Raw genomic sequence first — 72,089 nt, 5'->3', positions numbered from 1 at the left:
CCACAAGGGAAGTGCAAGAATAGTGGAGTGGGTAGCCCATCCCTGGCCAGAGGATCTTCCCAACCGAGGAATCGAACCAGGGTCTCCTGCATTGCAGGCAGATTCTTTACCAATTGAGTTATCAGGGAAGCCCAATAATTATGTAAGTTAGGTTATTTTTCTAAAGATAAGTGAAATCTATTCAGAAATGGTGGGGGTGTAGATCTGCTTCATCCTCAAATCTCCATGCCCATAGATCCTTCTCTATAGATGCCCGCAAAACCCTGGATCTATTTCAAGAGGATAAACCATAAAGGAGACAACTTAAGCAGAACTCCTTTTCCTTTTCTAATAATTCAGCTCAGAAGTCCATAAGAACACTCCTCCCTTCTCTTCCACATTTCCAGATCATGAGACTCCACATCTTTCTGTGACTCCCTGCATTAAAGCACTTATCATGTGCTACAAATGTCTATTTATTTGCTTCCTCCTACCCAGCTTTTTGAAGTTAGGGACTAAGTCTCCTTTTTGTGCCCATACAGTATTTAGCAGAGTGCTTGAGACATCGTACATGGTTAATAAATATTTCAATAAGTGAATAATGAGCAAATATGCAGTTGTATATAGAAAATATTGGGCTGGTCAATAAGTCTGTTTGGCTATTTCCAGAAGATCTTATGGGAAAATCCAAATGAACTTTCTGGACAATCCAGTGTTATCCTGGGTCTTTTGAAAAGCAACTGTCAAGGCAGGATAAAGGGTGGAAATGCTTAATTATGGAAAACACTGGTGAGAGGGAAAAGAGAGGGAGCTGGGAAAAGTTGGAGGTGCATCAGACTGCTGGACATCTGATCTGGAGTGAAGGAGAAGAAAGAAATGGGGTGGGCTTGGTAGAAGCATCCTAGTGGAGGGAGCAGCCTAAGGAAAGTAGGGGGTAAGGACATGGGAGAGTCCTCAAGCCAATCCTAGCCATCCAAGGAGTACTAAGTCTCCTTGGGATAGGCCTGTCTTAGCTGTCTGCATAGCCTTGTGGGAAGTCAGGCAAAGACTTCAGAGCATAGCAGCTAGGGAACCTCAGCCATCTATAATCCCTTTAACTGGAGGTCTGTGAGGGACATCCTAATAGTTGAGGCACATATGGAGGATTTTTGCCTTGTTTCTGAGAGCTGCTTGGGAGACAGAGGTTTTACGGGTTGCTGGAGAGCTTGACAGAGGCAAAGAAATGACTGAGCTCCCTGGGCACTGATTCTGCTCACTTTTCACTAGCTGAGAATGCGGCCTTACTGGTGCTATTTGTGAATATAAACGTAAATATGAAAGAGCACTGAACACTGTTGTAAGCTGTTCAGGAACAGAGATGTTTGCTTGTGTGTAAAAGGGCAGGAAGTGGCCTGCTTGTCTTGTTCCTGATCTGAGAGGAAAGGCTTGCAGCTTTTATACCTCAACTTAATCAATAAATAAAATGAAAGGGCAAGGATGAAGCAAGACTTTGGCTTCTTTCTCAGTCCTGGGGCACCTCACCTGCCACTAGAGGCAGGAGATCTGTTGTAGACACCAGGTCAAGGAAAGTGGAAATGAAAGTCGCTCAGTCCTGTCTGACTCTTCGCGACCCCATGGACTATATATACAGTTCGTGGAATTCTCTAGGCCAGAATACTGGAGTGGGTAGCCTTTGCCTTCTCCAGGGAATCTTCCCAAGCCAGTGATCGAACCCAGGTCTCCCTCATTGCAGGTGGATTCTTTACCAGCTGAGCCACAAGGGAGGCCTAAGAATACTAGAGTGGGTAGCCTATTCCTTCTCCAGCGGATCTTCCTGATCCAGGAATCAAACCGGGGTCTCCTGCTTGCAAGCAGACTCTTTACCAACTGAGCTATCAGGGAAGCAGGTCAAAGAAAGGCTGCAGACAAGCAAACATCCGCTCTGTATAGTGCTATGGTGACCTTGGTTTGGTTAGTCCACACGGAGTTCCTGGCTAAGTAATGTGTGTGAGAGTGCTCAGTTGCTCAGTTGTGTCCCACTCTTTGTGACCCCATGGACTGTAGCCCACCAGGCTCCTCTGCCCATGGATAAGTAAACTGGGCAATAAAGCACACGTGTGTTAGGAGGGCTCTTCCGTCCACCCTTCCCACCTGAACGGTTGCCCTTCCTTTGGTGTAGTCTCTACTTTTTATGTTCATAGCATCCTGCTCAGTCTTTCTGGTCCTTGTTCTCTTATTTTGTCTGACTTCTGCACATTTGATATGCAGGTCTGATTTTATAGTTTAACCTCACGTGAGCTCAGTGCCTGGCACATAAAAGATACCCCTCAGTGATAAAAACCACTTGATCATTTGTGAACTCACTCTGTTTCCTTAACTTACATTTCTGCATTCTTTGTTTCACTCCAAATATTCATACATATAGGCACAGTTAATAGTGGTTCGGTCGCTAAGTCGTCTCTGACTCTGGTGACCCCATGGACTGTAGCCTGCCAGACTCCTCTGTCCATGATATTTCATGATAGGCATAACTGTAATGTTTCCCCTTCCCAGTAGTTCAGTGGATTCTGTGAGCTCTCTTCATCATTTCAGGCTTTAGTTTCAGTCAGGTGCATTGAGTGCTCTAGCCTCTGAGACACAGGGGAGGAGCAATCAGGACATGCTTGATTGAGAGGCAGCATTTGAACTGGTCTTGCAAGGGAAAGTATGACCTGGATGGGGCTTCCCAGGTGGTTCAGTGGTAAAGAATCTATGTGCCAATTCAGGAGACCCGGGTTTGATTCCTGGGTTGGGAAGATCCTCTGGAGAAGGAAATGGCAATCCACTCCAGCATTCTTGCCTGGAAAATCCCATGGACAGAGGAGCCTGGCGGGGCTACAGTCCACGGGGTCACAAAGCGTTGGACACGACTGAGCTCTCACTCATGCTCTGCATGCAAGATGTTTGTCACATGACTCAGAAGTGGTGGAGCTTGGATTTTAATGCAGGTCTCACTGATTGAATTCCATGGTCTTTCAAGTATTGAAGTTTCTTCTCTTCAACCCCTTCATAGATTTGCTCCTGAAGTTCAAGGCTGGCTTTTAACAGAAAATTTCCTTTCAGGGCCAGCTTCTTGGAACAAGCAATATTTAACTGGCTTGTTGCCTCAGTGTAGCATGTAGCAGTTCAGTTAAAGTATCTGAAAGCAAGTAATAATAACTAAAAGCAACTTCCTGTGAACATTCTTAATTTCTTTGGGATCTTGAATTCTGGATTTTCTTCTACTCAGCAAGGGAAATTTATTGCCCCTTTATATCTTGTCTTTCTGAGTGTTTGTGCTGAATCTCTGCAGACCAGGACACTTCTCTAGAATGATCTTGTTTTATTTAACCTAAAAATGTGGTGGTGGTGGTTTAGTCGCTAAGTCATATCCAACCCTTTGTGACCCCATGAACTTTAGCCCATCAGGCTCCTCTGTCCATGGGATTCCCCAGGCAAGAATACTAGAGTGGGTTGTCATTTCCTTCTTTCAGGGATCTTCCCGACCCAGGGATCAAACCTGCATCTCCTGGGTTGGCAGGTGGAGTCTTTACTATTTGAGTCACCAGGGATGCTCCTGAACCCAAAATGTATTATCTTGGGAATCCTAGGAGGTTCAGAATTACTTAAGTCATTTCCCTTTCCTCGAGGAGCCTGTTTAGTTACAGGAACCAGATGCATACATGTTATGCTCAACATGTTATGTGACAGGCGTTCTTCTAATCAGTGCAGGTAAGAGTGCCTCTAATTTCAGAAGGACCTACCAGCTGATATTCTTAGCATCTCAGTTTTACAGAGTAGGAATCTGAGGTACAGAGATATTAAGTAACTTATCCAAGATCACGTGGGTAGTAGAATAATAAAGCAGAATTTAAATCCGAGAAGATTGATCTCAGAGCCCACACTCTTAACCCTGTCCATGGCTCTGCTGCCTCTCTTTAAGCGAGGCCACCTTGCATTCCAAAGTGAGAGTATAATAATTAATGGTGTTGAAAATCTGATTTAGATGAGTTCAGAAGGTGGAGAGCTAAAAAAAATAATAATCCTTCTCACCTACAGAGGTTGACATGATATATAGGATTTCTACTTATTATCTCTTCATTAATCTATTCCCAGATGAGAGCTATTTGAGAATTCCACGAGTATACTTCAAACTTCCCACTTGGCTTTCTGAGAAAATATGTAGCGATTCAGTGGTCTGTCATAGGAAGAACCCGGAGTCCAGGCAACTTTAGTTGAGTTTGAAGCACATTCAGTTGCTTGAGTGTATGGCTTCACTGTGCCTTGAGTTCCTTCTTGGTAAAATAGACACAATACTGGGATACAGAGAAAGTAATTGGATCTGTACAGAAAGAAACATTAATATTCTCTAATAGAAAATCTTACTGATATATAAAATATGTTACCAATACCCACACTTTCAATAGTTTGCCCTCTTTGAATCTGGTGTATGAGTAGCTTTAAAAGCCTATTCAATTTCTGAGCTCAATTTGTGAATTTTAAAAATTCTACCTCCAAAATATATTTACTCTGCTGACCCATCCTTCCTTTCCTATTGATACATTATGTTAAAAAACTGAAGTACAGCTATGCTAGTTTCTCTTTATTCTTAACAGAAGTTTATTTCAAGCCAACCTAAATGTATAGATCAAAATTAATCTTCTCTGAGTCCCTGCGTATATCAAGTATGTCATTCTTCATATAAAACATTTCCAAGACTTTAGACCAAACTCTACGGCTCATAAGACCTTGTGTTTATGGTCTCCTACATAAGAAGTCTCCTTCAGCTCTGTTGAACTTTTTCCCCATTTGAAGATGGATCCCAGGTGTTTCATTCCATTTCCAGTCCATGAAATTATATTACTCCATCTAGGCCCATTTAAAACTGTAACTTTCTTCAGAAGATTTTTATCATCCCTCTAAATTAGCATGGTCTTTCCCTCCTTTAAGCATGCATGCCACCTTTCATGTTTCACTGTTTGCCACTTTTTAATTTCCCTTGTGTTAGAGTAATTTGTAATGATCTCATCGTCTGGATACTGCACTCCTGACCTCTTGTTCTTTTCTACTTTTTCCCACAGTACTTATCACAAAAGAGCTGTCACCAGATTTCTGATGAGATGCTCTCAATTTTCTTTTCTGAACTCTTTATGTTGACTTCTATTTGTGGGACAGTTTTAAGCATTAAGGTTGCCAGGATTTTTGCATCAAACAAGGGTTTAGATAAGAAACGTAAATTCCTCATTTACTGTCTATGAAACTAATAAGGTTCCATGGGATGTGAAAGACAAGAAAGACATTGCAAGAAGGCTTGGAGTAATTAAAAAAAAGCGAGAACTTTAAGCCTAGAACTTGAAGGGAAAAGTCCTAATATTAATGTTGGGTGACTATCGCCTCTGATGAAAAAATACCTGCTTTAGCTACAGATGCTGTGAATAGTACATAGCAAAATGTTTGTGGATGAGTAACAGTAGAAATGGACATTATTAATATAATAATACACCCCTAAAGACTATTAGGTAAACTCAGTGGTTTCTTTATGGAGCAAAATTCTGTCTTTATTTTTAAAAAATCAACCATTTGAAGCCTGTACTCTTTTACTGATTTTGCTCAAGGAGAGAACTTTAAAATAGCCTTCCTCTTAGACTCATTGCATGGCAGCTGTGCAGTTCCTTGGTCCATTTCTGGATTAAGCTGTAGAGCATGTGGAAGTATTTTCTGAAAACCAGCTTGGGGGCAGCAATAAACTACATCTCATCATGCAGGCTTATAACTGTGATTTTTTTTTTTTTTTTGGCCTATGCTGATCTGAATTGCTTTTGTCTTCCCAATTCTGTGGCAGTGTGAAGAACTGGAGCACAAAGGAATGCTTGAAATGCAGTTTGTTATTTGGGAAATAGAGTTGAACCTGACAAAAATTCTAGGAACAGGTAAACAAAACTATAATCAACATGTGATCTTGTAAAAAAGACTTGTTATCTTATGAAGTCTCAGTTTTCACCTTTTAAAAGTGGGGGTGTTAATAAAAATACCCACTCTATAGCACGGTTGTGAGGGCTAAATGAGATATGAAATAAAGGTTAGGTATGTTTTAACTGCAATATTATGCAAATTATGGTAAATTTAGGGCTTCCCTGATAGCTCAGTTGGTAAAGAATCTGCCTGCAACGTGGGAGACCTGAGTTTGATCCCTGGGTTGGGAAGATCCCCTGGAGAAGGGAAATGCTAACCACTCCAGTATTCTGACCGAGAGAATTCCATGAACTGTATAGTCCATGGGGTTGCAAAGAGTCAGACATGACTGAGCGACTTTCACTTTCATGGTAAATTTATATGGTTGTATGCCATGCAGCATTTAAATAATAATATAGAATAATGACATAAAAAGCTATCAGCGAAAAAAGAAGTGACGACATTAACCCCAAACTCATCATTTATGCTTGTGTGATTGTGTCTCTAGAAACCTTCATTTATTTTGATTTTTCAAGAAGCATCAACTCTCCACCCATAAACAAGAGATAGGGGAACTTGAAGACATAGTTTGAACTTCTATGACTCCAGATTCAGTGACAGGTTTTTACAGTCAGTACTGTTTCTTGTAAGGTACAGGACTGTGCTTAAGATGGAAAGTTGTCCACCAAATACTTATTCCCCTTCCTGAATGTTGTAGAACTAGGCGCCTATCAGTTTTACGGCTCTGCAAACCTGCTGCCACCTCCTTGTGCAGACAAGTAACTGGCAACTATGAGCAAAAATAATACGCAGTTTCCAGACTTGACCCCTAAATACTCATGCTCCTTCGTGGATTTTTCCCTCTTCTGGCTGTCAACAGTGGGTGAGGTGATCTTGAAAACCACATGTCCAAGATAATACGGTTCCTGACAGCCTGGGTCTTTGAAGGAGAGCCTGGAGAGGAGCCATTCCACCGACCTTTACACTAGTCTAAAACCGGAAAAGGGTCTATTGTGCTTGACATGGTATTTACTTTAGGGCTTAGCTGTTACAGCAGTCTGCCTACCATAACTAATACACTGGAATTTGATAGTTTACCTTTTTGATATTTTCCAAGCCCTGAGCACAATGTTATATTTTATTTCCTGCTATGAAAGAAAGAAAAAAAAACAATCCAATCTCATACTGAGTATTACTGAGACAATTTTCTAGCTATATTTGGTTATCTCTGACTCTTCCTGGCTACTCCCACAGAGGTTACTCAAGCAATTTTCTGGACTTGTTTTCCTTTTATAAGATCTTCTGATCAAAGTTCTTAAATATATATTTAAAGTGCTTTCATGATAGATACCAATATAAATCTTTTCTAAGTAATTTTCCATCTCTCTCATTAAAAATATTATATCAGGATGTGGGAAAGAGAGCACATAATCAAAAGGATAAAGTAAGAAGTGACCTTGAATACAAAGTTTATGTCTTTCATCAACCTTCTCTGTGAGCTTTAGTGAGATATTTAATTTTACAAGGAACTGTTCTGTGCACTAAAGTGAAATGCATAATTTAAGTTCCCTAAGAAATTCTTTCAGCATTTTTGTTTTGCTTTGTTTTAGTTCTTGGCAGACAGCCAAAACTTGAAATAGGAATTATAGATTCTGAACAGTATTAAGGGGGGAATTTAGGAATGTGCTATATTCTTACATTTTAGATTTCAATTTTTTAAAATAAAGTAAGGAAATGAGAATACCTCACCTTTTTCACTGAAAAGAAATGGGCATTGTGATCCTTTGAAGATGAGACATGAATCATTTATGGGGTCCTTGGAGTTACTGGGTTATTTGCCAAGCTATTTCCTGGGCTTAATACTCTATTCTAACTTTAACCATTATAACATTTCAGTTTTTTGACATCTTCCAAATGTATTTATCTTTCAAAAAATGTCTATTTCCCCCCTTTCCCTGCTGGAATAAAGTTGTCATGTTTGGTTGCTTTTGCCAAATGACCCCTCCTCATAAACCTGATGACTTTTTCTCAAGACTTTTTCTTTTTGGCCACTTAGAAGCATTCAACACTTTTTGTTTGTCTTTTTCTTTCCTTGAATTTTCTGACACTATTTAAATCTTGTTCTTTCATCTAGACCCCAGGTATCCTTTTATATTCTAGAGCTTAAAATAAGCCAAGAGCTGAGTGAGTGTGAGGTCTGGGGACAAATCAAGAAAGGAAATTTCCTCTAGTCCCTCCATTGCTGACTAAAAATCAGAAACTAAGCATTATTGAATGCTTAGTTTCTCATGAAAGAATCCATTTATATAGAGGCATCTTAGTATATTTTATTTATTTTTTTCATAGTACATTTTAATATTGGTTTTATTTACTTTGGAATTTGTATAAAATTCCATTTATACTGCATATGTCTGCTACAGGAGTGAAAAGACATCTCTCAGGCAAAAATTCCTTTCTTAAAGAGGTATTGTTTATGGAACCCCTCCTTTGTTGCAGGCCCTGGGATCAGTGTTGCAGTCAGCAATGGACAGATGAATGTGAGGAGACAGAGGTGGTAATGTTAATGACGTTTTCTGAGTTTTTAGAAAGCGTACTATCTGTTAAAGATAGAACGATAATTACAATTACCCAGACACAAAGCAGGATTTTGATAAGTGACATAACAGAGTACCTAAGCTGTTGTTTCTAAAGGGAGAAAAAGTTTGAACCCAATTGAGATGGAGGTTTTCAGAAAGTAGTAGCGTCTGAGAGTAGCCTTGTAGGATGCAGGCACTAAAAGCTAAGCAAGATGATTACATTTGATTCTGATTTGAAATTAGATGAGAAAAAACAACCCAGGGACATCTGTGCTTATTCTGACTGACCATAATTAAAGTTAAAGTGAGGGAGAGGGATCTAATTAATTAAAATAGGTCCCCGGGAGTTCCACTTTGCAAAGCTTTCAAAATCCAGTTTAGGCATTGCTACTTCTCAGTTGCCCTCCTTGTTATTCTTTTCCCACCTTCAGCATCACGTGTTACCCTGTATCACTTCTGTTGGTACATTTGCTATTCCATTTTTTTTTTTTTTTTGGTGTTTAAAAAGCATTTATTCTTGTTATATTCTTTTTTTAGCTTTATTTTTAATTGGAGAATAATTGCCTTACAATAGTGTGTTGGCTTCTGCCATATAACAACATGAATCAGCCATAAATATACATATGTCCCCTCCCTCTTAAACCTTCTCCCCACTTCTTACCCCATCCCACCCCTCTAGGCTGTCACAGAGTACTGTGTTGATCTTCCTGCGTTATATAGCAACTTCCTTTTAGCTGCTATCTATTTTACATATGGTAATGTGTATGTTTCAATGGTACTCTCTCAATTGGTCCCACCCTTTCCTTCCCACACTGTGTCCAAAGTCTGTTCTCTATGTCTGTGTCTCTATTCTTGCCCTGCAAATAGGTTTATCAGTACCATTTTCTAGATTCAACTACCTAGCAATCCCACTACTGGGCATACCCTGAGAAAACCATAACTGAAAAAGACACATGTACCCCAATGTTCACTGTAGCTCTATTTACAATAGCTAGGACATAGAAGCATCCTAAGATCTCCATTGACAGATGAACAGATAAAGAAGTTATGGTACATATATGCAATGGACTATTACTCAGCCATATAGAAGAACATATTTAAGTCAGTTCTAGTGAGGCGGATGAACCTAGAGTCTGTTATACAGAGTGAAGTAAGTCAGAAAGGGAAAAACAAATATTATATATTAATGCATTTGAGCATATATTTGTTGACATTTTCTCAAGAAGATAGAAAGTTCATTGAGACAGAAGCAGTATCTTATCTCTATGTTTCTGGAAACAGGGTGAGCGCCTACTCTATAGAAAGGCAGTAAATCTTTGTGGAAGTCAATTAAATTTAATCAAGAGATCTTTTGTCTAAATTTAGTCTTTTCCTAGGGTACTCTTGAGTTAAATGTGGTTAGATGCCTCATGGAGTTATTGAAAACCCCAATAAAACTTTAAAATACATCTTCAGTTTTGATGTGAACTTTAACTGTAAGCTTGATTCATAAATAAATCAACTGTATTTAATAAAAAAATGTTTAATAATAGGCTATGAGTTTACCAAGGACATAAGTGGGTAGCTGGAAGCCATTTCATAGCAGATTACCAGAAATATGGAATCATCCCAAAGTCTAAAAGTTGCAGAATGATTCACCTAGAAACTATATAATTATTTCAGCTATTAAAATTTTTATCTAAAGCAATTTATATTTACAGAGCAATGTATAGCAGAGACATTTGTGTTTCTGAGTGAAATGGACCCATAGTTCCTCTAATTTAAATCACTTTAGACCATATCATTTAAGTCTATTTAGCTCAGAACAGAAAGATTTGTATAATAAAAAAAAAATTGAAGGTTAAAAGAATTAATCACTTTTAAAACCTCAGTTTTGTATTTGATGACTCATAAAGCTTCTTAAAGTAAATTTAGGTTAAATTGTAAGAAACTGAACTTTGCAGTTAGACAGACCGTGGTTTTCCTCCCTGTCTTGTACCTTGCTAGCTGTTTGGCCCTATATGAATTACTGAACCACACTGAATGTCAATAACACATCTATGAAATAGCTGCAATATATATCCGGCAGGATTGTTTTTGGAATGAAATAAGATTATGACTTTCCCAGTGGCTAAGACAGTGAAAAGTCTGCCAGCAATGCTGGAGACTTGGGTTCAGTCCCTGGGTCAGGAAGATCCCCTGGGGAAGAAATGGCAACCCACTCCAGTCTTCTTGCCTGGAGAATTTCATCGACAGAGGAGTCTGGTGGGTTACAGTCCATAGGGGTCACAAAGAGTCAGACACAACTGAGCGACTAACACTTTCACTTTCTTTTATGGTTGTGAAATGCCTAGATCCCTGGTCATCTGTTACCTGTGCTCAGAAAATATTGCCATCATTACAAAGCATGCTTAGAAAGGGATGATCCTGGACAATTCTCAGGACAGATAACACTGTCAAGGAGTGGGGTGCATTTTTATCAAACCTTAAGGAAGAAAAACTGATGATGTGAGAGATATGTGGGATTACTCTAGTTACTGAGTGTTGACAATCTGATGTATGTCTCTGTACTGTTTTAGTTTGTTTCTTGGCATCTCAATTCTTCTCCATGACACGTGAAGGGGTTATTCTAACTTTAGATACAAAATCCAGAGGCAGATGCTGTTACCTATAAGCTCAGCCTTTCAAGGCAACAGTTTCATTGGAGACAGCTCTGTAAATTGACAGAAGAGTGAGCAAATGATTTTAAGTTGCAGGATGACAAACTGTTCTGGCTTGGCCAATACCGAGGGATTTCTGGGGAACAGGATTTTCAGATGTTACAACCAGAAAAATCCCTGTGCAGGGCAAGGCACAGGGACAAACCTAGTCATCCACTGGGGATTTATAAAGCCCCCAAACTTGGAGGCAGTGGAGGTATGCGGTGGACTATGTGGAGGGGAATTCTGGCCCTTTGAACAGTATTCTGTGGGTTGCCAGGGCTGTTTACCTAGTTTCTCACCCTTTGGTAATCAGCATCTCTAAATGTGTGTGAATTTCTCTTTATTTAAATCTGCAATTACGTGTTAAGTTCCAAGATTATTTTCCTTCTGTTTGAACATTTCTCTTTAGAAGATTTATTTTAGTTCAGGTTTGTTGGTGGAAGACTCTCTCTTTTTCTATAAGTGTGATTACTTCATCTTCATTTTTTAATGGCATTTTCACTGAGTATAGAATTTCATTTGGCATTTCTTTCTCTTTCATAATTTTAAATATGTCTTTTCATTTTTGTTTCCATTATTTCTATCAAGAAGTCAGCAGTTTCATATCCTCCTTTGTAGGTAATCTGTATTTCTCCAGCTAGTTTTAAATATTTCTCTTTTCCTGTGTTTCCCACCAGTGTGTCTATCATGTACTCTGCTTCTGTTTTCTTTGCATATATTTTTTCTAAAATCTTCAGCGATACTTGAATCTGTGAGATAGTATCTTTCATCAATGTGGAAAAAAATTTTTCAGTCACTCTGTCTTCTCCATCCTTTTATCCTCTGAATAATAATTCTTCTGGGACTCTGAATGAATGAATGAATGTGTTAGTCACTCAGTCGTGTCTGACTCTTTGCGATCCCATGGACTGTAGCCCACCAGGCTCCTCTGTCCACAGAATTCTCCAGGCAAACATACTGGAGTGGGTTGTCATTTCCTATTCCCAAGGGATGGATCTTCCTGACCCAGGGACTGAACCTGGGTCTCCCGCATAGCGGGCAGATTCTTTACCATCTAAGCCTGTCCTTCTGAGTCTCTAGTTTACAACATTCATCTAACCTAATTTCAGATTTGGAAGTTGTTAGTGCAAGACTTCCATTTTTCCCTATATATTATAATACTCTAGTAAATTCTCAACAATCATATCTATTTTCTCCTATTTTGAAATAGCTATAATATCTTTATCAACCATGTACTTATTTCTAATGATTTTTTCCCTCATGGATTCCAGTCATATAATTTTTCCTCTTTTCATATCTATTAATTCTTGATTAAATGACAAAGGCTGTATAAGGAAACTATTTAGAGGTTATTTTTCCTCTAAATGAGCTCATTCTTTTTTTAGTTAGTGATAGATTATTATGTTCATTCAATCAGAGACTGTCCCAGTGTGAGTCCTAGAAAGGTTGGGCATACCATTAAACCACTCCTGACCTTTCAGAGTTTTTAACTGAAAGCATAGAAAAATCTATGTAGGGAGCTTGAGGGATTTGGGGAGAATCAAATTAAAAGGTATGGCCACAATATCCTTGATTCAGTGGCCCTTGGACAGGATGGCATGAAGTGAGGAGCTCTTCGCTGTATGAGACCTTCCAGACACTTATGGCATGGAGGCCACTGTTCAGAAGGGGAGGTGGTTACAGGAACTCCTAGGAGCCAGAAGAATCAGAGAGGAGGCTTAGAAGCAGGGTGGGAAGTATCAAGGTCATTGTGCTCCAAAGGAGAGCAGTGGTCTGGGGCCTTATGACTAGTAACTGTCCAGGGAGATTTTATGGGATATACAAAGCGGGCAGGCTCTAAATAGGTAAAAATCTGCATGTTTGAGCTATTTTTAAAATATCAATAATTGGATCTGTAAAAACGTGAGTTCGGAGCAGTCAGGCTTTTGAGCTAAGGGTCCCAGTCTGTGGTGAAGAAATAAACAAAATAGGGGCCAACACACAGAAGCCTTCTTTGGCTCATTGATGTAATAGTCTACAAGTTCCCTTTCTGGAAGAGGAAGAGAGGAAGTTGATGGAGGCAAATGATCGGGGTCTATATGAAGAACAGTGATACCTATGGCTGGTCAGAATGTGGAATACATGAAATGGAATAATGGGCATATAGTTGTTGTTACTTAGTTGCTAAATCATGTCCTACTCTTTGTGACTCCGTGGACTATAACCACCAGGCTCCTCTGTCCATGGTATTTCCCAGGCAAGAATACTGGAGTGGGTTGCCATTTCCTCCTCTAGGGGATATTCCCGACACATGGATTGAACCGGGGTCTCTAGCTTGACAGGCAGATTCTTTACTACCGACTCACCAGGGAAGCCCAATGAGGACATAGTGTGGATCAACTGATGCTTGAATTTAGAACACCACTGCTCACCGTGCATACATAACAGATTTATCATATGTATCCCATACTGTTGTGATAACAGGCCGTCACAGACGCTGATTTATTCCTTTTCCCAATTTTATGTCCTCCTTCTACTCCCTTTCTCTGAAGTTTATTTACACATTTTATAAGAAAACAGATGCTCCAACTAAATAAAATCATTCTGGCGAAAAATATTTCCCTTCTATTACTTGTGCCTTTAAAGAATAATGAGGTATTATTCTTTTCTCTTCCAAATTCTTAGTGGATTATTTATGTTTTCTTTTGAAAATTCTCACTCTTAATTGGTTCCCAAGATACTTCCAGAAGTTCATTTTGCCTCATTAAGCCTCCTGTCCTGGATGAGGAACTTGGAAATAGTTGGTTTCAAAGTGAAATATGTTTGCTATTTAAGTTTACATGGGGAGCAGAGCCAATGATAAGACCATAGGGAATACTTGAGAACTTGGAATAACCTTGAGGACACCAAAAGATCATTCCCTAGGATAAACAGGAGTATTCTGGCAACTTTAGTGTATTGTGGAGAGGCAGCAAGAAACAAGAGAGAAGAGAAAAGAAAACAAACAAAACCATACTCTATTTAAGAATCAAAATCTGTATGCTGAAACTGGCTGAGTCTTTCATTAGCTGTGTAACAACATGATGGGGCTTCGCAGGTGGCACTAGGGGTAAAGAACCCTCCTGCCAATGCGGGAGACATAGGAGATGTGGATTCGATCCCTGGGTTGGGAAGACTCCCTGGAGGAGGGCATGGAAACCCACTCCAGTATTCTTGCCTGGAGAATCCCATGGACAGAGGAGCCTACAATCCATAGGACAAAGAGTTGGACCCAACTGAAATGACTTGACAGGAATGCAGGATGTGGCAATTCTCTTCCTGCAGAATGTACCATTACAGTGTGAGTACATCTTTTCCTTCAAACTAGGAGGATCAATGTTGTATTGTTTTATATTCTATTAGAACAATTCTGTTTTCATTTGAAGTGTGCGTTTTGAGACTGTGAAGTGGAATCTATCATATTCTGGGATCATTGCTGTGTCACAGGACAAGCCTTAGATAAGGCTGCTAATGATATTCTGTTCTCTCTGGTCATCTAAATCTGGAGATATGACTTCAGAGCTGTGTTCTGACTATCATGACATACAGCTCTATCCCTGGTGGTGGATAAGAGTATGTAGACAGAGAGGGGGATTTGGGAGGCGTGACTTTCAGAGATCATGCTCCAAGAGCATTCATGGACTATATGTTCATCTTTACATCAACACATACATCAATTATTGTAGTTTTAAATCTCAATATCCATTAGAGTAAAATCTCATGCATTGTTCTTCAAGTTGTCTTAGCTATTCTCAACTGTTTGAATTTTTATGTAAATCTCAAAATCAACCCATAAATTTCTACAAAGAAACTTTTCTTTGCTTTCAATCCTAATTCTTGTAATTTAATTTTCATTATGGAGGTGCAAGTACTATTTAGTCTTAATATAAAACATGGATAACATCTCTTAAACGAGAAAAGAACATTTTATTCTCCCCAGCAGACTGTTAGAGCAAGGAAAGGAATAATATTAGGTAAATACAAATCTTTGAGGTTTTGAAACCACATTTGATTCATTATTTTCATGGCATTAGTATAATATTTTATGTTACCTTTCTGAACAGTTGACTTTAATGTGGAAGTCTTTTTTTAAAGTTATTACTTATCAGCTCACTCATGTTAGTCCAACTCTTTGAAGCCTATCAATTATATTAGTTAATGTATCTAAATTAGTAACATGCCCTATCAGGGACCTTTAAAACTCAACCCCAAAATTCAACCAAAACAATGCTTGAAGGTCCAAGTTATTTTTAACAAGACATCTATTCTAATTTCTGTTTAAAAAATGATCCAATTAAGGTAAAGGAAAATCAAATAATTTGTCTAAGATTGCATACCTAATAAATAAGTGGGAGCTAAAATGGAATTCTAGACTCCTTGTCTCTGCAATCTGATGCTTTTTAATATCACATTTTGCTTCTTCAAGCCTTTCAGACTGTCGCCTTGGGCTTGTCATGCCTTCCAAAATGAATAGACTCTCCTCTTCCATCTTCATCTAGTGAGATTCTGTTTACTTATGAACTTACAGCGCCTGGACCGTCTTGCCTCAGAAACTGCTACAGACAACCTGAGTCAATAGTGGTCTTTCCTCATTGCATTCTCAGAACTCTTTGTAGCAAGACTGTGAACATCAGGATGACAGGGACTGATTATTGTACATTCAGTATTCACACTGCAGAGGATAACTGCTCACTGCTTGTTTAATAAACGAATGAACTAATGAATTTAGTGACTAGAGCAATTGTCTTTATACATATAAATATATATGTATATATATGTCTAATATATAATATATATGTGTAGTATAAATATATATTTGGGATTATGGAGGCGATGGACAGAGAATGTCAACTAGGAAAAAAAATCCAGGAAGTTGCTCCTGTTAAATGAGAAGAAAATTAGTATCGTTTCCAAGGAAATACTGTGCGTTGGTTGCTGATACATTTGCTGTTTTCCATCTAGTGACAACTCTCTCCCAGTGTGCTCTGCTGGGGCTGGAATTGCTGTCTCCAAGCTCTGGGGACAGTATGTTCTTTACGGTGTTACAAACAGCAACATGGGCTGTTCTAAGTCCTATCAGATTTTGAATCAATGCTTTTAACTTCTCCTTAAGATAAACCGGAACTTCATTCTTTGAAGAAAAATGAGAATGTGCCTTGTTTGCTGTAAGGACATAGGTCATCCAAAAGGCAAACAGTTTTCAAATTAAAGATAGTATCTTGTGTATTGGAGAAAACAGGAATGTGAAGACTGCCCAGAGCTGCAGGAAGAACACGCCTCTCTCTGGTTGGGAGCTACTGCTGCCTTGTCTTGGGAACTAGGACAAGTCACTTAATCTTTTAGGCCTCAGTCTTTCAGCATCCAAGTGAGAGAGAATTTTCTTGTGTCAGGGTAAGGATTATACAAGAGATAGCATATGCGGACGTGCTCTGTGAGCTCGACACTACTGGATAACGGGGAGGACATGTTCATATTGGAAACAGCCACTGATGTGGTCGACTAATGACTGAACTGCAGAGTTGAAGTCCTGAAGCTGAGATCTGAAAAGTTAAAAGTTGACTTTCTCTGGAGCCAAGCAGTGGAGGACGGGAAGGGGGCTGTGGCTCCTTTTGTCTGACCTCTCTCCACCCGAGTCTCCATAGAATAGAGTTTGTAAGTCACCATGTTATCTCATTCGAGCCTCACTACTCACTTATGTTTATTATTAATCCTGCTTTAGAGATCACAAACCTGAAACTTGTATGTCTTGGCCCAGGTCACGCAATCAATAAGCAGGTCAGCTGAAACCTCTACACAGGTCATCTGATTTCAAATTACATGTTTCTAGGAGAGCATGATGACTATTCACTGTGTGACAACAACAGCCAGGGAATAATAAACTCATACATTTATAAAAACTAACTCTAGGCTTTCAAACTGGAGAGGTTAGTGTGATTATGAAAGTGTAAATCCTCTTGTGTTTGTAAACTTGTAAACACCGAGGGAGGAGGATGAATTATTTAACAACTTGTCATCTATCTTTGCAGAGTGAGGAAGACAGTGTTTGCTGGTAGAATTTATAACTTTGACATCTTATTCTAGACTGTCCCTTTGACATATCCAGGTGTGCTGAATTTATAAGATCTGCAGCCACAGAGTTCCATGAATGTAAACAAAATCTGTTCTAGAGGGAAAAATTCCATTTTTACAGCCACCTATAGTAAATCTCTTTTTACTTAATTATAAGAAATATTCTTATATTTCTCATTAAAATTTTACTTTGGAAGAAATCTTGAAAACTTTTTAGTTCAATACCTGTCTGACATTTAAACCCCTCTCTCTGAAATCACTGGACTGTGTTTACTCAATCTCTGTTTATACCCCTCCATAGTAAAAAGGCTGCGAGTCTGGGCCAGAGGCACAGTGCAATAAAGCCATAGGGACTAGAATCAGAGACATGAGCTGAAATTCCACTTCTGTCCCTTATGTTGTAATTGATCTGGGAAAAAAATTATTATGGATGCATAATCCTATTAACAGACATAAGAGACATTTGATCCCTGGGTTGAGAAGATCCTCTGGAGGAGGGCAGGGCAATCCACTCCAGTATTCTTGCCTGGAGAATCCCATGGACAGAGGAACCTGGTGGGTTACAGTCCATGGGGTCATAACGAGTCAAACACAACCGAAGAGCCTTTGCACATAAAGAATATTAATAGAGTAAATAATATGGCTACAGGGTTTACTTAGCTTCCTTAGGAGCAAAAGCCCCTTTAGATACTACCTTGTCACTTCATAGCTATGTTTATGCTTTCATTTATTCATTCATTATTTACCCACAGATAACTGATAGAGCACCCACTATATGTCAGGCCTTGTCCTAAGGACTGCAGACTCCATGTTAGGTGAATCGTGGCACTTGCCTTCACAGAGACTGAGGGAAAATAGAGATGATATGAGAAGATAATGGATTTAAAACTGCTTTTGCAATGGAAAAGTCTGATAGGATTTTAGGTATTATCTGTCAAGGTAGAACATTAGTTGTGATAGCATTAAAATATGATTTCATAGCAAATGAAATTTTGGTTTAAATAAATGATGGGAATAGGTCTGGGGAAAACAGACTGCTCTGTGGGGGTGTGCAAAGAGAGAAGCACAATAGGAGTGTGTCACTGACCTGTCATCCCAGGGGAGCACTGTGCCATGTGGAAAGAGTCCTGAACTGTAGTCCTGAGTTTAGAAGGTTGTGAAATATGAAGAACCACGACGGCATAGACAGAGGACTGTATACTGTGAGATGTCATCTAGTCTCTTAACCATCCAAATTGTCCTGATGCTACCAACTTAATAAATTCCTAAGAATGATGAGATTTCTTACAGAGAACTATAGAGGGCTATGCTTTGAGTGTTGGTTTTATGTGGGGCAAAATTCAGGCAATGCTCGTTGAAGTGAATCAGAAAAGAATACAAGAGAGGAAGTAAGACATGAAAACTTGGAGAGGATTTTGAATTGCCCCAGCCCTGGAAGTAGTATTGGGACCTTATTTAACCAGATTCAGGGGCTTCCCTGGTGACTCAGACGGGAAAGAAGCAGACTGCAATGCAGGAGACTTAGGTTTGATCCCTGGGTTGGGAAGATCTCCTGGAGAAGGCAACGGCTACCCACTCCAGTATTGTTGCCTGGGAAATCCCACAGACAGAGGAGCCTGGCAGCTACAGTCTGTGGGGTCACAAAGAATCGAACACGATTGAGTGACTAACTCACACACACACACACACACACACACACACACACACACACACACTGTATCAATCCACTTTTGCTGAATAGTTTGCAAAGGCAATCTATCCTGTCTTTCACACTGGGTGTGGGTCCACTTTAGTTCTGTACAACAGGATTTCATTCTGTTATCTAAGCTGAGGAAGCAGCCCTTAAGTGGGACATGCTGTTCTCATGGCAAAAAAAAAGAATTATGTCATGGCTCTTAAAGCTTCTGCAAGGAAATGTTACATCTGCTCATGTTTCATTGGTCAAACAAGTCACACAGCCAGGCCTGATCTCAGTGTAGCCGAAACATTTGATCCTTTTTACAGAAAGGAGAAATGAATAATTTAGAACTATAATGAAGCTTCCAAAATATCTAGGGGCAGGGAGACACCAGCAAATACCAAGATCGCATGAATGCATAAACAGAGCAGTCCACAGTAAGCTATGATTATCCAGCCCTCAAACTGGAAAAGACAACGGAGTGGTGGGTTGATGAAGAATGGAGTAACAATAAAGGAGGCAGATGGAAAAAAAAAAAAAGATTGGACAGGTTCTTTATGTTTTGAGTACCATGGGGCGAAGTATACATTTTATTTTTAGAAGGTGAGTGGTTATTTATTTTTATATGGATCACTAATAATTTTAACACTGTTTTCTGGTGGCAGCATGAAGACTGAATTGCAGAGATGAGAAATGTAGATAAAAAAATCAGTGGGATATGAGTAAAAAAGTCTAGGAGAGTAATGACAGTGGCATGTCAATGCAAATGAAAGAATATGGAATAATCAAAAGTTTCAGAGATGTATTTGGTAGGACATGGCTGCAGAGTTGTTGTCACTGAACTGGGAAAAATTTTACTGTTGCAAAATCCTATTAAGATAAAAATTTCAAAGGATGTTAATCGAGTAAATAATATGATAGCAGGGCTTACTTAGCTTTCTTAGAAGCCGAAGCCCTCTTAAAAGCATATTAACAATCTCATTCAGTAATGGTGACCTTGAAGAGCAAATTAAACTCAGAGGCAGGGGAAAAACTCTTCCCCAAACACAGGGTGGTTCTGGTCAAGTGTTCTTTCTCTTCCTGCACAAATATCTCTCATTTTCCTTAGTACCAAGTCACTTCCCTGGTGGCTCAGATGGTAAATCTGCCTGCAATCAGGGAGACATGAGTTTGATCCTTGGGTTGGGAAGATCCCCTGGAGAAGGGAATGGCAGCCCACTCCAGCATTCTTGCCTGGAGAATCCCATGAACAGAGAAGCCTTGTGGGCTACAGTCCATGGGGTCGCAAAGAGTCAGACACAACTGAGCAACTAACATTTTCACTTTCAGCTCTCTTCCACATTCATTGGGCTAAGATCTGATCTTCCATTTGCCAAGAATCCATGGATTTTACACAACATCATAAAGACTGCTTATAAACTTTATTTATATCCAAGCACCTGGGTAAAAAAAAAATTTCTCTGTAATTTCCCAGAGTGAGAGGAACTTCTTTCCCATTGAGATTAGATTCATCTTGTCCTTATTGAGTTCTCTGCACACACAATCCTCTAACCTCATTCTTTTCTATATTACACGCTGAGTTACAGTCTTGTTGCATGAATTACATGCAAATAATATTATAATCACATAGCACTATTAGCCACCAAATAAATAAGACCCCCTAAGTATTCTTATTACCCAGTAGTTTTTCATTCTAACTTAAGTTGAGCCTCATCATCTCCCTCTGGAATATCTCTGCAGGTATCTTGTTCCCTGTGCATTTCTTATACGATGATATTCCTCAGAACACTTACTTTCCCCAGTCCCTTCTATTTGATCTAAGTTCATCAACTCTTTATGTGTGTTGAGAAAAACAGGACTTATCTTTCAAATTCTCATCAGAACACATGTAGACTGGCTCTTTCATTTTGTTGATGAGCAAAGAAACTAGTTTTAGTTTCTAGCATCTAGGGAAATTGAAAGACTTTTATGTAAGATAAAGAAACAACTGCTTCTCATCATGAATTTTCTGCTTGATGTAAAATTTCTTCTCCCTGTCATTTCCAAGTTTAGTTGGACATTTTCATGCACATTTATGACATAGTCACTGAGGGCTGATATTGTGTATGCTGTTTTACTTATATTCTTTGCTTTTTGGTGCTGCTTGTGGGTCTCCTAGCAGAAATAGCACTACCTGAAGGCAATGGCACCCCACTCTAGTACTCTTGCCTGGAAAATCCCATGGACTGAGGAGCCTGGTGGGCTGCAGTCCGTGGGGTTGCTAAGAGTTGGACATGACTGAGCGACGTCCCTTTCACTTTTCACTTCCATGCATTGGAGAAGGAAATGGCAACCCACTCCAGTGTTCTTGCCTAGAGAATCCCAGGGATGGGGGAGCCTGGTGGGCTGCCATCTATGGGGTCACACAGAGTCGGACACGACTGAAGTGACTTAGCAGCAGCAGCAGCAAACTCCACTGACTAGTATCTGCATGAGTGATCCCAGTTCCATAGCACAACAGCCCCCCAGCTCAGCAGATACAAATAACTGAGTCTTGTAGAATACTTTTTGACTATTTCTAGTTGGAAAACAGAATTATATGTTACCTGGCTTACAGAGAGTCAGCATTGATTCTTTCCAGGGACTTTATTCCAGAAGTGTTGCCAGATGTAACTAAAAATGAATCTAAGCAGTCATTTACAGCTGATCTAATAATTAGAGATCATTTGGGGATGTCTTTTCTAAAGCAATATTTGAATATTGTAGTATGTGTCAAATATTGTGTGTGTGTGTATATATATATATACATATATATTATAGTTATATGCTTAAGTCTATGTGCTATTAAATATAACACATCTTTCTTTAAGGTTAGAATTTGGAGAGGTCACAAAGGAATGTTAACTCATATAATCTGAAAGGAAAGCAAATATTAATACTTTAGAATTAATCTCAATTCCTACTAACTGTAAGTTCTTCATCTCCAGCATTTATAATCTACTGGACTCTATATATATTATCAGATCACTGCTGGACATTTTCTTTGACTGCTGTCTAGAACATTCTAAGTCATGACATGACGTCTAAATTAACCCATCGTATTTTCTCCCAATTTTCATTCTTTGTTGCACATCTTAGTGAATATCATCACCATTCACTAAGTCTGTGAAGTCAGGAACAAGGGTATAATCATTAATACCGTCTTCTTTCTCACTTCTTAATTTCCACACTCAGTCCATATTTTCTTCAAACTTTGGAATTCATATTCTTTTCACCTAAAGGTGCATTACAGGGAAGTTCATCTGAATTTTCCCAAATTACTCTAATAGTTGACAGTCTATTTTTAACTTTCAATCATGTTCCACTTTGTAATGATCTACATTGCATACACAGATCCTTTCTCTCCAAATAGATAAAGCATTTTCCAAAGGTGAATATTATATTCTATATCCTCTGGTAGTCCCTTCATGTTACTTCTGGTGCTAGGGCTACATATAAATAGATTAGAAATTGAAATTCCTTGTAAGGAGTTCATAGCATTTTTCTTCTTCATACAAGACCTCATGCCCCTACTGTTAAGGCTGAAATTGGGCCCCTTGGTTAACTGAACTTATGTAACCCTAAACCAGTCTGTTGTAGTGCTGCTGTGCTTTCAGGGCTGGGAAATTTTCAAATGAGATCACAAGCAGCCAAGCTTCACTTTCTCTGAGTCTGCTGCCACTCCTGTGGGTATAATGTCTCTCTGTTCATCAAAAGACAGTTTTTTTTTTTTTTCCCCTACTTAATGTACTTACCATGTGGTTTTATTAGAATGAATAGCTCTCTCCTTGTAAATGGATTTGGTTGGAAATCCAATTTCTTTCAGGGCCAGTGGGAGAGGTCTAAGGGCTATAAATATTCCTCCTCTAAACTGTTTATAAGTAAAATGGCATTGCTGCAAAAGCCAGACAAATGTCTCTCTATATCCTAAATTATGTGCAAATCCCTGGCAATCTTCTCTTTCTTTCTCTAATGATAACAGATTGCATCGTTGTCTCTCAGTCATGAGTTATGCTAATGAATATCTTAATGAATAACAATGTCTATGAGAATGGGAGTGGATCACCAGGGAATCAACCCCAACTCCTAGCCTTTCTTTCTCCTAAAGTTGGGAAGTAGAACTCACCATGCTTCCCTCATTATTCTGTCTACAGTTGGAATAAGAAGAAATCTGCCTCAATTGTATGACTTTCAGGAAGGCTGGTAACCACCACTTTAATATTATTCTTCTTGCATTAAATGAAACTATTATCTTCTATGAATTCTTCATGTGATTGATATAGATGCAGATTTTACCCCGTTTTCAAAATTAGCACTTAATCTGTGGCATTATATAATTAGTTTCAGGAAATTTCTGGATGGCATACATGCATAGCACACAAAGAGGTTTTATAATGTTCTTGCATGTATATTCTACTATGTAATTTTTCTCCTCAGAATGACTGGAGAAAAATAAGCAAAGTCTCGATATAATTTTCTTCATTTGAAAAGTGAGATTCAATAGGGATGACGTGAAAACTGCAATGGATAGAGTATGTACTATATGCCAGCCATTACGCTAGGTGCTAAATACTTAGATTGAATAGTCACAAACTGATTTCATTTACATTTACTCTTGGTTGGGTTGACTTCTACTCTGGGGTGGCTTTCTCCTCGTGTTTCTATCATCCCCAGAGGTGTCTAAGACACCTTTTATGGAGGCTTAATTTTGTCATGTCTCACTGGAAGATAGATCAGCCTTACATAAGAACTGATTAAAATGTGAGTGGCAGCAACTCTGAAAAGTATATTTTCATCCCCCAAACTCTTGCAACTCAGAGATTGGTGGTGTTGGAGCTGGCAGCAAGAGGGAGAACTAAGTGCTGCATGAATATAAATTAGGATGGGCAATGAGGGAATTCTTTCTATTTCCTTTTCAGCTAAGGATTACAAAGACTGAGAGTAATCAAAGCAAAGATGATATAGATCCCTTGGCTAATGAAATTCCTCACATTTGAATCTTCAATTCTGTGGTCTTAATATCTATATAAAGATAAATTCGAATACTAAATTCTATCTCTCAAGAATGGAGAGGTTGAATAAACCTTTTTAAAAAATTATTTTGGAAAGTTGTTGATGTACTGTTTATGCCTGCCATCCACTCTCTTACCCATACAGGTGGGAAGACTTTGTAAGGAACTTCAGGCAAGTATTCAGACTTGCTGACCTGTTAGAGTTTTGAGGTAAAGGTACCAAGGGAAAGTTGATGCTCCAAAATCTGTCCTTAGAGGAGAGCCTGGCAGAAACCACCAACCTATGTCAGCAGTTGCAATGCTGAAAGCTAAACAAGGAGTGAACTGTGTGTTTCCTCAGAAGGGAGCCAGCTGGGGCCATCTTAGATCTTTCTGAGATAACTGTCCAATGAAGCAAATAATCCCCAAAGAGGGGCAAGGCTAACAGCTGTCCAGGGCAGTGAGGAAGGAATTGGAAGTAACCAGCCAGGCTGGAGATAATGAAAGCATGGGGGGAGTTGCAGCTGGAGGTCTCCTGTAGATGCAACCATGAGAAACTCGCAGGAGTTGTCCACATGTCCTCAAGAGAAGGAGCTAACTTACATACACTGCTGCCCAAGGAAGCTGTGCCCTTCCTGCTAACATCACTTTCCCCGTTCCTTGCCCTGGAGGGTCTGAAACTACTGCCAGTCAGAATGGGGGGGGTACTGGGAAGTTGGCAAGCACACACATACAGACACTTTTCTCTCTATTGTAGGGTGAAGTGAAGAAGTGAAGAGAAGTCGCTCAGTCATGTCCTACTCTTTGTGACCCCATGGACTGTAGCCCACCAGGCTCCTCGGTCCATGGGATTTTCCAGGCATGAATACTGGAGTGGGTTGCCATTTCCTTCTCCAGGGGATCTTCCCGACCCAGGGATTGAACCTGGGTCTCCTGCATTGTAGACAGATGCTTTACCATCTGAGCTACCAGGGAAGCCCACTGTAGGGTAGGGTAAATCTTTAAAGTGGATAAAAGGAGAATGTCATATAATTCTGACACTGGGATGGGTGTTTCAGTTTTCAAGTCAAGGTTCTTGTGTAGAAAATATTTGGATGACTGTTAATTATCTGAGAGTGATCAGACAAAAAATAAGAGACTTCCTCAAAATGTCAGGAGTCAGAGAATGTATCAGAATATATGCACAGGCTGGGTTGTAATAAGCAAACTGGGAGAAAAGACACTTATTTTCTGCAGGGTTCCTTTTTTCCAAAATAATCTAGTTGAATTCTACATCTTTTTTGGTTCCTGACATTCTTTTCTTTCTACTCCTTTCGCTGTAGATTAGAATAATTTACCAAGCTCTGAAAATATTTGCACTGCAAGCATTGTGTATGAGAAAATATAAGGGGATCCTCACTTCATTGTTTTTTCCTGAGATGACTAAAACCATTTATATGGTTTTCTCATTTTATTTCCAAAAAGAGGTACCAGGGTACAGGGACTTCTCCTAGCGATGAAAGCAATGAATAACTTCGTCTACCTCTTCGTCTTCACAATAGATACAAAATCAAATCATTATGTCGTGAATCTAAAACTACTGCAATATTGTGTGGCAATTATATTTCAATAAAACTGAAAAAATTTTCAGTAAAGTTGATTTTATAAAAGTGAAACCAATAGAGACCTTCAAATTCCTCTCTGACACAGGCAGCTGTGTTAGAGATCTTATACAGCTGTGTGGATCTTATACAGTCCAAGGTCAATGGCAATTTATCCCACTGTCAAGACAAATGCATTGCTTTTCCAAATAAATCCAACAGGGAGTGAACTGTGTGTTTCCTCAGGAGGAAGCCAGTTGGGGCTATCTTAGATCTTCTGAGAGAACTGCCCAATGAGGCAAATAATCCCCAAAGGGGCAGGACTAACAGCTGCCTGTGTTAGAGAGGAATTTGAAGGTCTCTATTGGTTTCACTTTTAGAAAGTCAACTTTACTGAAAATAATTTTTCAGTTTTATTGAAATATAATTGCTATACAATATTGCAGTAGTTTTAGCTTCACAACATGATGATTTGCTTATGTATCTATTGTGAAATGACTATTGGAGTAGGTTTAGTCACTATAGATCACCTTCAGTATAGTTCAGTTCAGTCGCTCAGTTGTATTCGACTCTTTGCGACCCCATGGACTGTAGCATGCCAGGCTTCTCTATCACCAACTCCCTGAGTTTACTCAAACTCATGTCCATCAAGTCGGTGATGCCAACCAACCATCTCATCTGTCGCCCCCTTCTCCTCCTGCCTTCAGTCTTTCCCAGCATCAGGATCTTTTCAAATGAGTCAGTTCTTCAGGTGGCATCAGGTGGCCAAAGTATTGGAGTTTCAGCTTCAGCATCAGTCCTTCCAATGAATAATCAGGACGGATTTCCTTTAGGATTGACTAGTTTGATCTCCTTGCTATCCAAGAGACTCTTAAGAGTCTTCTCCAGCACCACAGTTCAAAAGCATCAAAACTTTGAGGCTCAGCTTTCTTTATGATCCAACTCTCACATCCATATATGACTATTGGAAAAAGCATAACTTTGACTAGATACACCTTTATCAGCAAAGTGATATCTCTGCTTTTTAATATGCTATCTTGGTTTGTCATAACTTTTCTTCCAAGGATCAAGCATCTTTTAATTTTGTACACCTTACACAGTTACAAATTTCTTTTTCTTGTGTTGAAAAATTTTAAGATCTATACACTTAACAGCTTTCTAGTATACAGTTCAACATTGTCAGCTTTAATCACCAGGCTGTACATTGCATCTCCAGAGCTTATTTTTCTTATAACCAGAAGTTTGTACCTTTTGACCATCTTCACCCGTTTTACCCGCTCCATACTCCCCACCAGTCTGTTTGCTGTATCTATGGATACAGAGAACAACCAGTTTGTTCTCTGTCCCTATGAGTACAACATATTTTTTTTAAGATTTCACACATAAGTGAAATCATACAATATTTGTCTTTCTTTGTCTGCTCTCACTTTGAGTAAGGGTCCTCTTGACAGCATTTTTGAGAGCAGTCATTTAACTCACGCTTAATCTTTTACACTGAGGAGGTCTCACTGCCTCCCTTGAGGCTTTTCCTTATAAAGATACGCACAGTTTTTACCTGAAAACAGAAACACTGGATATAATTTTTCCAACCCATGTGTAGCTGATTCAGTTCCAATCTGTAATAAATGAGACAATTCATTTTTATAATAATTATAACTTTAACACAGATTCTAATCCATCCTAGGGAATTAAGAGAGCATACCATTGTATATTTTGCTGTTATTGCTGTTTTTTTTTTTAAATTTTCTGCATTGCTGTTAATTCAAGAAAAAAAATGGTTGCATAAAATTCAGTCTGTTCTAGAAACGTAAGTGGCCTTTCCAGCACATAACATTTCAAATATCAAAGTATGTAGAAAACATACAAATAAGGAGAAGATAAGCTTCCTAGGTACAATACCATAGACTGTGTGGCTTGTATCAACAGAAATGTATCTCTCCCTGTAATGGAAGCTGGGAAGTCCATAAGTAAGTCTCTGGCAGATTTAGTGGCTGTGTATCAGCTTGTATGTAAACTGAATCATATATAGCTGTTTTCCCATTGTGTCCTCATATGATAAAAATAAGAAGAAAGCTTCTTAGGATTTTACCCGAAGGCTGTCTTTTCTTCCCAATTTGATCTTAACCTTTCTCCGAAGTGACTTGCTGGCCTCAGGCATAAGACACTCAATTAATTTGCCTTAAGTCATAAAGAATTCCAAAGTAAGATAATCAATTAAATTGTAACATGTAAATTGTAAATTTAGCGAGGTCTCATTCTACCTGACTTTAAATGTGCAAAGTGAGTGTAAGACAGTACAAGAATACCAGCACACCTTTCTGAAATAGAAGTCAGAATTTTGATGCTACTAATTGGGGAACCAAATGTATAGAATAAAGTAATTTATGGAAGAAAAATCTTGAAAGTGCGGGAATATTCTAGTAGTCAAATTTTTTTATACTGGGTTAATTATGTTACATTTTCTCTGTTAAATTTAGAGATGTGGTTTTTAACTCCTGAGTATACATATCTATGAGACACACACACACACACACACACACACACACACACACACACAGACAGAGAGAAAGAGAGATGAGAGAAAATCGCCGAGTATCTGACAGCATATCCTTGTCTCTTCAATTACTTTAGAGACCACAGCATGGGTATTTTTAGAGGGGAAGCGTCTTCATTTTGCATTTGAATAAAGGACCTTAGGCTCATATTGAAATATTAGTATTTGATAATTACTTCCCATTGTATATCCAGTTTTCTTTTATAAGTGAAAAAGCAGATATAGATATATATAAAATGGCTTCCAAATCCTGAAGTTCAGAAGGATTCATATCATTAGGAAAATCTACATTGGAGTCAAGGCTTCATAGTGTAAGCCAATAGCTTATTGCTCCATCATCTAATAGAGGGATCACATTTCAGCTAAATTACACTAGAATAAGTTTATAAAGATAACCATAAATCACTATTAAATAACAATTACTTCACGAGCTTGCTTAAAATGTCCCAACTGCTTAATCTGGCATTCAAATGAATGACTGGATTGACCTTTTCCCACTTTCTAAGTCCTTTTATTACTATTTTTTTCTCTTTTAGTCCAAAGCAAAATGCGACTACTTGCCTCTCCATCTGTCCTCACCTCAAGACATACTTTATACTGTGTAAGCTTTGAGTTCCATGAAATCTGGAAATATCCTGTGGAGACTCTATAATGGTAGAATGTGAATTTCACAGTTTCCTAGTCTATGAAGAGGAGAACCACTTGTTAAAATAGGGAAAACAATTGGGAAATGGTATAAAATACTGTATATCAAATAGTCACGTTACCAAGTAAATCTCAGTTGGCTCAGCTTTAGGATGTCCCTCTTGCTCAATGTGGTCCTGTCTTGGAAATATCCAGGACTTCCTGGAGATAAATGTGTGGCATATCTCAGAGTTTAGCCGTTGACTCAAAGACACCCTGATATCATGCCTATCTTCTATGTCTTTTTGATATCTTTTCTAAGGTTAGACCTACCTTTGCTGAAAAAAAAAAATTAGTAATGTTCTAGTGATGTCACTGTCTTATTGGTTAATTTATTTATTAGTTGCTGGTTTCTTTATTTTTACTTGGTAGCCTGTTTACCAAGGTTAGTTTGAGCTCTCCCTTCTGATGGTGGTGGGAATGCATTATTGAGGAAAGCACAGTATTTCTCCCCAGATTATTTCATCATCATAATGGTGGATCAGCTAAGACACATAGTTGTGTCCAGTGTTATTTGGACTGAGAATGGAGATACAGAAAATGGACTTTCCAAAGAATCAAGTTGACATCTGCCTTCTACTCAGCTTTCTAACCACAATGCAAAAACATTAGTAGATAATCCTTCCTGTTACTGGAATCAGTTAAATCGTTGAGTTCATTCATTTATATGTAAAAACAATTACTGAGTATCCACAGGGTTACAGGTCTTTTCAACACCAGAATACAATCACTCTGGCTAAATTTTGAATCAGTCAGAGGGCCATGTGAATCTGTTACACCATTCTCTTTGTTCCTTAAATTAACAGGTGGCACCTCCAAAGAGTTTTTATTTTTATTGATGTATATTTGATTTAGAAAATTATATTAGTTTCAAGTGTATAACACAATGATTCAAAATTTTTATAGATTATACTCCATTTAAAGTTATAAATTGTTTGCTATATTCCCTGGGCTGTATTGGAGAAGGGAAAGCCTACCCACTCCAGTATTCTGGCCTGGAGAACTCCATGGATCGTATCATCCACGGGGTCACAAAGAGTCGGACACGACTGAGCGCCTTCCACTTTCACTAGGCTGTGTAACATATCCTTGTAGCTTATTTATTTTACACATAATAGTTTGTGTCTCTTCATCCCCTACTCTTATCTTCAGCTGCTATGTACATGAGTGTACATATATTTTTTTAAATTAATGCTTTTATTTTTTCTCAGATATAAGTGGAATTGCTGGATTGGTTCTATTTTTCTCTGTTAATTTTTAAAGGAAATTCCATACTGTGTGTGGTTTTTTTTTTTTTTTTTTTTTTTTTAGTGACTGCACCAATTTTACACTCCCACCAACAGTATTCCCTTTTCTCCACATCTTCACCAATGTGTGTTATTTGTGGTCTTTTTTCATGATAGCCATTCTGATAGGTGTGAGATAACATCATGGTTTTGATTTACATTTCTCTGACAATTAACAAGGTTAAGTGTCTTTTCATGCACCTATCAGTCATCTCTATGTGTTCTATGGAAAAATTTCTATTCAGGTAGTCTGTCTATTTTTATAATCAGGTTGTTCTTTTGATATAGAATTGTATGAGGTGTTCATATATTTTGGATATTAACTGCTTATTGGCTATGTCATTTGAACATATTTTCTCCCTATTTTGTTTCATTAATCTGTGTCTTTTTGTGCCAGTATCATACTGATTTGAACATGATAGCTTTGTAATATAGTTTGAAGTCAGGGAGCTTTATACCTCCAGCTCTGTTCTTTCTCAAGATTGCTTTGTCTATTCAGAGTCTTCTGTGTTTCCATACAAATTTTTGTGATTATTTGTTTTAGTTCTATCAAAAATCATATTATTTTGATAGGATTGCTTTGAATCTATAGATTATCTTAGGAAATGTGGTTTTTTTAACAGTATAGTTCTTCCAATCCATAAACATAGTCTTTATTTCAATTTGTATCATCTTCAACTTCTTTCATCAGGACCTTAAAATTTTTGAATCCAGGCCTTTAACCTCCTTAGTTAGATTTATTTCTTGGTATTTTACTTTTTTAATGTGATTGTTTTCTGAATTTCTCTTTCTGATAGTTTGTTGTTAGAGTACAGAAATGCAACATATTTCTGTATGTCAATTTTGTATCCTGCAACTTGATTGAATTTGTTGATGAGCTCTAGTAGATTTTTTGTGAAATCTTTAGGATTTTCTATGCATAGTATTATATCATCTACAAACAGTGGAATCACATACTTTTACAAATGACTCCCTTCCTCTTTATGGTTAGAGGAAAATCATACTTACCTCTCCAATTTTCTTGCCAGTCTTTTCCTTTATACTGCTTAAAATCAGAGAAGTGTTTATATTTTCTTAGAATCACCCTGTTCTGTCACACCTTTGCTTGTTCAACAACAGCTACTTAGATTGCCCTTGTCTGTCCTCTTGCCTGACCAACTGCTAGTTATTATCAATGTAAACTGAGATTGAATTTTCCCTAAAATGTGTCCTGATTATATAGATTGTGGTTCTGCTCCTGTGCTTGACACTATCATAAAACCTATTTTTTATAATGAAATTATTGCTTGTACTTCCCCCTTTGGGCTTAGGTTCTGGAAACATAATTGTGTGTGTGCGTGTGTGTGTTCTGTCATGTCTGACTCATTGTGACCCCATGCACTGTAGCCCTCCAGGCTCTTCTGTCCATGGAGTTTTCTAGGAAAGGATAGTGAAATGGGTTATCATTTCCTACTCTGGGGGATATTCCTGACCCAGGGATCGAACGTGTATCTCTTGCAACCTCTGCATTGGCAGGTGGATTTTTCACCACTGTGCCACCTGGGAAACCCCCAGAACATAAAGAACATGATTTATTTTGAATTTGGAATGACTAACACAGTATGGAAGTGGGCTTTCAAGGTGGCGCTAGTGGTGAAGAACCTGCTTGCTAATGCAGGAGACATAAAAGACACAGATTCATTCCCTGGGTCAGGATGATCCCCTGGAGGAGGAAATGGCAATTCACTACAGTATTCTTGCCTGGAAAATCCTATGGACAGAGGAGCCTGGTAGGCTAGTCCATAGGTTTGCAAGGAGTTGGAAACGACTGAAGTGACTTAGCATGCAAAACACAATATGGAAACAAACCACAAACTATTAAAAGTTTTGACCTGCCTAAACTTCATAAGACAGTTTCCTTTCTTGCTCAGAGGGGAAAAAAAAAAGTCTTCCACTTTTTTTCCAAACACCTGGAGCTACACTCAGACTTCACTACTCTCTGCTCAGATATCAGTTCAATCTCACCTAGGGAAAAATGCCTTATAGCCTTTGAACTCCAGAGTAGAAAGAAACCTCAGGGCGCAAGTTCAATACCTTCCATTATTTGGATTTTAAAGCCATCTTGACACAGTGTATAGGATCCTGAATTTGTGAGAGAGTTTGGGGGTTCAAGATCTATAATTCCCGGGGTTTATCAGGTACAGTGTCTAGCCCACAGAAAGTACTTTTTAAAATACTTGCTTTATTGAAGAGAATAGAAGTATCATATTTGGCAAATCATTTACCTACTCTGAGTTTTTTTCTCATTTTCATATAACCCAAATTATATCATAAAGTCAAAATAAGTTTGCCAAACCTCTGACTCGTTAAACCGTCTCCCAGTGATTTCTGAGACTTCCCCACGGTGTGTTCTGAACAACTGGGGATTTTTTTCCTCTCCTTCAGCTCCCTCTGTAAGCTGCCACATAGTTGCCTTTGCAAACTGCTGTGTTAACTGCACCCCTGAGAGAGGAAACCTTGCTCTCCCATCTGGTATTTTATCACTTTTTCTCCCTGTTGGTTGACAAAGACCAGGCTGGATCTTTTAATGCTGCTGCTGCTGCTAAGTCACTTCAGTCGTGTCTGACTCTGTGTGACCCCATATATTGGCAGCCCACCAGGCTCCCCCGACCCTGGGATTCTCCAGGTAAGAACACTGGAGTGGGTTGCCATTTCCTTCTCCAATGCATGAAACTGGAAAGTGAAAGTGAAGTCACTCCGTCGTGCCTGACTCTTCGCGACCCCATGGACTGCAGCCTACCAGGCTCCTCCGTCCATGGGATTTTCCAGGCAAGAGTACTGGAGTGGGGTGCCATTGCCTTTAATGAGATTTTATTTAAAACTCTCAGATAGTGGAAGAGAAATGACACAAAGAGTCATTTGCACCCCTGCAAGTTTCTTTAGCCTGTTGCAGAGTCGATATGCAAACACAAAGTATTACAGATGTGGTCAGTAATGCAAATGCGCTGAAGCAGAAATGTAGGTGTTCTAGTCCAGACCAGATCTCCTCTCAGTGCACTGGCACTTGAGTCCAGACCACATTTTTGTCCTTTATCACCCATTGTTAGTATCCATGTGAGACATTCTTTACAGGTCTCATCCCAGTGATTTCGGAATGTAGCTTCTGTCATTCTCAATCTTTCTGACATCTTTTCGAAGTTAATGACCTCCTTCTAGGTATGGTTGTAAATAAATATCTTGACATTATGAGACATACCTAACTAGCAGTGCCTTAATTCTCATGCTCAGATACCTTCTTTTGTATAATGCTACAGTAACCTGATTTATTTGTCTGTGTGTGTAGTGCACAATACAAGGCATAATGTTATTAATAGATAAAGTGTGAGTGACTCTCTGGAAACTGATAAGTAAGTGGGACATACATAGGAAAACACCTAATATTCTTTAATTAAGGGTTCATATGCTAGAGGAGGGGCTTCCCAGGTGGCACTAGTGGTAAAGAACCTGTCTGCCAGTGTAGGAGACGTAAGAGACGTGGGTTCGACCCCTGTGTTGGGAAGATCCCCTGGAGGAGGGCATGCCAACCTACTCCAGTATTCTTGCCTGGAAAGTTCCATGGACAGAGGAGACTGGCAGGCTACATTCCATAGGGTCACAAAGAGTCAGACATGACTGAGCAATGGACACATGCACACATATTAGAGGACGGAGAAGGGGAATTAATTTGGATGGGTGATATGGGGTCAGTAGCGCTTGAGTGAGGTCTTAAAGGAAGTGCTGGGAGAAGGAAAGACTTGAGCAGAACCCCAAGAGCTGAAGAGTCAAGAGCATCTTGAGAATGTCAGGAGAATGTCAGGTAGACTGAGAGGGATGAACTGATAGATGGGAAGTGAGGGAGAAGAGAGTGTGATAAAAACGAAGCTAGAAGTTCATTTGAGGCCACCCTAAATGTGGAAAGCTTTGAATTTTCAGGATGTGGAGTAAAAGCCCATTCAGCTACTCTAAATAAGAATGAGTTACGTGTCAGGGACAGCAGTGACACGTTAGCAACGGTTGGCAGTTGTCGGAAAGCTTTTGTGTGATTTTTTTCCCTCTCGCAGCCCTTGCAGATTTAGAGCACAATAATGATCCTTGGGTAAATTTCAAAGAAGCGATGAGTCTGTGCCTGACACCTTGAAGCCACAGGGATGATAAGAGTGAGGTGAACCAAACCCCAAAGCCAGGGAAGATCAATGGCTGTAAGTGACTACAGCCCCGAGCTGCAGATCGCTCTAGTAGCTGATGCATTGATTTCAGCTGCAGCTTAATTGCTATAGCAGGCAAAATGAATGCTTCCCTCTTGAATGTTTAGAGCTATAGATTTTCCTCGAGCATGAGCTAGAGCTCTTTTTGCTTCCAGTGCTTCTGTGTATTGCTCATTTGAGAATTTCATTAAGTCATGACCTGTTTGAAATGTCTCTGTTTCATGGTTTTGTCTTATCTTCCAGGACACAATGTGGCTTAGAGGCCATGGCTTAGATATTGTGGTCTGGTGTACAGGATGAATCATATCTTTAGTTGAATAATCCTTGATAAACTGAATTAAACGTGAATTTATGTTGTGGTCATTATTAAAGCATTATTGCTATGATAGCAAAAGATATTATTTTTAATCAGGAAAAAAAGCTTGTAATTTCACTTTTGCAACATAACTGCTTCATTTTTCCAAGTTCTTTTCTAGTCTTTCTCATTTCCATATCCATCTTGACATGGTTGCAATACGTTAATTAATTTATCTAACACATATTCATTCACTGCTGCTGCTGCTGCTGCTGCTGCTAAGTCGCATCAGTTGTGTCTGACTCTGTGCAACCCCATAGATGGCAGCCCACCAGGCTCCCCCGTCCCTGGGATTCTCCAGGCAAGAACACTGGAGTGGGCTGCCGTTTCCTTCTCCAATGCGTGAAAGTGAAAAGTGAAAGTGAAGTCTTTCAGTCTTGTCCGACTCTTAGTGACTCCATGGACTGCAGCCCACCAGGCTCCTCTGTCCATGGGATTTTCCAGGCAAAAGTACTGGAGAGGGGTGCCAGTGCCTTCTCTGTATTCATTCACTGAGGACTTACTAAATGAAGCACTGGTGATCAGCATCACATAAGATGCAATAGGTATGAATCTGTAATGTTGAGGGTTTTATCCTCTTGGTGTTATATCAAAAGTTGTTGCCTATTTCATAATTTTCATAATAACTCATCAGGGTAGCAAACTTGGTAGCTTCCTTTGCTCACAAGCAGAAGTGATGTTTGGAGAGCTGGAGAAAAGTGCACACACACCATGCTATAATAAAGTGTGAATTCACAATCACCCTAATCAGTTCAAAGAGGTCAGGCAGCCAGGCCCATGGTGGGTGCTGATGTTGTCTGACACTCATGTAATCTGCCAAGCTTGACAGAGGAGACAATTCTTCCCATGAGAAAGTGTTCACTAACAAAGACTTACATAAAAGCTAAGGTCAGACTTTAATGCTTAGTGCCCACATCTTGGAATTATCAGAATCTGATATAATAGGTCATGGAGGGTTTTAACTACTGTGAACATAAGAGGTAACTAAATCTCTTGTCCTTTCTACCCCTTATCCTAAACACTCACTCTAACTGAATAAAGATGTTTCTGCTTAAGCAGGTCCCCTTTGTCCTGCGTTGGAGTATATAAGTTTTACCCCAAACCAGCTGAGCAGAATGAAACTAGAGAAGGCTATCTGTAATATTCCTTGCTGCGCTTTGAATACGGGCGACCAAGTTGAGCAACTGAGGAGAAAACATACAAGTCTAGTTGCCTGAAGTTCAGTTTTCTCTTGTTTGCGAAAGTGCTGTTTTTTCTCCCTGGTTAATACATGGCCACGTGCATTGGACAGGCATGATTAAACAGCCATGCCCTGGGCAGTCATATTCCTAGTAATTGTCATGTCACATGTCGCTGTCCACAGCAAGATTCGCTTTCCTCTGGATCCTGACAGAGATTGGCTCTCATAACAAAAAGGGGAGTTAAGCCTTTTTAACCCTGCATCTCAAAAGAGCAGAGTCTGATCACAATATAGAGAATACAGCTGACAAGAGGAGGCATAGCACTCGGGATGGAAAATGCAGCATCACTCAGCCATCTCTGCACATAACACTGAAAAGCAGCCAGGCAGTTTTATGGATGACATATATGGAGAAAAATATTGCCTTTGGTCGTAAAACTTCAACATGCTAAGGAATGTTGCTTAGCTTTAGTTTTCACAGATTGTATACAAAAGATTAGGAAGTTGTTTCAAAGTATAAAATCAGAATATTGAATAAATTTTTGTAAAACACCCCTGGAGTTGCCCAGGTATGAGCCTCTAAAAGGCATATGTCCCTGTGCTTAACTTTAAGTGTGCTTATTAGGTTCTTAGTGATGATGAATTTGAGAATAAACCTACAAAATGTACACTTTTGTTGTATTGTGTAGTAAACTGATATAGTCTCATTCCAGAGAGTGTATATATAGTTTCATTTTCACTATTTTAATTTATTACATACTTTTCCAGGTTAAGGGATTTCTTCCAGTTATCATTATAGCTAAGTTGCTAGCTAAGTAGACTTAGATGTAGGTAAATTAACAGACATTTAAGGGTAAATTAACCTGATCTGAGCCTTACACTCTGGATTCTTAAACTAAAAATTAGTCACAGAAAGTGAGAAGGTCCCACTACAGAAGACATCTTAAATGACCTTTTTTTTGCCCATATGTTCAGAGTATTAAAAATAATTTATCTAAGACCTCTGATTGAACATTTTCTTTCTTCTCATAATACAGCATAAACTCCTGTGTTTTCAAAGACATTAAAAGGAGTTTGAGATAAAAGTATCCCAGGGTCTTTTCACCCTTTGATCATACATGTGTGTGCTCAGTCTCAGTCAAATCCGACTCTTTGTGATGTCATGGGCTGTAGCCCTCCAGGCTCCTCTGTCCATAGGAATTTTCTCGGGCAAGAATACTGGAGTAGGTTGCCATTTCCTTCTCCGGGGTATCTTCCTGATTCAGGGAATCAAACCCAGGTCTCCTGCATCTCCTGCAATGGCAGACAGATTCTTTACTTCTGAGTAACCTGGAAAGCTCTTTGATCATTCATCCATTGCCACTATTTGATCTAAACTCCTATAGTGGTTTTTAGTAGAGCTTTATAACTTAGAACTATTTTTCATCATCCATAACAAGGGCCTTCAGAAGATTTTACTGGTTTATGAAATTGTCCCTTTGTCTGGAATATATTGAATTAGAAGAGACTACCCAAATGCATCTCAGCCAACTGGAATAGGGACTCCAAGATCCTAGTTGGTCATCTGGAATGAGCCTTTAAACTTCTGTAGCTGCAAGGCATTCATCTTCCTCCCTGCAGATTTAGTAGCTACAGAAAGTACCTGCAGATAGAAAGCTATAGAAAGAGAGAGCATGAAGTAGTTCCTTTTTGAGCCTTACCTGCACGCCTGCCCTTGGGTCAGTGAGGCATGCCAGTATCCTGAGAGCTCTAAGTAATACATTCCTTTAATGTCATCTTAGGAGCTAGACCCTTACAAAAAGCAGATCTCTGTAGGCCTGGGAGATGATATGGGAAGCTAGTATATGTTGCTATTTGTAATATAAACTCATGCAGTCTTAAAACTGGACTAATCTTCAGAGAGCTTCTAATTCAGCCCTATTTTGTAGCTGAGGACATTGAAGCCCAGGGAGAAGAAACATATTTTGACCAAGCTTGGCAACCCACTCCAGTACCTTGCCTGGAAAGTCCCATGGACAGAGGAGCCTGGTAAGCAAAGAGTCGGACATGACTGAGCAACTTTACTTACTTAGGCCATTAGCAAGTTGTTAGTGACAGAGTCAGAATTAGAATTTTAGTTCTACAAATTCCCACATATAGGTCATATGAATAAAATAATCTGAAAATGATACAGCAATGCCTGCACCTCTTCAAGCAGTTTCATGGCAAGTATTGTACATCCCATTACATACATTCATGTACTATGCCTTATGCAAAATCATGTTAGCTTTCTCTCTCTTTTCTTGGTGAAACATCTATTAACTAAAAGCACTATTTCCATTTGCATGAGTTGTTTATATCACTTTGTCTCCCTTCAACTTATTCTGTGGATGAGAGATTCATTATCTTTTTCATGTCGTTGTACAAGCTGCTTAATCAGTTGTTTTGCTTTGAGCTCAGCAGGGCCTGCACAGTTGCGCAGTAATCTTTCTCTATCTCTGTGGAAATTTTTTATTTTTCCTCAAGGTCCCTACACACCCCTTTCTCATTGTTTACAAACAAACCTCTTATTTTTCCTAGCATAAACAGTCTGAAACTGATAAGGGATGAATTCCCTCTAGTGAATATGTCTTCCATTTTCTCTTTTTAAAAAATATTGATTTATTTTAGTTGGAGGATAATCACTTTGCACTATTGTGATGGCTTTTGCCATATATCCATATGAATTAGCCATAAGTATTCATGTACCCCCCAATCCTGAACCCCCCTTCTGCCTGCCTCCCCACCCTGTCCCTCTATGTCATCACAGAGCACCTGAGTCTCTCTTTCCCAAGGCTAAACTGGGCCACTGTGGTTCTTCACCATATGCTCCTGCATCTTCCTTGGTCAAAATGCACTGATTGCCTCCTTCAAAATATCGTCCCCTTTTCTCCAATTAATGGTACCAGGCTCCACATAGAAAAGTAGCTAAGACTTCCCCATTTGGTGAAAATTCGCCTTAAACTTTCTTTCCGTTAGGTTGTTGGGGTAAACTGGCATTCTTTCTCCACTGAAACTTCTACACTGACTCCTCTTATTTCTTCCCCTTGCATTCATTTCTTAAGTGTTCTGTTTGATGTCTGCCCTTCCTAATCTGCTCAATGGTCTTTTGATGTTTCCAGGATTTTCTGACTGTGGAATCCAGCAGTCGTTTCTTATATTACACTTCTTTTTTCCTTTTGCAAATTTGACCACCTCTTTCCTCCAATAGCTTTGCACCCCTCTGTCCCCAGCACTCTGACCTGTTGTTAATTTGATGATGCCTTCCAAGAGCACTTAACTAGTGCTCTGGTTTCTACTCTGATTAAATGTAGGCATTCCCCAAGGTTGCAGTCTTGACCTTTTCTTCTTCACTATCTGAGTGAAGCTAGCATAAAAGTTGAGCAGACTTGGGAGTGCTACACTTACCACTTATTTAACAGTGTGCTCTTTACCAGTTATTTAACCTATGACTTAACTTCCATTATCTGTAAAATGAAGTAAAAATAATTGTTCATGTTTACTGAACACTTGCTATGTACCCAGAGTTGTTATAAATCCTTTATATGCCTTAAGTCCCTTTGTATCATAGATTTAGGGACTATTATCCCCATTTCACAGATAAGAACACTGATGCACAGAGAAGTAAATAGTTTGCCCCAAATGACAGAGATAGTTAACAGTAGAACCAGGATTTGAATACAGATAGTTCATTTCCGGATGTTAATTGCTACATTATTCTGGTCTGCAGTAGTGATATTTTTTATTCATAGGATTCATATACAATTAAATAATATTATGCATATAAAACTCTTAGCACAGCTGCTGGCTTAAGTTAATTGCCTAGCTCAGTGGGTAAAGACTCTGCTTGCAATGCAGGAGACATAGGAGATGCAGGTTTGATTCCTGGGTCAGGAAAATACTCCAGTATTCTTGCCTGAAAAATTCCATGGACAGAGGAGCCTGGTGGGCTCCAGTCCAAAAGGTCATAAAAAGTCAGGCATGACTGAGCCACTAAACACTCACACACAATGTTAACTGTTCATATTCCTCTTGTTGTTAATAATTTTGCCTAGGGGGAATCATATTTGGGCCTTGTGTTCACTCTTTTCAGTTGAACACCTAAACAGTTATCTCTGACCCATGCTGTCTCCTAAAACACCTAACTGTATGTCTTTGTCCAGTTGCAAGTTATGAATCTAAAATCATTGTATAGAAAGTTGGGTAGGTCCCATTGCTTATCTTCCCTTCAACCTATAAACCTTATCTCAGTGAATAATATCACCGTATTTCTAGGTCTTTGAGCTTAAACCCTGGACTCACCATTGTATGTCTACTGTGTAGCTTATTATCTATATTCAATATGCAGACAGTTCCTGCTTGTTACAGTTCAGAATATTTTTTTAATTTTCCCATTTTCTACTGGTGTTGATTTCTCCAATTAATTGTTCATCATATTGTAGCTAAATTGTTACGATATCTTCCTAAAATATCATTTCCTTTCCAGTTATCTTTCCAAATCTTTGGGTAGTAGATATTTTTGAAAATGGTGGATCTTTGTTCAAATCAAACCCTAAGTGGAAGCCTTGTATGAAATAAGATACAAAATAGAGCCACTCAGATTGAATTGGGGATATGAAATTTGAAAGCCAGTGCTCCTGTATTTTCTTCTGTCTGTATTTACTCTATATTGTCTCATGAGAGATCTCTGTACTACCCAAGGGAATGGTTAGAAAATTTTGCTTTTAAATGGACTTGATCATAGCATTTTTTTGCATGAGTCTTTTGTTAATATGACATTCCAGATCCTTCATATTTTGCCCAAAGTACATTTTCAGTCTCATCCACTACTACCCACCCCTCATAGTCACATTTGCTATTCAATATTCTTTGCTCATCCCATTCGTCCTCACATATTCATTCCTTTGATTATTGGTTTGGACTTCCTGAAAGTCTCTCTTCATTCCCTTTCTCATTTAGTGTAATTTATTTTTAGAGACTTGGCTTAAATGTCATCTCCTTTATATAACCTTTATAGAAAGTGAAGTCGCTCAGTCGTGTCCGACTCTTTGCGACCCCATGGACTGTAGCCTACCAGGCTCCTCTGTCCATGGGATTTTCCAAGCAAGAATACTGGAGTGGATTGTCATTTTCTTCTCCAGGAGATCTTCCTGACGCAGGTATTGAACCCGGGCCTTCTGGTGGCTCAGACAGTAAAGCATCTGCCTGCAGTGAGGGAGACCTGGGTTTGATCCCTGGGTTGGGAAGATCCCCTGGAGAATGAAATGGCAATCCACTCCAGTACTCTTGCCTGGAAAATTCCATGGACTGAGAAGCCTGTTAGGCTACAGTCCATGGGGTCGCAAAGAGTCGGACACGACTGAGTGACTTCACTTTCACTTTCTGCTGCCTTACAGGCAGACGTTTTACCCTCTGAGCCACCAGGGAAGTCCATGGTCAAAATTTAACTCATTCCTTCATACTCGATGGATTTTGAGTTTGACTTATATTTAAGATTGAATCATTCCCTTATTTTATTAGAGTTACTTGTGCTTGTACTTAGTCTCTCAGTTGTGTCCATCTCTTTGCAACCTCATGGGCTGTAGTCCATCCGGCTCCTCGGCCCATAGGATTTTTCAGGCAAGAATGCTGGAGTAGGTTGCTATTTCTTATTCTGAGTGATCTTCCTGATCAAGGATCGACACTGTGTCTCTTGCATCTCCTGCACTGGCAGGTGGAATCTTTACCACTGTGTCACATGGGAAGCCCCCAGAGTTACTTGTATATGTATATGGTCTTTAAAGATGTCTCAGTGGTAAAGAATCTGCCTACCAAAGCAGGAGATGCAAAAGATACGTTTGATCCCTGGATTGGGAAGATCCCTGGGAGAAGGAAACAGCAACCCGCTCTGGTATTCTTGCCCGAAAAACCCTATGGAGAGAGGAACCTGGCGTTGCAAAGAGCTGGAGCCGACTGAGAACTCACACACACAGACACACACACACACGTACTTCCTCTTATTTTCTCTTCTCCATATCAGTATGTCCTGAGCTCCTTGGTTCAAGGACTGTGTCTTTTTAAAGTGTTATACCTTCAACACCTACCTAACCTCCAACCTTGGACTAGCTGTCTACTTGATTATAATAGTTTGATCCATTTTCTGTAAGCATTTGGGCTTTTAGAGACAGGGAGTGTTCTTTCTTTCCTTGCCTTTTAACCTTTTGTCTGTGGTCTGACAGCTCTTGCTTCAGATTCCTCATTATCTGGTATCATTAATGGTATTCCTACCCCAGATATTCTGATACATGATCATTTCTTTATCTAAGCCAGTTTTATTATCATTCATGGTTTTTACTGTTTTATTCATTCATCCAAGCATCCACCCATCTTTCCATGCTCAGTTTACTTATTCTTAGAAGACTCACACCATCCATTTTCTTTAAATGATTTTCCCTAACCACACCCTTTTGAAAATACCTATAGTGCCATAGTCTCTGCTTCTCTTTCAAATCTCTTAAAATTTTTGTGTTTCTTTTTATTGCATACATTTGCATTATTTTCTCTATCTAGAATCTAAATCCCATCAGAATTAAGACCATACATTTGAGATTTCTTTTGTATGTCTCATAGAGCACAGTTCATATACAAATTGTGACCCTCTTTTCTTGCTTTGTATCCCCTTTCCTCAGATGAGGTTCTAGCATGGAAATGAGCTCATATTCACAGTCAATGACTCTCTAACCTCACATGATTTCCTGCTATTAAAAATAGTTTGGGAAGAATTTTATTCTGGATCAACATACTCTTAGCTATCCTCCCCCCACATAACATCCCCTCCTCCATTTTATGTTTTTTGTCAAAGGATTTTGCTGTATCTTCTGATAACTTCCTAACAGTAAATTCAGCACCTTTGCAAGAGGACAGCTCAAAGCAGGGTTCTGACTATGCTATCTATCTGCAAGTTCAATTTAAGTCTCTCTAAAAAACTCTCAAATGCTGCTTTAGAGGAGCATCCCCAAATTACATGTCATAGATATTATGCTAAAAGGTTTTCACAGTCAAATACATTTTGCAAGCCCTATCCTAAACAAAGATAAAAATATTACTTCACTGTAGCACATTTTAGAGTCCGCATTATGGTAATACACACTGAATATACCAATGGGAGAGAAAAAAAAATTTTCTAAAAACATTTTCTAAAATTATTTGACCATGGAATGCTATTTTTCAGAATTTCCCCCATGGATTAGAGTTGAGAAAAACACTGGGAAACACTGCACCAAGAATTCAAAAGTACCACATCAAACATCTTAACAACTGATTTATTTTGTAGAGGAGGGTATGGAAGTCCAGAGAAAATATGCTTTTTAAGGATCATGTGACTGGCTATCAGTATAATTTTGATTAGAACACCTGCTTATTTTGTTGCTCATATCACTGTGGTACCGCACCCTTGATAGGGCTGCTCTTCCCGAGTCTCTACCTAGTTCTTCTGCTTCCCTGAGGCAGATTTAGTTGTGAAGGTCTCTCCTTACTCAAGGTAAACTTATATGAATTTTTTATGATTCTCTTGCTTGAGAACTATAGATTGTTTCTCCTTGACAACAGTTTCAAATATAACAAAATATGCTCCCAAAAATGTATCTATACAAATGAAGTTTCCAGAATAGTATCATTCCCAGAAGCAACTATAGTGATCCCTTGGTATCCAGGAGGGACTGGTTTTAGGAAACACTGCTGCTGCTGCTGCTGCTGCTGCTGCTGCTAAGTCACTTCAGTCATGTACGACTCTGTGCGACCCCATAGACGGCAGCCCACCAGGCTCCCCCGTCCCTGGGATTCTCCAGGCAAGAACACTGGAGTGGGTTGCCATTTCCTTCTCCAGTGCATGAAAGTGAAAAGTGAAAGTGAAGTTGAGATACCCAAACCCATGGATACTCAAGTCTTTTATAGAAAATAGTATAGTATTTGCATATAACCTACACATCTTCCTGTATACTATAAACTATCTTTAGATTAATTATAAGCATAATTAAAATTCTATAGAAATAGCTGTCAATGTATGGAAAATTTGAGTATTGTTTTATTGGAACTTTTTGGATTTTTTTTATTCTAGATATTTTTGATCAGCATTTCATTCATTTTGTGGGTGTGGAACCCACAGATAAGGGGGGCCAACTGTAAGCCTTTGGTTTAAGCTTAGATTATGTATTTATTATAGAACAATTATTTTATATTGTGGCTAATTGATTTTTAAATTATCTCTCAATAATAATTTATTAATGGTATCTATATTTTGGAGATTGTCAGATACAGAAAGGTCTCTATCATATATCTTTCATGTATAAGTTACAGGATTTGAAAGAATTCTGAAACTGGCTTTCAGCTCTACACATTCCAAACCTCATCCCTCCTCCATTATCCACCTAATTCCAATACCAGGTGCTACAGAACACATTTATACCAGCATACAGCCTCTGTTCTGTACTTTCATGGAGTCAGTTGGCATAGCTGGTGATAGTGGTATCTATATATAACAGCTGTCAATGACTTAGGGCTTACCAGATGGCGCTAGTGGTAAGGAATCTTCCTGCCAACACTGGAGATGTAAGAGGTGTGGGTTTGATCCCTGGGTTGGGAAGATCTCCTGGGGTAAGAAATGGTACCCACTCCAGTATTCTTGTCTGGAAAATTCCATAGGCAGAAGAGCCTAGTGGGCTATTGTCTATGGGGCCACAGAGAGGTGGACATGACTGACTGACTGAGCATACATCAGTGACTTACTTATGCACGGAGGTGATTGCATACCACATAAGTAATCTTCTTTAAAACCAAACTAAACGTATTCCAAACTGAACTACCCTTTGACTAGACACCAAAAATACCTGCAGATACCTGAGAGAAGGAAAAATATGACAGAAGTAAAGTGCAAAGTCAATGGTCTTAACTCTCTGCTGGTAAAGCACATTTATTCGGCAATTCTTATAAAACCACATAACTGATTGAACACATTGTTGGGCTCTTCCAGAGCCTTGAAGGGATCTGTGCAAATGAGAGCCTTGGAAGATTAAACTTCATGACAAATCTGCTTCTGAGGAGAAAGTCTTGTCATTTCAGAAAACAAAAACCGTTGAGGGCATGATCTGAAACTAGAGCAATGAGTCAGGGTTTTAACTGAAGGACAGTTATGTGTCTATTTTTAAATAAGAAATGCTCTCTAATGATCTTTCCCTATAGAAAGTCAATTTAAGATGGGAATTCTTTCCTGGAGCTTTAAGTGCTTAGAATAACAGTAATCACTATTTGCTGACTACTTATATGTATGGAGGGCTTCCCGTGACTCATCTAGTAGAGAATCTGCCTGCATTACGGGAGACCTGACTTCAACCCCTGGATTGGGAATATCCTCTGGAGAAGTGAAAGGCAACCCACTCCAGTATTCTGGCCTGAAGAATTCCACGGATTGTATAGTCCATGGGGTGGGAAAGAGTCGGACATGACTGAGCAGCTTTCACACACTGTATGTGCAGACACTTACCATATGCGATTTCTAATCTCACAAAACCCTATAAAATTAGGAGAGCAAAAACAGCAACAGGCCTCACCAGTGTTATCTTTGTTTTCTAGACTCCTGAGAGAAAGTAAAGACTCATAGAATGAAGCTCATACATTTATACAGACTTGTTTCATTTGAATTTCAAAGGTAAGTTGGGTTCTGAAAACTAGGTAGACAAATGAATTTCTAGACATTAAACTGTGATTGAGAATAAGGAAAGCTCTCAAATGTGTCAAAATTTAGCTGGTAATAGAGTTGAGATATTGGAGTGTATAGCCATTCCTTTCTCCAGGGGATCTTCCCAACCCAGGAACTGAACACAGGTCTCCTGTGTTGCAGGCAGATTCTTTACCATCTGAGTCACCAGTGAAGCCCAGAGTTGAGACACAATTCTATTTTTCTTTGAGAGTTAGCCAGATATTCACTGTGATGGATTTGTTGTGTGTGATTAATATTGCACATATTGTGCTTTTCTGCATCTTTATACGGATGTTTAAGGACAATTAAAACCTTCTATTAGCCTAACTCCTTACAAGAACAGACTTCTTCCAATATTTCAGGTATAGTTACATCTGTTTTGTAATCCTACTTAATGCTTTCACTTGATTTTCAATTTGAAGCCTGCTAGAAAAATGTTTCTGTTCTTTTATATCTAAATAAAACATGTATTTCAACTATTTGCACAGTCTTCTAAATTAACTTAACGACCTTGTTCGTCATGCAGAAGAATCATAGGATAAGAAAGTGAAAGTCTGCATCACTAATCATCAAATAAGCTAAAGGGTACTGATAATCTCTGTTTTCCAGTCAGACCTCTCAAAAATAGGTTATTCCATATAAATTAAAAAATGAGTAGATAGCCATAAAAAAGAGCAAAATATGCCATTTGCAACAACATGGTTGCAACTATAGGTTATTGTGCAAAATGAACTAAGAAAGAGAAATACCATTTGATATCACTTATATGTGGAATCTAAAATGTGGTACAAATGAACCTTTTTTAAAAATATAGAAACATACTCACAGACATAGAGATTAGATTTGTGGTTGCAAAGGGGAAGGAAAGGAATGGACTGGGAATTTGGAGTTGGTATTAATGGATGCAGACTATGACATGCAGAATGGATAAGCAATAAGGTCCTACTATATAGCACAGAAAACTGTATCTGATCACCTGGGGTAAACTATAATGTGAAAGAATATAAAAAAAGAAAAAAAACAAGTCACTTTGCTGTACAGAAGAGAATGTCACAACATTGTAAATCAGCTATACCTCAATAAAAAAAGATAAAAAATATAAAAACCCCACAAAGTTTAATATTGATTGCATGTTAAAACAATAACATTTTGAATATAGTGGGTTAAATAAAATACATTACCTTAAAAATGAGTAGAAACTAACATTTTGAGGAAATAAGACTTTTTTTTAATGTCTAAGTGAGTTTTGCCTTTAACTTTCTTTAGAGAAGCTAAAGGCAAAGAAGAAAAGGAAAGATATACCCATTTGAATGCAGAGTTCCAAAGAACAGTAAGGAGAGATAAGAAAGCCTTCCTCAGTGATCAATGCAAAGAAATAGAGGAAAACAATAGAATGGGAAAGACTAGAGATCTCTTCAAGAAAATTAGAGATACCAGGGGAACATTTCATGCAAAGATGGGCTCAATAAAATACAGAAACGGCATGAACCTAACAGAAAGTGAAAGTGAAGTCGTTCAGTTGTGTCTGACTCTTTGCAACCCCGTGGACTGTAGCCCATTAGGCTCCTCTGTCCATGCGATTCTCCAGGCAAGAATACTGGACTGGGTTGCCATTTTCTTCTCCTAACAGAAGCAGAAGATATTAAGAAGAAGGGGCAAGAATACACAGAAGAACTATACAAAGAAGATCTTCATGATCCAGATAACCACGATGGTGTGATCACTCACCTAGAGCCAGACATCCTGGAATGAAAAGTGAGCCTTAGGAAGCATCACTACGAACAAAGCTAGTGGAGGTGATAGAATTCCAGTTGAGCTATTTCAAATCCTGAAAGATGATGCTGTGAAAGTGCTGCACTCAATATGCCAGCAAATTTGGAAAACTCAGCAGTGGCCACAGGACTGGAAAAGGTCAGTTTTCATTCAAATTCCAAATAAGGGCAATACTGAAAAATGCTCAAATTACCACACAATTGCACTCATTCCACCGGCTAGCAAAGCAATGCTCAAAATTCTCCAAGCCAGGCTTCAACAGTATGTGAACCGTGAACTTCCAGATGTTCAAGCTGGGTTTAGAAAAGAGCAGAGGAACCAGAGATCAAATTGCCAATATCTGTTGGATCATAGAAAAAGCAAGAGAATTCCATAAAAACATCTATTTTTGCTTTACTGATTAAATAGCCAGGACATGGAAACAGCCTAAATGTACTCTGGTAGTTAGACATGCTTTTATTTGGGGAACAGAGAGCTAGTACAGTGATTACTAGATTTATGCATTTTTCTGATTATTTTTCTTATTTTCAGTTAATATTTCTCCCTGGTTAGGTTCTCAAAAGACAATTGAAAACTGAGTTTATTATTAAACTTGATGTCACAGGAAGATTTACCCTATTAGATGTGAAGATGGCATCAGTATTTCATAAAGAAACTAAGAACATAGTCATAATTCACTTTGGTGAATTCGCTTTGTCATAATTCACTCTGGTACAGGGGAGCACTTTGTAGATTTGTGGCCCTATTCTGGATGACTGGGGCTTCCCTGGTGCCTCGGATGGTAAAGAAATCTGCTTGCAATGCCGGAGACCTGGGTTCGATCCCTGGGTTGAGAAGATCTGGAGAAGAGAATGGCTACCCACTCCAGTATTCTTGTCTAGAGAATTCCACAGACAGGAGCCTGGTGGGATATAGTCCATGGGGTCATGAAGAGCTGGACACGACTGAACAACTTTCACTTTTTCTGGATGATAATGATTGCTAGATATTGGAAGCATTACCGGTTAGTACTTGAGGAATGTTTAAACTGTTCATCTGAGTGAGAAATAGCCTCTGCAGTCCCCTAACTTGCTCTTTCATGACTGTATTTTCCACATAATCCTCTTTCACTGGGAATGCTCTTGATTTTCATATTGGAGCCAAGCCAACTTATCCATTAGGACTTAGCTTTAATGTCTCCTCCATCTACATAGCCTTCCCTGGCACTGCCCTATTTTCCCAGGAATGTTTTTTTCTTCTATTATATTGAGCTTGTTCATTTTAAAACTTACCACAATGTATACCTTCCTTAAACAGTGAGATCTTTGAGGGCAGAAACTGTATTTTATGCATTTTTTATATCTCTGCCTCTTGGTGTAATGCCTATCACAGAAAAGCCCTCAGTTAATGCCCATTAAATGAACTATTCATTCATTGATTTGTTCATGCAACAAATATAACTTAAGAAATTGTTATCTGAAACAAATAAACTACATTGGCAGTCTCCTCAAACAATAAGTATTGGATCCAGGGTCTATTATAACTTATTAGTCAGGCTGAGCTCTGATTTCATCACAGGTCTTCTTTAGCTGCTTACCTTAAAAACTGGCTTCATAGCCACACAGCTGCCTGTGTCCATGGCAACTGAAATGCATGGATACAGGTCCTGAAACATACTCTTTCTAGAAAGTCAGGGCCTCAATTAAAACTGTAGTTTACATCTGCATCCTTCCTAAGCAGGTATTATTTCAGGCTTGCACAGGTGACAATTTCGGCTAAGCAGTGATGACTTGGTACAACATTGTGTCTACCAAGTTTTCTCCCCTTGCAGCACAGTGAGCTGTTGATAGATCTAGTGTGATGAGATCACAGAATCACATTAGCTCCTGAGAGCACTGTCTGCGGGGAAGGTGTAGCCGACAGCATTTTATTTATGTGTTAGGTGACATCACCATCTCTTTGCCTCAGCTTAACAGCCCCATCCATTGCTTTGCATAGATGTCTAGAGGCGGAGGAAGCACTGTGTGTCCCATGTCTCTCTTTCTCTTTTTTATTTTTTTCATTGAAGGATAAGTGCTGTACAGAATTTTGTTGTTTTCTGTCAAACCTCAACATGAATCAGCCATAGATATACATCTATCCCCTCCCTTCAGAGACTCTGTGTGAGAATGGTCCCTGTGAGGTCTGCAGGAACAGAGATAGAAAAAGCCACTTGACAAGAGAAAGCACTGAATGCAGAGAAGTTAGGATTATGTTGTTAGGTCTTTAGATGAGTTTAACCCACCCTCTGGAGGAAGGCATGGCAACCCACTCCAGTATTCTTGCCTGGAAAATCCCATGGACAGAGGAGCCTGGTGGGCTACAGTCCACAAGGTCACAAAGAGGACACGACAGAAATGAGCACAACCCACTCTCAGCCGGAGGGTCTCTTTTTAGATAGAAACCAGGAGCTGCAGAGAATTGTGTAGATTTGGGAATATTTCTTATATCTCCATGATGGTTAATACGTAAGCATTTTTCTTTCTCTCCAGAGAGCTTATTGGTAATATCCTAACAATGTGTAATATCCTTAACAACGTGAAGAGGATTTGGCCTTGTCTTAAGGTACAGTGAGGAAGTGGCGAGGCGAGCAGAGAGCAGGTATGTTCTTTTATTTATTTTTAAAATTCTTTACAGAAGCATACAGGAGTATAAGCGCTTTACAGAGCTGTGTTTCTGCTGCACAATGAAGTGAATCAGCTGAATCCGCACCTTCCTACCCATCTAGCTCATCACAGAGCACTGAGCTGAGATTCCTGTGCAGTACAGCAGGTTCCCACTAGCTATTCATGCGTAAAATGTGTGTGTATGTGTGTGTGTAGTTGCTCAGTCGTGTCCGACTCTTTGCGACCCCATGGACTGCAGCCCACCAGGCTCCTCCGTCCATGAGATTTTCCAGGCAAGAGTACTGGAGCCACCAGGGAAGTCAAAATACGTTTGTCAATCTTCATCTCCCAATTCGTCTCATTCTCCCCTCCCGCTGTGTCCACTGATCTGTTTTCTGTGTCTGTGTCTGTCTTCCTGCCCTAGAAATAGGTTCATCTGTACCATTTTTCTAGATTCCACATATACGCGTTAATATACAATATTTGTTTTTCTCTTTCTGACATACTTCACTCTCTATGACAGACTTTAGGTTTATCTGCATCTCTGCAAATGATCCAATTTTACTCCTTTTATGGCTAATATTCCACTACATAAAGGTACCACATCTCATTTATCCATTCATCTGTCATTGGACATTTAGGCTCTTTCCATGTCCTGGCCATTGTAAATGTTCTTTAGCCTTTCTTGTGGAAAGAGTCATTTGGCCTGAGTAGGTTGTTGCAGCTCTAAAGATGTAGTTTGTTGAGTCCATGAGGACTTAAATCTTCAGTTTTTCCATCATGGAGAAAGTCTGTAGGTTCCATGAAATGGGTTAGGGTAGATAGGGAGGCCAGGAGTGCCTAAGACTCAGATCAGTGATGCGATGTTTATGCACCAAATTGGAAGAAAATTAGCTCAGTATTTTGACAACCAGTCAGCTGTACCAGTACCTATTGACTATCAGCCTGTATTGGTCTGCTAGGGTGGCCATAACAAGGAAGGGCAACTGGATGGCTTAGAACAGCGGTACTTGGTCATCTCACTGTGCTAAAAGCCAGAAGTTTGAATCACAGTGTCGGTAGGGCCATGCTCCCTCTTAGGCACTAAGGAAGGATCTGTGCCAGGGCTCTCTCTGAACTTCTGGTAACTGCTTGACTTGCGGCATCATAATGTCAGTCTTTGCAGAGTATTATCTCTGTGTGCATATCTGTCTCTTCACATGGCATTCTTTTTGTAAGGATACCAGGCATATCGGTCTAGGGGTCTACCCTAGTCCAGTATGACCTCATCTTAACTAATAACATATGCAACAACCTTATTTCAAAATGAGGTCACATTCTTTGCTACTAGGGGACTAGAATTTCAACATATTAATTGTGAGAGGGGACAATTCAGCAGTAGCTATAAACTTTCTTAGGTTAATTCCTGGTGTATACATTCAAGATCTTCTCTCCAGTAGATACCTAAGTGTGAATTGATGAATCAGTCATTTAATTCCAGAGAACTTGGGAAACACAGTTGCAGTGATGGTGAGAGGTCTGTGGGTTCATCTCCTGATACCAAGGAGCTACTTCCCCTGGAGAAAAGAGTGAGAAGCCCACACCTAAAGATGAATCCCATATAGTATTGAAAGCTGAATAACTTATAAGGTAGTTGGTAACTTATCAGTCACCAAAGGGTGGATGGGTCTTCAGCAAGTGTTGGCTTAGGATGGTTCTGCTTCAGAAAACAGAACCAAGGAACACATGCTCCCACTTCCATTTTACCTCCTTCTAATTGATTTCTTAATGGCTTTATGTTCTTGAGGTGTCCTCAATTATTGCAATTCATTTCAGAAAATTATTTTTAAAAATGCAGAATGCACTTATTTTTAAGGGAAAGAGGAAGCAAAACAAACACTTACTAAGTGATTCCTCTAAGTGAGGTGTATCCTAGGCTTTTCCTCACAGCATTTCTTAAGAGAAGGTGATTTTATTCTACTTTTTACAAGCAAGAAAATTAAAACTAATAGGGATCATATAACTTCCCCCAAAGCAAGCAGTAAGTAACTAAGATTTTAATTGTATTTTTTCCATTCCAAACTGTAACAATTTCATCATTGACTCTTAAAATATTTATGCTGTGCAGGTTGGTTTGTTAAGGGGAAGGTAGTAGTTTTGAGAATAGTGTAAGTCCTGGTAAGATATCCTAAGAAGAAAATACAGAAAAGAGGATCAATCCTTTATTCAAGTACCTATATAATAGATGTGTTTAATTTGTAATTTCTTTGGGTATTTCTAAAAATTCTATTCTTCAGATTGTTAATCCAATCTTACGATGAAAAAATTAAGATTTACAGAAATACAGTGACTTGCTCAATATCATAAAACGGTAGAGATATGGCTTGAACCATAACTTTTTCATGCAAAGTGCCATGATCATCCCTTTGCTCCATTTTTCTCCTACTTATAATTTATTAGAACATAAATTTAATGAAGCTGAGACTATGTATTAATTTTATATCCTGTGAAATAAAAATCTATTGAATGTTTGAATGAACAAGTTCATGTGTTTTATTATCAGAGCAGTTTAAGATAAGAATGGATGATTTCAGGATTTCAGAAGGCATCTTAGCTGCGGTTTGCAATTTATGGTGACATTAAATTTATGCTACGCATAATCAATTGTGGATCCTATTTCAGAAAAATATCCCCAGCTCTCCAAAGTCAGATCCTTTGATCTCAAGGTGAAAAGCATGTCGTTTCGTAGCAATTTCCCGTATCTCCTCATAGAGAGATGCCTATTACACAGTGGAGACACGAGGGACCACTGAGGGCAAGTAGAAGAGAGCTCAGTGTGGGAAGCTTGACCCACTATCTTAACCTGGGTCAAAGCTGAATTCTGTTCTTCACGAATTTTATATTTCATAAACTCTGCTCTCAAATAAGAACTTTACAAATAACTTTATATATGACTATCCTACAGATTTTTTAAAAAAAGAACTCCCTTTATTTGCTGTTCCCTTGCTTAATTTAGCTTTGCTCAATGCTTTCTGAAGAAAATCTGGCCTCTGAGTTGGGGTAGGTGAGTAGAAGGAAGCTTCTAGGCTGTTTATGGCGTGCCTGCCCCTTCGTTCCTTATTTATAGTAAACTAGTAGCTCAGACACCTATCTTTTGATTTTACTTCTGTTTTTCTTCTATTTTAAATAGTTAATCCGTACAAGAAAAGAATAGCCAGTGAGAAATCAATATCTTTATTTATTTTGTTCAGACATACAATCCCTCTCACCAAAGAAAACGTGTTAGAAGTTTTTGGTAACCAGTTGCCAGAGATGCTCTGTGGGAATAAGGCAGGTTTTTAGGATTGTCTTCACAGTCCTGAGAAATGAGCAGGTCCCCATTAAACAAACAAGAGAGGGAGGTAGCATTCTAGGCAGTGTAACATTGAAAATGAAGTAATACAGTTATTCAGCAGTCAGTTCAATGCTTCACTATCCCTTGCTCTGAGCACATCTTTTCCTTCTTCTCTCTAGTTAGAGAGCAGCCTGCCTATTTGTATTGCCAATAACTAGATCATTTCAGTAACAATCTTATTCCAGTGATCCCAGAAATTGATATTTCCATCAAATTCATGAATAAAAGGCTGCCTTTTACATAGTTCTTCTTAAATTGAGGAGCAGTGGTAATGCATAGGACCTTAGCACTTGTGCCATCTTCTTCCATGGGAAGAAGTTTCCTGAAGTCTTTGTGGACCATCTGGTTATTGGGAACTATACCTCTCCAAACGAGATCCGTGTCCAGATTACTCTCCTGTTTTTAGATTTACATATTCTCCCCAATATTTTCTGCTGAGCATTTGTGCTGAGAGTGGCTAAGAGAGAAAATGTGGCTGTATTTTTGGATTGGGTCCTGCAGCTTAAGCCTCTGATGGTGGTGACAGAGGAAGCTATCCCAGGGCCTGACCCTGAGAAAGATGAGCCTGCAGAGACCTCTGATCAAACCATTTCCTGTGTTGTGTCCTCTGAGCCAAAGCCAGCAGCCTTTTTAGCATACCCAACTATTCTCCAAAATGCTTCTCACCCTCCTGGACAAATCAGATTCCCTTCTCACTTTCTATAATGGCAGATGCATGAAGAAAAGCAAGCTCAGCTAGCTTTCCAGAATGATAAACTATCTGGAGACACAAGCATCAAGGAGTTTATGCAAATGAAACCCCAAAAATACTGAAGTACAAAATGAGCTACTGTGTTATAAGAACTTAAAAGATCATCTAGGATGGTTCAAGGGTGGATCGCAGAATTTAATTTCAGTATCCACAGAAATCAAACCCCAAAATATTGACTCAGTGTTCAGTCCTGTTGGAGCATGTTAGCAGGGAGGTAGGGTATGAATGAGAAGGTGAGTGAGATATGGACCCTGCCCTCAGGAAACTCACAGTCTAAGGTCTAGAGTGTGGGGAAGACAGAATATGACAAAATACGGGGACAGGAAACCATCATGGTGAAAGCCCAGGTGCTGGGTCAGACTGCCTGGGTTTGAATCCTGGTTTCATCACTTAGAGCTGAGTGACATTGGGTGGAGTGAGTCTCTAAGCTTCAGTGTCATCATCGGTAAACCTGAGTTTCTTGCTCTACCTATGTCAGAGTGTTATTTTGAAAATTAAATCCCATAACCTGTCTATAACACTTATTTTAGCAGTAATCACAAGCACCTGATAGACAGCAGCTATGGAATGTCAAAAGGGAATCACAAAGCAAGTAGGGAAGGTTTGACCCATGGGAGAGTTGAGAAAAGACTTTAGTGAGTAACATTTGGAAAAGAGAGACAAGTTACCAACTGATGGAAATTGGGGAGCAAGGCATTTAGCATAGGGGCTTCCCTCCTGGCTCAAATGTTAAAGAATCTGCCTGCAATGCAGGAGACCTGGGTTCAAATGGGAAGATTTCCCTGGAGGAGGGAATGGCTACCCATTTCAGTATTCTTCCATGGAGAATTCCATGGACAGAGGAGCCTGCCAGGTTACAGTCCATGGGGTTGCCAAGAGTCAGACATAACTGAGAGACTAGCATTTTCCCTTTCGTAGTAGTTGCCTGTTAGGCTATATAGTCTCTGAGGTGAGCGTTCATGCCTGTCACTTTCATCAACATATCCCCAGGTCCCAGCACCTAGAAAGGAACTCATTTATGAATGAAGAATGAATGAATTCATGAATGGGGAAATAAAAGGGACACCATGAGCTAGGAAGGCAAGTGAGCTAGGAAGGCCGGGGTACCATGTATAAGTGTTTCTGCTGGTGAACCCCTAGCAGGTGAGGCTGGATATCAAGTTGGAGCCAGACCATGAAGAGCTTTGAGTACAGGGCAAAGAGTCCCATCTACAGGCAGTGAAATCATTGTGCCTGCATTTCTTTTCCTTTAAATTTTGAAGAAAATTTAAAGCTGAGCTGTACTGCAGAGTCAGCTGAAATGTTATGGACTCATCGTTCATTTTCCTCCCATCAGTTATGTGCAAATTAGACATTCCCTTCTGCCTATAAATTGCTTAATCTAAGTTTGTGCTGCAAAGGACACCAGTCGCTTTTGAAGTTGCACTTAAAGCTAACAGCTTGGTTGATAGATTCTGTGAGGGCTATTTTCTAGAGCAAGCAGAGTCTGCGGTTACTAAACCTGAAATGGTTGTTAGATAAAAACACTGCAGGGCTTCATCGGACCCAGGGACTCAAGTGTCAGGATTCTTTATAACCCCTAGTTCTTTCAGTTCAAACATGTCATGGGCTTCGTGTGAGGCAGGTCAGCGGTAGGAAATATTGTGGTCATTTCCCAGCCTTTGTTTTGTCAGCCTTCAACTTTTCGTATTAATGAAGGCTTTTTTGTTTTAATGAGGGCTTTTACAAGCATTTTCCAAGTACCACATATCATTTAGTTCTCAGGACGAAATTGTTCTGGGGGTTTTATCATCACAACAGGGAAGGATTCATTCAGAGCTCACTCAGGTCATCTGTCCCCAGTCTCAGGCTCTTGTTTCTCAGTCATATGGCTTCTGTGGACTGTCCGTGTTTTTACCTAAACTCTCGAGAATTCTTCTAGAGAATGGTGCTTCGTCTTTAAGCTTCAAAACAGCTTTTCTGCTTTTATGGCATCTCCCTGATAGATGCTTTACATGACTGCTGCTGCTGCTGCTAAGCCGCTTCAGTCGTGTCTGACTCTGTGTGACCCCATAGATGGGAGCCCACCAGGCTCCCCCGTCCCTGGGATTCTCCAGGCAAGAACACTGGAGTGGGCTGCCATTTCTTTCTCCAATGCGTGAAAGTGAAAAGTGAAAGTGAAGTTGCTTAGTCATGTCTGACCCTCAACGACCCCATGGACTGCAGGCTTATCCGTCCATGGGATTTTCCAGGCAAGAGTACTGAGTAGTCTTACTTTAATCTCTTTCTATTTTGAAATTTAGTTTTTATTTAACTTAATCAGAAAAGTACCAGAGAAAATAATTCGGTAATAAATTTGATTCCCATTTATAATGCCTCTTGATCTGATAATAGTGGTAGGCCCAGCCAAAATTTACAAGATTCTAATAGAGAGCTCAAAAGATATTTATCTAGACTTGTGGAAAGTTTAGGAGAAAGAAAGTAAATGTATGCCCCATACCTCATTAACAAGTGTGTTCCCACCTGAAGCTTTAAGAGCGACTGTAAGGTCGAAAATACCCATGCTTGGAAGTCAAATGTACTTGGGGGCACTGGTTCAGGCAGTCTCAAGCTCTCAAAACTGGATCTTGACCTTGAGCTCAGATGCTGAACCTTGGTTTTCTCATTTGTAAAATGGGTTTAATCATCGTTATATGGGTTTCCCAGGTGGTTCTAGTGGTAAAGAACCCTCCTGCCAGTGCAGGAGACTTAAGAGACACACAAGTTCGACCCCTAGGTCAGGAAGACCCCCTGGAGGAGGGCATGGCCACCCATTCCAGTATCCTTGCTTGGAGAATCCCATGGATAGAGGAGCCTGCTGGGCTACAGTCCAAAGGGTTGCAGAGTTGGATATGACTGAAGCGACCTAGCACGCATTCACTTATTTTAACTCATTCATGAATCCATAGATATTTACTGATTACTTATTATGAGACACGCATTGTGCTAGCTGCTGGGGATAGGTCCGTGGATAAAAATAAAATAAGAAACGATCACTATTTTTATGGACTTAGAGTCCACTGGAAAAGACAGAAATTGCACAGATAATTGTGCAATCATGTAATTAAAATTGTGATAAAGTTTATGGAGAAATGATGCAAAATATGTTGAGAGTATTCTAATACTGTTTGGGGGATCCAAAAGCCCTAAAGTTGAGACAAAAATGATGACTAGGATGAATTGCCTTATAGGATTGTTGTGTGAACCATGGAGTATGTTTATTGAAGTGTCCAGCACAGCACCTGGGACATAACAGTCGTCAGTTGTCATAATGAGAATGATAATATTGGCCTAGGTGACTGCTCACTTCTGGTATTTCGAGACACCAAGGAGAGGTTCCTCATCATCCCTCTTTTTCCTTCCCCTTCTCTCTTTTCTAGGGCACACAACCTTGTTTCCCAGGATTCAGTAGCAACTCCTCAGAGATTTATTCTAAATTACCCTGTTATTTTATGTTACTAATTAATGTAAAATCAGTCCTGAGAGTTACTCAGAAGCATAAGCTGTTACAGTCCATGCTAGGTTACTAATAACTGATATACCATCCCATCCCAAAAGCAGCTTTTATTAAGTGCAGAAAACTTAAGAATGCTTTCTGAGGATGGAGGAGAGTCCTCGGAATGTGAGTGTGTGGGGAGAGAGAATGTCAAATAGAGAGGCTGGGGGCTTTTATACTCAAGTTAATAGAGAAAGGTCAGGAGGTTTGAAAACAGGCTGGCTTCCTGAGGAACTCTATCATGGAAGCCTGCAGAATGTCTGTTTCCCAAAGGCAAACATGTTTCCTGTCACGTTCACAGCCTGCAAAACCTTTAAATTAATTATAATGATGGCGAGTCCTCATGTTTCCTGGGGGTTTCTGACTGACCATGCTCTTCCACCATCCAATCTTCTTTCATCCTCTCTCCAGGTCTGGGGAGGGCTGACTGTGCTGACTGCGCCAGTAAGCAGGGTTGTTTCTGGACTGCTGGGGACTTCTCCGGCCTTCAAGAGGCTGAGGCAAAAGTATTAATACCCATCTTTACATCTCTTATCTATGTAGACTTTTTTCGAGCACCTGTTAATTCTTGGCCCAGAGTTAGAAGTTGTGGACAAAGAATAAATCAAAAATAGTTTCTATTCTCAAGGAGCATTTTTGATGAAACTGAGTAACAGGAGCTGTGAGAGCACAGATAAAGGAATGATTGGGATGGGTGTAAAGGAATGAAAGGCCTCAGATCCAGGGACATATTTGGAAAGGGATGAAATGACATCTGCCCACTGGAGATGGGCGTGATGGGCATTCTAGGCAGTGAACTGCCTGTGAATACACAGAGCAGAATGAAAAAGCATAGCATGCTTACCAGATGATGTGGTCCGAATATATTTAAGAATCAGTGGTTTAAATAAACAGGTTCTATTTTGAGGCTTTTTGAGTGATACAGATGGTGTGGGGAGGGAGGGAGGCAGAAGACGAGGCCAGGAGGAAAAGAAGCAGAAAGGAAGGCAGGAGGGTGAGGAAGAGGGCAGAAAGTTGCTGAGTCATAATCACTCTCTCCGGTATTAAGTAGATGAGGGGACACTATATTAGTACCTTTGACTCATGAGTTCACAGGGTAGAGCGAAAGATACTTGAATTCTTGTTAGCTTCATGCACTTGACCCAATTGTCAACCTTATTCCCCTTGTCACCATGGATGAGCTGGCCTGGCATCATGTTTGTATTGCCTAGGATTCTTTCCCTGTCCTCCTAATTCTAAAAAGCAATGACTTTAGAACGTGATAACCTAAGATTTTTAACCCCAGTCCTTCCATTTGTTTTCTGCTTGATCTTGAACAAGTTTCTTAATCTCATTAAGCCTCAGCTTCTTATGTAACATAGAGAGACATGGTGCCTCTCTTGTATTATCAGCATCAGGTATAATTTCATATAAATAGCTGGTATGATCTTGGATTTATAGGCAGTGCTCAGTCAACTGGTGTTGTTATTATTATTTCTGTCATTCTTTTTCAATAGCAATGCTTTTCATATCATTTCCCTTTTGTTTCTAGACTAGATTGTAAAATCTGCGGAGAAATGTGTTGGACCTCATTCTTCCCTAGGCACTTGCATGATCCTGGTGCTCAAAAAATACTTGGTAACTGACTGATAGAAAATTCTGTGATGATTAAAATTGTGGCATTGGGAGACTAAATTCCTATTCATGTATCTAGTGTTAATTTTATCTAATGTTTATGTGCTGTATAAAACTTACTGCAAGTCACAAAATGGAAAGATAGAGTTCAATAATAAAAGGGACAGGTAATCCCTGGATGTTTCATAAAGGATCCTTAATCCTATAAATATTGCCAGAAAATGGAGAGTGGGTTACATGTATATGGAAGGATAAGATATGGGGAAATCCTCTGGGTTATTTTGTTTAGTGTCTCTTGCATATAATTATTTGTCTTGACAAAGACCTCCTTCTCATTAATAGAGCTTTGCATTAATGTTGTCTGGATAGCAGACACTTGGAAAGATTCTCAAAAGTGAGTGAATAGAAATCATGTGGGGAACCTAGCAGATTGCAGAGTTCCAACTTCAGAGATCCTGGTTCAGAACTCTAATGCTGTTTTGTTCAGGACTGAATCCAGATACTGAGGTCCTACCTAGGCCACCACCCCATCCTGGGCTCTGCCCTGCCCAAGGCTGAGACATGGAAGTGCTAGTGCTCAGACAAGAGTCATTTCAGCTGATATTGTCACCTAATGATGCGGCCTTCTGAGCCAGCAGATAATGGTCCTTCCATTCCTGAACCATAGGGTTCAGGAATTTGCTGATTACTGTTCCTGGTGACTAATTATCCACATCTAGAGTATATACGGTCTTGCCTAGTGGCTCAGTCAGTAAGGAATCTGCCTGCAATGCAGGAGACCTGGATTCAATCCCTGAGTTGGGATGATCCCCTGGAGAAGGGAATGGCAAACCCACTCCACTATTCTTGCCTGGAGAATTCCATGGACAGAGGAGCCTGGTGGGTTATAGCCCACGGCATGGCAAAGAATCGGACACAACTGAGAAACTAACACTTTCATTTTCTCACATTGTATATATATACTTGGACACGTAGTTTTTAAGTCAATTTAAATCCCAGGTCCACAGCCATTTGTCTGAGGGGCTGCACAAGAAATACTTCTGTGCTACTACCACCCCTACCACTACCTGTACCACTAAAGGTTACCACCACTAATAATTACAGCTGCAGAAGCTGCTCTTGTCTGCTGATGTCTGACAGGTCCCCAGAGCCTTTTGGAAGCTTTAAAGCATCCCTTGGAGGTGTATTAGTCCCTTACTGTGATACAGAATCCTTGGCTCAGAGCGATTAAGTATTAGGCTCAAGGTCACAGTGTTGGCAAGCAGGAGAGCTGTGATCTAAGTCCAAACATGTCTGATTCCAAACCCCCTGCTACTTCCCCTAAAATTAAGGGGAGGAAATCAGGTCTTTTCATTACTTGTACCAGGTCAGTATTAAATGTGACATTTTATATCTCTGGATGAGAAACAAACCACTTTACCAAGTTAAGAATTTAGACTAAAATTTCAAATTGATTATCTTAGATTCTTCTTGTCCTTTCAGTGCAGAGATTTGATGTGAGATGGGATGAATCAAGGGTGGGCTGTGGTGTGCGAGGGGACATAAACATCCTCAGGCATAGCCTTGGCTAAGGTCTCCAGATGCAGATGTTTGAATACAAGAGATGAAATACAACCTTCTGAAGCCCTTGTCTCTCCGTTAATTGTTAAACCGAAGAAGTACTGTTTGCTGCATTTCTAGAAGCCTTAGAACAACGTCACCAGCGACTTCTCTGCAGAGGATAGCTTCAGAGTCCAGGGAGAACTGGAGGCCAGAAGCTGCTCAATCACAGGAACCATTTCTACTGCATTGCAGAGTCCAAGGAACCAGCGTGCGGAAAACAGCAGGCAGAGTGTGAGCCAGGGCTCTGCTTGCAGAGCGGTGAACTGCAGCTGCAGGTTCAGACACACAGAGATGGTGTAAGCACAGAAATAATGTGGAGAGAACATTTGCATTTTTCTTAAAAGATGAGCAGAGAACAACCCTCGTCAGAAAGGGGTTGAGATGAAAGCTTCCTGATAGTGGAAAACAAGCTGACATGCATAATTTCCTGTATTGAGGAAATCAGGACCTGAATGTGCACAGAGGATTGGCCTTCTCAAGGAACTAGATCTAGAAGTCACTCAGCAATGGGTGCTGAATAAAATAAGGTGCAAGGGAGGTGGGCACATGTGTAGTGAGATTTAAGGATGCTGAGGGCCAGGCTTCTGGAGCTACTCACGGTCAGCGTTATTTCTCAAGTTGCAGATTTAGTGTTTACAGGCTATTCCTGTTTGGTTTAGTTGCTAAGTCATTGTGACCCCATGGACTGTAGCCTGCCAGGCTTCTCTATCTATGGGATTTCCCAGGCAAGAATCCTGGAATGGGTTGCCATTTCATTCTTCAGGGAATCTTCCCGACCCAGGGATTGAACCCATGTCTCTTGCACTGCAGACAGCCTCCTTCATTGCACGTGATTCTTTACCAACTGAGCCACCAGGGAAGCCCAGAAAAAATTCCTATTATTGGGAGGCTATTCCAGTTGGGAGACCAGTCCAGTGAAGGGGTTATTCCAGTTAAAAGCCTATTTGGGAGACTCTTCCAGTTGGGAAGATATTCCATTTGGGAGGCTATTCCAGTTGAGAAATGATGGTGGTTATACGAGAAGAGTCACAACAGAAGTAAATGCTTCAGGCATATAGATCCAGAGCAGGCCTGGTAAGACTGACTAATGAATTAGATGTGGGACCAGAGCCAGGGGAGGAGGGTGGATGCAGGGGGCTGGAGAGGAATAAAAGGAAAACTGAAGGATTCCTCCCTGCCCAAACTTTTATGTGATGTAGGAATATGTGTAACTTTATAAGTCAAATTTTCTATTTTTGAACAGCTAATTTGTAGGCATAATCTCCATATATTTAGTGTAAACCTGTTTTCCTGGAACTTCTCCACTGATCAGAGACCTAACTTTTGGCATAGACTCCAAGTCTACTGCCTTTTCCTTCCAACAACCCCAAGTATTTAAAGGCGGAGATTATAACCCCCTTTCCCTGCACATTTACCGGGAGAGCTCTCTCCTCCAAGAGAAACATGCTCTGTGTTCATGTGATCATTTTATACTTGGCATGGCTTGACTTTGCTTCTAAAACAAACTTGTGATGCGAATTGGAATTTCTCTGTGGTTCATCCTTCCCACCGTCTGGATGAAGCTAGATGTGGGATTAGTGAGGTCTGGAGTCCTTAGTCGCTGTTTTATGAATGTGCTGCACATTGGAATCACTGAATAAATTTTAAAAGTGCCACCCATGGAGAGTCTGATTTAGTTGGTATGGGTCCAGTCCAGATAACCAGAGTTTCAGAAGCTCCTCAGTTGATTCAAATGTGCAGTGTAATTTGAGAACTGCTCCTATTTTGAACTTTGTTGTTCTAAGTGAGGTCTTTAGACTGATAGCACTGGCATCTCCTGGAGCTTGTTCCAAAGGATCTTAGCCCTCTCCCACCTCCATCCTACCGAATCAAAATTTTCATTTTAGCATCATCCTCAGGTGATGTCTTTGTGCATTAAAGTTTGGAAGCATTTGTTTAAGTCAATGGGCCTAAAACTTGGGTGTGCTTTGAAATCATATTGGGAACTTAAAAAATACTGCTTCCCAGTTCTGTACTGAGAGATCTGGAGGTAATTGCTCTGGAGTAGGTGCCTGAGTTGGAGAAGGCAATGGCACCCCACTCCCATACTCTTGCCTGGAAAATCCCATGGATGTAGGAGCCTGGTGGGCTGCAGTCCATGCGGTCACTAAGAGTTGGACATGACTGAGCGACTTTACTTTCACTTTTCACTTTCATGCATTGGAGAAGGAAATGGTAGCCCACTCCAGTGTTCTTGCCTGGAGAATCCCAGGGACAGAGGAGCCTGGTAGGATGCCATCTATGGGGTCCCACAGAGTGGGACATGACTGAAGTGACTTAGCAGCAGCAGCAGGTGCCTAAATATTAAGATTTAAGAAAACCCTCGAGATTATTTAAATGTTCAGTCCAGTGAGAATCATTGCTTTAGATCTTACCATGACAGTAATTTAGCTAGTGGCCTTGAGCAAGTTGGGTTTCCCTGGTGGCTCAGACGGTTAAGAATCTGCATTGCTGCAGACCTGGGTTTGATCTCTGGGTCAGGAAGTTCCCCTGGAGAAGGAAATGGTAACCCACTCCAGTATTCTTGCTTGGGAAATCCCATGGACAGAGGAGCCTTGCGGGCTATAGTTCATGTGATTGCAAGAGTCAGACACAACTGAGCGACTCACACTTTCTTTCTATTGAGCATTTAGAGAATACTGTCCTGCAAGGGCAGTTTTATACCTACATAATTAGGAGTTTATTCAGCAGAGAGATTCCAACATTGAAAAGTAGGCTGACGAGGAAAGATGAAATCTGAGAAAGATCAGAAAAGTGAAGACTGGAGATGGGTGATAGAGTCTCAGCTCTCAGCAAGGTAATGAAGTAGAAAGCGTGGAACAGCTCTTCTCCTTTGCCACAGGAGCCACAGCCAAGACTCAGTATTAGCCTTGTAGTCACGGCACCCGGGGTTATTTCCTGATCATCACTGAGCCAGGCACTCATGCACTGCCACTCTTAGAATAGCTTATGTCAGGCATGGCAGGTGTGAGAAGGACTCTTCATACATCAATGAGGTTCTCCAAGGAATATAGGTGTGGTGGGTCAGATCCTGGAAACGATGGAAGCTCAAGGAGACGGCAGAAGAAATGTAGTCTTAGGAATGTTGAATCTGTCCTCTGAGGGTCCTGTGAAACATCACCTACTATTTGACATCTACATGGTGAGGGTGGGCTTCCTCTGTGGCTCAGCTGGTAAAGAATCTGCCTGCAGTGCTGGAGACCTGGGTTCGATCCCTGGGTTGGGAAGATCCCCTGGAGAAGGGAAAGGCTACCCACTCCAGTATTATGGCCTGGAGAAGTCCATGGACTGTATAGTCCATGGGGTCGCAAAGAGTTGGACATGACTGAGTGATTTTCACTTCACTCATGGTCAGGACACAGAAGGTTTTCTTGGACTCACTTGAAGATCTGGGCAAAGAATAGGCTTCCCCTGCTGAGTTATAAAAGAACAATTTACATCTACATAGACCTTTACCTACCAAGTCCAATTTTTCAATTCCTCTGCTTATATATGCTGTGAATGTTGTATTATTCTCTTTCATGTACAAGAAAATCAAGACAGGAGGTGATGTGCTATGAACAGAGTACTAAGTGGTGGATCTGAAACCGGAACCCCAGTCTCCCAACATGGATTCCTAGATACTTCTGAATACAAAGAAATGGACCTTATTTTATCTCTGAAATACTTTATGTGTCAGCATCTTAGGACTTTTAAAAAGAAGTGCCCTGGAGCAGAAGGACGTGGCCCCCAAATTCCAAAATGATCTTGGTTCTGCCCTATTTGCTGATAAATCTGTAGGATTGCAGAGTGGTGAGACTAGGTCCTGAGCGACCAGAGGTATGATGAAAAAATGACTTAAAATCACACAGCAGGGATACAAATCTTAGCCCGGCAATTACTAGGAGATGACCTCAGGAAGATTGTTTAATTTTCCTTGCATTCCTATACACTAATAATGAGAAAGTAGAAAAAGAAATTAAGGAAACAATTCCATTCACCATTGCAACGAAAAGAATAAAATACTTAGGAATATATCTACCTAAAGAAACTAAAGACCTATATATAGAAAACTATAAAACACTGATGAAAGAAATCAAAGAGGACACTAATAGATGGAGAAATATACCATGTTCATGGATTGGAAGAATCAATATAGTGAAAATGAGTATACTACCCAAAGCAATTTACAAATTCAATGCAATCCCTATCAAGCTACCAGCCACATTTTTCACAGAACTAGAACAAATAATTTCAAGATTTGTATGGAAATACACAAAACCTCGAATTGCCAAAGCAATCTTGAGAAAGAAGAATGGAACTGGAGGAATCAACTTGCCTGACTTCAGGCTCTACTACAAAGCCACAGTCATCAAAACAGTATGGTACTGGCACAAAGACAGACATATAGATCAATGGAACAAAATAGAAAGCCCAGAGATAAATCCACACACATATGGACACCTTATCTTTGACAAAGGAGGCAAGAATATACAATGGAGTAAAGACAATCTCTTTAACAAGTGGTGCTGGGAAAACTGGTCAACCACTTGTAAAAGAATGAAACTAGATCACTTTCTAACACTGCACACAAAAATAAACTCAAAATGGATTAAAGATCTAAATGTAAGATCAGAAACTATAAAACTCCTAGAGGAGAACATAGGCAAAACCCTCTCCGACATAAATAACAGCAGGATCCTCTATGATCCACCTCCCAGAATTCTGGAAATAAAAGCAAAAATAAACAAATGGGATCTAATTAAAATTAAAAGCTTCTGCACAACAAAGGAAAATATAAGCAAGGTGAAAAGACAGCCTTCGGAATGGGAGAAAATAATAGCAAATGAAGCAACTGACAAACAACTAACCTCAAAAATATACAAGCAACTTATGCAACTCAATTCCAGAAAAATAAACGACCCAATCAAAAAATGGGCCAAAGAACTAAATAGACATTTCTCCAAAGAAGACATACGGATGGCTAACAAACACATGAAAAGATGCTCAACATCACTCATTATTAGAGAAATGCAAATCAAAACCACAATGAGGTACCACTTCACACCAGTCAGAATGGCTGCGATCCAAAAATCTGCAAGCAATAAATGCTGGAGAGGGTGTGGAGAAAAGGGAACCCTCCTACACTGTTGGTGGGAATGCAAACTAGTACAGCCACTATGGAGAACAGTGTGGAGATTCCTTAAAAAATTGCAAATAGAACTACCTTATGACCCAGCAATCCCCCTTCTGGGCATACACACCGAGGAAACCAGAATTGAAAGAGACACATGTACCCCAATGTTCATCGCAGCACTGTTTATAATAGCCAGGACATGGAAACAACCTAGATGTCCATCAGCAGATGAATGGATAAGAAAGCAGTGGTACATATACACAATGGAGTATTACTCAGCCATAAAAAGAATTCATTTGAATCAGTTCTGATGAGATGGATGAAACTGGAGCCGATTATACAGAGTGAAGTAAGCCAGAAAGAAAAACACCAATACAGTATACTAACACATATATATGGAATTTAGGAAGATGGCAATGACGACCCTGTATGCAAGACAGGAAAAAAGACACAGCTGTGTATAATGGACTTTTGGACTCAGAGGGAGAGGGAGAGGGTGGGATGATTTGGGAGAATGGCATTCTAACATGTATACTATCATGTAAGAATTGAATCGCCAGTCTATGTCTGACGCAGGATACAGCATGCTTGGGGCTGGTGAATGGGGATGACCCAGAGAGATGTTATGGGGAGGGAGGTGGGAGGGGGGTTCATGTTTGGGAACACATGTAAGAATTAAAGATTTTAAAATTAAAAAAAATAAAAAACTAAAAAAAAAAAATTTTCCGAAAACAATATCTTTAGTTCTAAAAGGCAGAGGGTAATTCTTATCTTACAGGGTTATTGTGATGATGAAATAGGATCATGTTAAAAATGTCTTTTATAGAATTTGGCACCAAGATGATGTTTAATAGATGGTAGATGTTGGTGGTGTTTTTGTTATTGTCGCTGTTGCATTATGAGGAAAGTTCCAAGAAAATGCAAGATCAACGACTAATTTAATCAGAATTTCTTTTTCACAAGCACATCCTAGCAGAGACATGATTTCCTGACTGGAAAGGGCCCAAATTACAATTGTCAGACTCATTCATTACACAAAGGTCATCCCACAACCAGTTGTGAAATTCCCTTGAATCATCAAGTTTCAAACTGGCTCTGCCATATAAAGAAATGGCTTTAACAGGATTATCAGATGAGCCCCAAACATCATTCTATTTAGCCATGTGCTTTGAGAATGAACATTTAATAATAAAATTCTGTCCTTAAATCAGTTTTTCCTTTATGCCAAGCAAGTGGTAGTTTCCTTGTATGGCAGTGGTCAGCTTTTACCTGAGTATTGCCTTTCTTCCTAAATTTAGGAGTATGCACTCAGCAGTTATGTTATACGTGCCTGCCTGCTTAGTTGCTTTAGTCATGTCCGACTCTTTGAAACCCTATGGACTGTAGCTCACCAAGCCCCAATGTTCATGGGATTCTTCAGGCAAGGATACTGGAGTGGGTTGACATTTCCTTCTCCGGGGGATCTTCCTGATTCAGGGATCAAACCCACATCTCTTAAGTCTACTGCATTGACAGGTGGGTTATTTACCACTAGTGGGAACTGGGAGGCCCTATATTTGCCTAATCCTTCCCTTTTGTTAGATAAAAATGGAGTATATCCATTTATATCCTTAATATATCTATATTAAGGATATTTACGTAAAGACCCATTTTCGCTCTTTTTTACAGATGGAGCTAGGTATACTGTCTGAGATCATGTAGCAGGAGTCAAGCCCGGGTCTGTTTGATTCCAAGGCCCACTGTATTCCTCCTCTACTGCCTTACAGACAGAAATAAGGCTTAGAGACAAGAAAACAGACTTCCAGTCAGGGAAGGTTTAATGAAATAAGTTCTGCCAAAGAATCACTTATAAATAGCTCAGATAGGGAGTAATTATGCCCAGGGAGAATGGAGAAGTGCACACAGGGGTAATATATTTCTATATTATAAGTCTAACTCTTTCTCTTAAGTTCATCATTAATTCATTTATTTATTCATGCTGTCATCTGTATAATTACTGAATATCTACTTTGTGCTGGACACTGTTCTGTGCTCAAGAAGAAGCCGGAGATTCGTAAGACGGATATGTACGTCAATTTTACTCAGCTCGTGAAGCCTTCCTTGATTCCTAAGATGGAAATAATTTCTTCATCCTCTGAAGCATCACACCACTTTTACCCAACTTCTGTGGTACCGAGTGCCCTTGGCAATGGCATACTAGGAAGAACAGAGCCTCCGATCACACCTCTATGTCTTCTGCCTCCAGGATGTCTTTCCTGATGATGTCCCCCACTGCAGCCCACCTTTACTTTTCTCTGCCCTGAAGTCCTGCAGTGCTGATATCTGACCCTTTCCTAAAACCGAGACTTAGAGGATATGGGCTGTCGTAGTGGGGGATGAGGAAAGAATGGAAGAAGACAGATCAGGATGGGACCTTTTACATCAGTGCAGTGGGAAGAGCCCTCTGAAAAGCTCACTCATATATCACAAAAGAAAGGAACCAAAGCTGATGGATGGCCATAGAGATAGCAAAAGAAGCAGTGCCAAGCAAAAAAGAATGGACTTTAATCTGTCTAATCAAGTAAGAGAAATATGCCTGCCTGCATCCTGTCCTTCCTCACCATGTGCAACATCTGAGAAACCATCATCCAGAAGAAGGAGGAGTGAAAGGAAGTTTGTAAGCTGGGCTGACCCCCCACTACCCCACCCCTCCACCTACCATGCTTTGAGCCCTTGTTCTATCCTGTGCTGAGGAAGGAGAAATGAAGAGCTTTGGTCACCATTGGGATTATCATTTAAAAGGAATTTTGTACCAGAGTAAGACTCCTCTAATGGTTTTTCCAGTGGTCATGTATGGATGTGAGAGTTGGACTCTGAAGAAGGCTGAACACTGAAGAATTGATGCTTTTGAACTGAGGTGTTGGAGAAGACTCTTGAGAGTCCCTTGGACTGCAAGGAAATCCAACCAGTCCATTCTGAAGGAGACCAGCCCTGGGATTTCTTTTGGAGGGAATGATGCTGAAGCTGAAACTCCAGTACTTTGGCCACCTCATGCGAAGAGTTTACTTATTGGAAAAGACTCTGATGCTGGGAGGGATTGGGGGCAGGAAGAGAAGGGGACAATAGAGGATGAGATGGCTGGGTGACATCACTGACTTGATGGACATGAGTTTGAGTAAACTCCAGGAATTGGACATGACTGAGGAACTGAGCTGAACTGAACTGAATAATGTCAAAAGACTTCAGACCAAGATCTCATTAAGGGAGACATTCCCACCAGGAATCCCCATAGCACAGCTAGAAAGTAGTTTTGGGGGGGAAAATCATGTTTGTAATCAATGGAGCCTCCTAGGTGGTGCTAGTGATAAAGTACCTGCCTGCCAATGCAGAAGCCTGAGACAAGGGTTCAGTTCCTGGGTTGGGAAGATCCCCTAGAGGAAGGCATGGCAATCAATCCACTCCAGTATTCTTGCTTGGAGAATCCCATGGACAGAGGAGCCTGGCGGGCTACAGTCCACAGAGTCGAAGAGTCAGACATGACCAAAGTGACTTAGCACACAGGCGTGACCAATGAGATACATCAATAAATATCAACATTACTTTTCAAAAGTAGCATAAAAGTTAAATTGAGACTTTGAGAAAAGTGACACTGAATGATGATTCACTTAGCTTGGATTCTCAGCAAATTTTATAGGGGACAAGTTTGGTTAAGAGGAGTTGTCTTTTTTCTAACACCTGAAGTATTAAAATAGCAAATAAACAATGGAAGAGGAAATTTGAGCTGAGAAGGTTCTGGGGCCATAGATGAATGGTTCATTACATCTACCATTTCAAAAAAATCACAATTTGCAGTCAATTTACCACCACAGAGAAAAACATTAGAGAAATGCTTAACGTTTCAGGCTTAACTGGAGCCAAAATTCAATTTCCCATTAATAATAATTTTACTCTCTGCCGTCAGCTTGGAGCAATTTGTTGCCACTCTTTCTCAGTCTCTCTTTGCAGATTCTGCTGAGTCTGGCTAGACTTGTTAAGAGATCGAGATTCTTAATTAAAAGTACCAGGAACCATAATATCTTCAGGGCAGTATTTGTGTAAATAGTGAATATGCGTTGTTCAAAATGGAGAAGGCAAGGTTTGACTTCTAGAGAAGCAGGGAATTTGTTTTTACAACCCACAGGTAGGGTCAAGAGGAGTCTGTGTTATGGTCAGTAAATCCAGGTATTCTAGCCTGCTCACCTCAAACTTCTTCAGGTTTTGCGGAGGAAGGTGGGGCGTATCTGCTTCTTACAGGAATATTCTGCAACTTGGTGATGGGAAGACTGGAAGGAGGACTAGAGGGCAAAGGGAACGACCAAAGCCCCTATTCTAGGAGATGAAAGTCCTGGATCCTCAAAGCACAGAGGAGGCAGAGGAAGTCATTAAACAGGGTATAAAGCAAGGGATCACAAGCTTAAGTAGGAGGCAAATAGGTGTGTAACTGAAGTGTTCTTGTTATTGCAGCTAACTGCTCTAGTTGCAACCCATGATGCTTATTTCAGGCTTACACACACAGACATACAGAGACACAATTACATGCACAGTTGTGCACCTAGCACGTGCACACACACACACACACACACACACAGATGAGAAGCTGTCATAAACAACAGGCATACATCCTCTTTTTTGGTCATTTTAGTAGGAGATGGCCTTTTTAGTCAGGAGAAGAGTCCAAATAATCATTCCAAAGAGCCAAGTAGGTAAGAGAACTAGAGATGTTGGATCTTTTGTGACTTATATGATTTGGTGACTGTTTATATTACTCGGTGATTCTTTGTTTTTAACTCCCTTTTCTCTCTCATGTCTGCTGTGATGCCAAATAATGTTGTGAGGTTAAGGGTCAGTAGCAACCTTTGTTTGCATTAAGAGCTGACTTCTCTCGATCTTCCTTGATTTTAGTGACTGGATGAGCAATTGCTATCACATGCCTGGGCCGACTGCTAAGTGAGGCAGCCTTGCAAGTTTATGGAACCTGTAAAAACAGAGTGGCCAAGCCTGGAAGCATAGATTTCTCTGTCACCTGACACCATAGCTCTTTCCTCTGAGTTTTCTTTCCTGGCTGTCTGATGGAGACCAGGAACTAGATCTTTGATGATTACCAAGCAAGTCAAGAAGAGAGGAGTATCAGCCCCAAACCCTGACCTTCTTCTAAGGTTTCCAGCTGTATGTTCACTGATGTGCACAGTAGACCTGTAGTAAAATGTGCCTTTTGGGTAAATATTATATTCCTCCTCTTGTTTAAAAGAGAGACCTTTAGATTTCAGTTGTACTTTCGGAAAACTCATAAATAGGAAAGATGGACTTACAAAGGAAGAAACAATTTTATTTAAATATGAAGAAAAAAGTAACAAGTCCAGTAAGATTTAGGTAGATGATGGAAAAGGAGGTCCATGGTGTAGAGACAAATCTCCCACTCCAGTGTTCTTGCCTGGAGAATCCCAGGGACGGGGGAGCCTGGTGGGCTGCCGTCTATGGGGTCGCACAGAGTCGGACACGATTGAAGCGACTTAGCAGAATGGTACAGGCATTTGGACAGATTGTGCATGCATGCTAAGTCACTTCAGTCATGTCCAACTCTTTATGACCCCATGGACTGGAGCCCACCACACTCCTCTATCCATGGAGTTTTCCAGGCAAGAATACTGGAGTGGGTGACCATTTCCTTCTGCAGGGGATCTTCCTGACCCAGGGATTGAACCTGAGTCTCTTATGTTTCCTGGATCAGCAAGTGGGTTCTTTACCACTAGTGCCACCTGGTTGAACATATCAGTCTGGGTTAAATTGTCAAGGACAGAATAGATGGCACCTTGTTGAGCTGTGAGGGCCTCAAGAGACAGAAATACAAAGAATAGGCATAGTGCCCAGCATACAGTCAAACTTCAAAGCCAGTAGCAGTCTCCACGACATGTAGCAGGGTTCTGGACCCTGGAATGATCCTTCTTTCTGAGTTCTCCTGGCTTTCTGTCAATAGCTTTATGCCTGTCACCCTTGCCTTCAGGCCTTTTACTCCTGGAGGAATACCCTGTATCTCAGGTTGATCCAGCACCCCTCTTGCTCTTACAACTCAGTTCCCCATGGTTTTGCATTCCT

General features: G+C 39.9%; 1 long non-coding RNA gene across 1 annotated transcript; it reads left to right on the top strand.

The window, feature by feature from the left end:
* The first annotated feature begins 19,244 nt into the window (after positions 1 to 19,244).
* Positions 19,245 to 50,056, top strand: LOC132659571 (uncharacterized). The gene is made up of 3 exons (XR_009600128.1): positions 19,245 to 19,553; positions 45,446 to 45,521; positions 49,856 to 50,056. It is a non-coding gene; the product is annotated as an uncharacterized LOC132659571 (long non-coding RNA).
* The last annotated feature ends 22,033 nt before the right edge of the window (positions 50,057 to 72,089 follow it).

The sequence above is a fragment of the Ovis aries genome, chromosome 3, assembly GCF_016772045.2.
Source record: "Ovis aries strain OAR_USU_Benz2616 breed Rambouillet chromosome 3, ARS-UI_Ramb_v3.0, whole genome shotgun sequence".
NCBI classification, from domain to species: Eukaryota; Metazoa; Chordata; class Mammalia; order Artiodactyla; family Bovidae; genus Ovis; species Ovis aries.
The sequence above is the reverse complement of the archived record's forward strand: the minus strand, read 5'-3'. Positions and strand labels throughout refer to the sequence as shown.